At 41.7% G+C, this 72,089-nt stretch overlaps 3 protein-coding genes across 5 annotated transcripts in view; 2 read left to right on the forward strand and 1 right to left on the reverse strand.

Moving 5' to 3' along the window:
- Positions 1 to 5,707: 5,707 nt before the first annotated feature.
- KCNG1 (potassium voltage-gated channel modifier subfamily G member 1) lies at positions 5,708 to 33,106 on the forward strand. Its single transcript, XM_042461586.1, has 3 exons — positions 5,708 to 5,836; positions 24,808 to 25,621; positions 30,478 to 33,106. The coding sequence occupies exons 2-3, from the start codon at positions 24,863 to 24,865 to the stop codon at positions 31,246 to 31,248; spliced, it is 1,530 nt and encodes a 509-aa protein (XP_042317520.1). The 5' UTR covers positions 5,708 to 5,836; positions 24,808 to 24,862; the 3' UTR covers positions 31,249 to 33,106.
- A 30,144-nt stretch (positions 33,107 to 63,250) lies between these two features.
- On the reverse strand, positions 63,251 to 66,448 carry MOCS3 (molybdenum cofactor synthesis 3). Of its 3 annotated transcripts, none has more exons than XM_042462989.1 (2): positions 66,244 to 66,448; positions 63,251 to 65,271 (listed from the first exon to the last, which is right to left on the reverse strand). In XM_042462989.1, exons 1-2 carry the CDS (start codon positions 66,446 to 66,448, stop codon positions 63,950 to 63,952), a joined length of 1,527 nt encoding a protein of 508 aa, XP_042318923.1. In that variant the 3' UTR covers positions 63,251 to 63,949. The 3 variants fall into 3 exon arrangements, with proteins under 3 accessions (XP_042318923.1, XP_042318925.1, XP_042318924.1); XM_042462991.1 differs by having other exon boundaries at positions 66,212 to 66,310; XM_042462990.1 differs by lacking the exon at positions 66,244 to 66,448 and adding an exon at positions 66,054 to 66,203.
- The window catches only part of DPM1 (dolichyl-phosphate mannosyltransferase subunit 1, catalytic), a 19,573-nt gene continuing 13,900 nt past the window's right edge, over positions 66,417 to 72,089 (forward strand). The window contains exons 1-2 of the mRNA XM_042462993.1: positions 66,417 to 66,553; positions 69,843 to 69,942. Coding sequence (XP_042318927.1) covers positions 66,447 to 66,553; positions 69,843 to 69,942 — 207 coding nt within the window. The 5' untranslated portion in view covers positions 66,417 to 66,446. The remainder of the gene's footprint in view (positions 66,554 to 69,842; positions 69,943 to 72,089) is intronic.

The raw sequence follows: 72,089 nt of genomic DNA on the forward strand, positions 1-72,089 counted from the left end.
CTGCATCGCAGGGGGCTGAACTAAATGGTCCTTGTTTGTTGATGTTGTTAACTACCTTTTAGTCAACCTCGACTCATGGCGCTCTGCTCAGCTCTTGCAGGTTGAGGCCCATGACCTCCCTGATTGTCTATCTGGTGTACAGTCTACCTCTCTTTCTACTGTCTTCCACCTTTCCTAGCATCATTGCCTTTTCTAATAAGCCATGCCTTCTCACAATGTGGCCAAAATATGACAGCCTCAATGTTATCTTGGCTTCCTGGGAGAGTTCAGGCTTGATCTGTTCTAAGACTCATTTGTTTGTCTTTTTGGCCATTCACGGTATCCTCTGCACTCTACTCCAGCACCACATCTCAAATTATTTTCTTTCTATCTGCTTTCTTCACTGTCCAGCTCTCACATCCTTACAAGGTGATTGGGAACACCATGACTTGGACGCTCCTAACTTTACTGTTCAGTCCTTCTGACCCCCACCATATCTAAAACTGTGTGATTCTAATACATCTGTGTGGTAGCTCAGCAAAAGAGAAAGAAAGAGAGACAACAAGCTTGGTCCAAAGTCACCTAGTCAGCTTCATGGTCCAGTGAGGACTAGAAAAGCCTACATTTTCTAAGTCCTGGTACAACTTTCTATGAAAGCCTGGTCTTAGTGCCCCCATCTAGTAAGTGTTGCTTTGTGGAATGGTCTACCCAGTACTGTATCTTGAACCATCCATCCCCTATGCCTGCTTCCATGTTGCTCTCCTCTTCAAATATGCCTTCTTGATAGAATGCATTGATTCCACTCACATCCTGCTTTTCCACATTATAAGGCTGCACCCATGCTAGAGAAATAATCTGGTTTGACCCCACTTTCACTGTCAGGGCTCCATGCTATGGAATTCTGAGAATGGTAGCACTTATAGCACTTTTGAGACTAACTGAAAGAAAGAAGTTGGCAACATGAGCTTTCGTAGACTAAATTCTACTTCTTCAGATGCTCATTCTGCCAACTTCTTTCTTCCAGTTAGTCTCAAAGGAGCTACAAGATCTCTCTCTGCATACTGATTCTACAGAGTAACACAGGCCCGGTATACATTCCTTTTTGCGCCCTCATAAGGGCTGCAATGCATCCCTATGATGTCACTTCTGTTGGCAGGCATCTGTATGCTGCGCCACAGCTGCCTCCACTGTGTGGATGGGTGTGCGCACCTGTGACATCACTAGGGCTGGGCACTTCTGGACGCCCAGCCCTATCGAGCCGTAATATCGCCACAACGTGCTTGTCTGTACCGGGCCAGTTATATCTCTGACTTCAAACTGGATTATTTCAGCAGTGTGTTTGGGACCTTACACAGCTTCTGTCTAGAATCCCTGATGGAGCCCTGGTGGTTAAATGCCTGTACTGCAGCCACTCACTCACAAACCTCAGGTTGTGAGTAATACCGGCCAGGGGCTCCGGATCTATTCAGCCCAGCATCGTTCTGAAGGTGGCTAAAATGAGTACCCAGCTTGTTGGGGGCAATTAGCTTACACTTTCCACTTTGCTACATTGTCTAACTGTGAGATCTGGCATAAATGTGTTGTGCTGGCTATTTGCCATAATAAATGAATTGAAATGAAATGTGTCACTGTATATTGATGTTATGCTAAAAGCAAATAGGAGCTTCGCCATCCACATTATCGCACTACCCTCTTATAGTACTGCTATTCCACTTTGCTCTGTCTGCCTCCTGTTGCATTCTGGGGTTTGTAGTTCAGTGAGTCCTAAGAGCTCTCTGGCTTAGAATTCTAAATGCCCTTCTTAAACTGCAAATCCCAGAATGAGACAGGAGGCAGCCAGAGCAGTTAAAAGTGGAATAGCTGTGCTATAAGAGTATGGTGCAGTAATCTAGTTTTGTAAACCGCTTAGCACAGTGTTCCCCAAACTGTGCTCTGAGCGGGGTATAAATAATAATAATAATAATAATTATTATTTATAGGATTTTGGACTTCAACTTCCAGCATCCCAGACTATTGGCCAACATGGCTGAGGCTTCTGGGAGCTATTATCGTTATTATTATTAAGCTTTATTTATAAAGTGCAGTAAATTTACACAGTACATACAAATGTACACTATACATACAATCAATTAAAAATGAATAAAACAAAATAAAGATGCCATAGAAGTTAATACATATTAATATATATTAAAAGTCAAAGCAATAAAATATAACAAATGGACCACTGGGCTTTAGTACATCAGTTAGTGGCATAGATATGTACACTTATCCCTCCACATTCACTGGGGTTAGGGGCACAGGACCGCTGTGAATGTGGAAAAACCACAAATAACAAAAGCACTATGTTTCTGCCTGAAAATACACTTCTCTAGGAATCTCTAGGTCCTTCAGTGCAACTCTGTGGCTAACATCTGCCAGACATTAGAGTTTATCACACGGGAGGCATCCTGTGTAGAAATGGGATTTAAAACCTGGAAAAAAAAACGTAAGAAGACATGCAAAAGTGTGATTGACACATCAGGGTTAAGGCAGCATTAAACCGGCTAGAAAGTCAACAAACCGTGGTTCTTTTTTACTTTCCGGATTTTCCAGCAGTAAAAAGGATAATGTTTTGTCAACCTTCTAGCTGGGTTAATGTCACGTTAATGCATCTTTAACAGTGACGTTGTCTGAAAATCAATTTCCTTTTTGCATGTCTTTTCTACTTTCTGTCCAGATTAATGTTTGGTTAACTTGGAAGTTGTTTGATAATAAATCCACTTTTGTGGGGTTCCCCCCCCCCCTCACTTTCAATCCCGTTTTTGCATGGCATCCCTCCCATGCGATAAACTCCAAGTTGACCACTGAATTGCGCAGGAGGAGCTCCAAATGCCTAGTGGAGTGCTCTCTCTCTCTAGGAATCTCAAGGTCCTTCAGTGCCACTTCTGGTCAAATGTCAACAAAAATCCATCCACAATACCTTGACTGGTCAACCGAAAATGCACAATATACTCATTGCAAGCTTTTGAAGCTCCATGGGCTTCTTCATCAGGCAAGATGTTACAAACCAAAGAGGAGGGGGGAAATGGAGCTGTTAGCCAGATGCCTGCCTCTTCTTTCAGTCCTTAGTAAAGATGGTATGCTGAGGAGGATATATTTTGTGCAAAAAGGCTCCTCCTTCTTCTGGCCATGTGGCAATAAATAGGGAGATTTCCAAAGTCCAGGGCATTTAAAGTCCATTTGCATCTCAACAGGGAGCTCTCTCTTGCAATCCAATGTCTCCATTCCAAGGAGGTCAGGGGCCTCAGAGTTGCACTGGAGGACCTGGACGCGCCTAAAAAGAGAACCTATGACTAAAACTTAGGCCTGATTCCCACTGCCTTTAAAACCGGGTTGCAAATTGGTTTGAACCGGTTCAATTGACTCTGGTTCCCACTTGAACCGAATCGCTGAAATGATTCAGAGCGGGTGGGGGGCCATGCGCCAGACCCATTTCACCCACGTCTTTTTTGACGCTGGTTGTTTTTCCCATGTCTTTTTGGATAAATCGATTCCTCGCAGGTGTGGACCAGATGCGGATCGGGATGGATTTAAATTTGCCCTTCGGCCGGCTGGAGTGGGTCCATTTTGAACCGACCCTTTTGTGAACATGAACCATGAGTGGGTCCTTTTACAGGGGGAAAAAAGGCGACCGGTAAGTGGGAACAGGCCTATGGGGCCTGGCTGCATCCACACTGGAGAAATAATCCGGTTTGGCAGTGCTTTAACTCGTTGTTTGGCTCAAGGCTATGGAATTCTGGGATTGGAGTTTGTTGGAGCCCAGAGCGGAGCCGCTCTCGCTCTGGGCCCCAACAAATCCAACTCCAGAATTCCATAGCAAAGAGTGAGACAAAGTTAAAGCGCTGCCAAACCGGGTTATTTCTCCAGTGAGGATGCACGAAGCGCCTGGGCTGCGTTTGCGGGGCGTGCCTTCCTCCCTCTCCTCCTCCTCTCTCTCTCTGGTGCCATGATGCCGGGGCTCCTCCTCCTCCTCTCCTATTCCCAAAAGGGACTCCAGAAGGAACAGGAGCCTCCCTCGATCGACCCGGCGTTTCCCTCTCCGACGCCCAGCTCCCTCTGGCCAAGTAAGTCTCTCCTCATCCTCGGTCTTCCCTTTCTCCTCTTCTTCTCTGCGGAGGGCTCTGGGTGCTATGGAATTCGGGAATGTCTGGGTTTGGACGCTTTCTCTGCCCCCCCTCCATGCTGTGGAATTATGGGAATGGTCCGATTTGGCAGCGGCTGCCATGCTGTGGAATTCTGGGAGCAGCCGTTGGTTGGGGACCAGGCGAGAACGCTCTCACTCGGGCCATCCGCCCCGGCTCAATGCGAGGGAAAGCCAGGTGTGCTGCTCCCGACCAACGACCATTCCCAGAATTCCATAGCACGGAGCCGTGGCCGCGAGCCAAACCGGATTAGTTCCGGAGTGTGGAGGCAGCCCTGGAAGCGGAGCTAATCGTGGCCCCGGAGCTCTCCGGCGAGCTCTCCCCCAAAGGGCGCTTCTCCCCTGGCCTTCCCTCCTGGCCTCCAGCCGAGGAAGGGAGGGAAAGCGGCCTCCGAGGGGGCGACTGCTGCCGCGGGGCTTGGGACGAGGGGCGCCCCGAGGGGCTTCCTTAGCCCTTTCCCTCCCTTTCGGACACGGCTTCGGGCGGGAGCCTTTTCCGGCTCAAGGCGACTCTCTCCCAGGGGGTTACCAATGCCATCCTCTGGGGCTGAGAGAGTGTGCCTCGCCCAGGGTCGCCCAGTGGGCTTCTGGATTCAAACCTGGCTCTTCAGAGTGGCTCAAACAACCACTACCCCGCGCTGCCACGATGGAGGGAGAGTGCGCCCTTGCCCCGCTGGCTTCTTGCGGCCCTCCTCCTCCTCCCTTTCTGCCTCAGCGCCTGGCGGCTGGCTGCTTAAAGGGCTTTTAAACAGCTCCAGATTTTAGTCCAAACTTCAAAGGAATGGTAGAGTTGGAAGAGAGCCCAAGGGCCATCCAGTCCAAGGCCTGCCATGCAGGAACTCTCACTCAAAGCACCCCAAGGTAAGTACAGCAGGCCTTAAAATCATGGCATTCAAGGATATAGCCGTGTCAGTCTGTAGAATCGGTCCATAGAGAGAGCCTGTAGCACCTTTGAGACCGACTGAAAGAAATTGGGAGCATGAGCTTTCCTAGACTACAGCCTACTTCCTCAGATGCGTTTGGTGGAGACATTCAAATCATTGCGTTAAAGGGACTCCAACCCCCAGCCATGCAGAAAGACACTGCTGACAGGCTGCTTTATTTTGAGGGTTGCAGGCTGTTCTGCAACTAGAGGGAATGTGTGTGTTGTGTGTTTTCTCTTTGAAAGCCTCCAAAGGAGAAAACATCACCACTATTCCTCTGTCAAAGAGCGCTTACCTTTAGGACATTCTTCCCAGCGTTGAGGTGGAAACCCTTTTCCTCTAGTGTGCCTCCGTTGCTCTGGATCCTAGTCTCTGTAGCAGAAAACAAGCTTGCTCCATCCTCAAGAGGACATCCCTTCACATATTGAACCATGGCAATGGCAAACCCACTCTGAAGAAACTTGCCAAGAAAACCCTGTCAGAGGGTCACCTTAACTCAGAAGAACAACAACAACCTTAAGTCAGAAATGACTTGGAGGCATACAACAACAAACAACAACATGTCCCCCTTAACCTCCTCATCCCCCAGGCTAGAGATGCCCTGCTCCCTAAACCTCTCCTCAAAGGGCATGGCTTCTTCCATGTTCAGTGTAAACCTGGTGCAGAGAAACCATCCTGTTGGCAGGACTCTGGAAGGAATTGTGTGGTGTCATTACAGTTGTGGTTACAGATGCCGTTGTTGTGTCCAAGTACAGTAAGTATGCCTAGAATTGTAGCTTTGATTTTCACACTACTCATCCCTTTTGCTTTTTGTACTCTGTAGCAGCTACAAGATGTTTGGCTGCGTTCACACGGCAGGAATAATCTGGTTTGACACCACTTTAACTGCCGTGTTTCAATGCAGTGTGAATGCAGCCTTTGTCTTAACAGGATTCCAATGTCAAAACTGGATGGGTGATGGAGCAGGGGCACTTTGGAGAAAGCAAACAGTAATGCTGGCATTTACCTTAACTGGCTGGACTGCATGTATAGTAAGACTCCAAAGTCCCCTTTATTTTCTCATTGCTTAAACTAACAAAATTGCCTTGCTCTGCTTTGCTTGACAAGGGATAAGGACCTTTTGAATCCACTGAACTATTGTCCCATTTGCCTGCTTTTAGCGCGGTCCTGCATTATTTTCTCTCAGTTGCTTTAACTATGATTGATTGACCACTATATAACTTAGTGACACACTTGACATCTCACTGACATCCGTTCTTGCTCCTCTGGTATCTTGTTGCTTCTTTAGTTGACTGTTTTCTCTCAGTTTGAGGAGTATGGTGCATTGAAGGGAGTTTTCACCTTCCTCCAATTGTCCTTTGCCTGAAAAGTGGGGTGAATTTATTCTTTCAGTACTAACACTTTATTCTTGTCAATGTTTACTGTTCGTTGTGGCTTCGTGGCTTATTTTCATCATGGTTGCATTTCAGTCTTCTCTGTTGGGTGCAGTATCTGTTGCAATAAGTATGCACTTGAGTTGTTTCTTTTTAGCTGCTTAAGAGCGTGATAACAACTTTTTGCAGAATGTGCCACATTAGTAAACTGGTAAATACTAAAACAATTAGTATTAGTTTACTAAATTAGTAAATTAGTCTGTAGGGCATACATATGTCCATATATGCTACGCACACCCTTTCTTGTGTGTACACATATCCATAATTGCCACATGCATATAACATGTATATTACTGTTGATCTGTCTATTATACATACGCCCCTTTTTGGAACTGTTGTGAGAATTGGTGTAGTAGTTTGATTGTTGGACTGTGATTCTGGAGACCAGGGTTTAATTCTCCACTCGGCCATGAAACCCACTGGGTGACATGAAGTTGAAGGCTTTCATGGCTGGCATACATAGTTTTTTGTGAGATTTTTGGGCTACGTGACCATGTTCTACAAGAGTTTGTTCCTGATGTTTCGCCAGCAACGGTGGTTGGCATCTTCAGAGAATGCTGGCACTCTCTTCCATGTCAGTATTCTCTGAAGATGCTAGCTACAGTTGCTGGCAAAACGTCAGGAATAAACTCTTTTAGAACATGGCCACATAGCCCAAAAACCCCCCACAAAAACCACTGGGTGGCCTTGGGCAAGTCACATGCTCTCAGGGCAGGGCAATGGCAAACTTCCTCTGAACAAATGTTGCCAAGAAAGCCCCATGACAGAGTCGCCTTTAATGGATCACCACAAATCGAAAAGAACTTAAAGGCACACAAAACATACACACACACAGAGAGAGATCTCCTTTACTTACAGAACAGTCTATAACTGTGGTAATAAAGTAGCATTCTTATGAGATCACTTCTGCATAGTCATACAGACTGTAATAGACTTTCTCTGCAAAGCCAAAACTTAGAGCGATATTGAATTGATTTCCCCCCCAGGTATGTAATCATTCAGCTGTGGTTAATGGCTGCAGTGTGCAATAATGAACCCTCCCTTTTATTTTCACGATATGCCAATAATCTCATTTCCTTGTGGCTCCCTGTTCTGTTTTACAAGGCAGGGCAAAAGTTTTGAGGTGACCTTGTCAGTACACAGAATTTAATCTGCCAAATCAGAACTTTAAAGATGGCTATGGGAAGAGGAGGGAAGAGTGATGTTTAAGATGTCCTTCAGCTAGCGAAGAGGAGTGTGTTGAACATTTATCCCCTGTTGATTTAAAAAAAACATCCTAGCAAACATACCTAGGTCAGCAGGGCTACATAAGAAGAGCCCAAAGGATCAGATCAAAAGGGTTTTTGTGGGGTTTTCGGGCTATGAATCTGTGTTCTGGAAGAGTTTATTCCTGACATTTCACCAGTATCTGTGACTGGCATCTCCAGAGAATGGTGGCATGGGTGGAAGATGCCAGCCACAGATGCAGGAGAAAGGTCAGGAATAAATTCTTCCAGAGCACAGCCACATAGCCTGAAAACCCCACAAAAAACTATGGATTATGGCTGTAAAAGCCTTCGACTTCACAGATCAGATCAAAATTGTGTCTGGAGAAACACCCTTTGTCCCCTGTGGCCAGTTACATCCTTCCAGGAGACTTACACACAGACCTTGCCTCTGGCTCCCCTGAATATTGCCTGTGGAACTTAGAGGTTACAATTAGGTATGGTAGCCATCAGTAGACTTTTCCTCTGAAAAGGTCAGTCAGTGACAGAACTGTAGGGTGCCTGGTGGTAATGCCTTCTTTGAGAAAGGCCACTGATTATGTTGGTACTTATACTGCAGAGGGAAAATAATAAGTATGGAGGAATCCCACCACATCAGAAGTCTGTGCATACTTTTGTACAGCTTACTCTGCTGAGCACGACAGCTTATAGTACATTATTATCGTTTTCATCCAGGGAACAGCTCTAAGATTGCCTGTACCACAAAATGGTACCAAGCCCTTTTTCACAGGATCTCTGATTACATCAGAGATGCATTGCAGAATTCAAAATGCTGCAGAGGAAATTTGGAAATGGTGGGGGGGGGAGAACTGAAATTTTAACACTAAAGTTGCTGCTCTCTTTCCTGCTCTCAGAAGGGCAAGTTTCTGTAATCTGTTTAGCCTGATGATATCTTCCTAAATTCTTGCAGATAGGAAACCAGTCATATAACTTTCTAAATTTGAGTTTGTGCAAACTGATTCAGAGGTAAATGTAATTGCATTCATTGGGCGTTATTCCCAAATGTGTGTGCATACATTTTATCCTTTCTTATTATTTCTTAGCTCAGCAGCTCTTAATGTGGTTTCTATATGCTTTCATTTCCCCTTCATATGTATTCCAAAGGAAAACACACAGCAGCACTGTTGAATAAGAAAACTATTCAGTGATATTTTTCCTCAGTTAAACCAGTAGTTATTATAAATCAGCCTCCTCTAAGCAGGTTCCCTCCAGATGTGTTGGATAGAAACTCTCATCACCTGGTCTAGTATGGCCATTCTGGCTGGGGATGATGGGAATTGCAGTGTAATATATCTGGAGGGCATTGGGTTGGGGAAGGATGTTACGTATTATTTTTTATTTATTAGTACATTACTACATTTATAATTGGTCTTTCTGCTCAAAACAGCAGAAAGGTCTCTCTCTCTCTTACTTTATGATGACAGAAACTCTGTTATGGCCAAATCTGAAGAATGGTTTCACTTCTCTTTCTGTACTGCAAGTACTGTAGTTCCTGAAGTTATATACCCCTGCTCCCATGTGGGACTCATTTCTTCACATCCATATTTCTTTCAGCTCCCTTACACATACTGACTGTTTCTTTATTTTCAAAGATTATTTTTATGTCACAAATTTGCACCTTTTCTTGTTTTTCTCAGCTTAGGTTTGTCCAACCAGGATCCAGAACAAACCTTGGAAAGACAGTAGTGTTCCACACCTCCCCTTGGATTAAATTGCTAATACCAACAATAGCTTTGCAATGGAGCCAGGATTTGGAAGGAAACAGATGACAAGTTATCTGGTTGATGTTATTTCCTTTCAGCCAACCTGAATAGGAATTCCAGAGGCTGGTGGGCTAGAATGTCAGTGCTCTGACTAGCTCATTTTCCTCTTCACCCTGTAAGGCAGAATCGTACAAAAAAAAGCAAATAGATTTCACTTTAATTCCCAGAAAGAGATCTTGGAAAACATTTCTCCAAATCCTCCAAAGGAGAATTCCAATTATTTATTTATTTGTTTGTTTGATTGGTTGGTTTCTATCTTTTTCTTTCTCACCAGACTGAGACAGAAGGTGGTTAACACAATCAACTAAAAAGAAAGATAAGGATAAAAGCTAATAAAACCCAATGAATTGAATGATCATATTAAAGTATAGTGAAATTGGAAGCAATTAAAAGTACAGCAATAAAGAAAGTAAAGCACCCAGTTTTGGAAACCTCTTTTTGTCCAGCAACTGATCAATTGTCAATAGCTCCCTTGGAAGACGTAGTCCTTTCACACTACACAGTGACCCCTTGGTATCCACTGGGGTTTGGCTCCAGGACCCCCTGTGGATACTAAAATCCGTGAATGCTCAAGTCCCACTATATACAGTTGTGTAGCAAAATGGTATCCCTTATATAAAATAACAAAATCCAGGTTTGCATTTTGGAATTTATATCTTTTTGGACTATTTTCAAGCTGTGGATAGTTGAATCTGTCGATAAGGAATCTGTAGATATGGCAGGCCAACTGTACAGTTATAATGCTGTGACTCCACTTTAACTGTCTTAGTACCAACCTTTGGAATCTTGAGATTACAAGTTGAGTCTCCCTTATCGAAAATGCTTGGGACAGGAAGTGTTTTGGATTTTGGATATTTTTTAGATTTTGAAATATTTGCTAGCCACCCGCTTCTGCCTTGTGCAGAAGCAATGGTGGTGGTGGCTTGAAGGCAGAAGTGGGTGGCTAGAGAGCTCCCCTGAGATCTCTTGTATGGTAATCAGGTTCCTTACTGTATATAAAATAAAATGATTACTGTTTGGGAGCTCACAGGGGATTTCTCCAGCCACTTGCTTCTGTCTTCGATGGTCCTGGTTTTTCATTAGTAGGGCAGAAGTGGGTGTTAAATATTCCAAAATCAGTTCCCTTATATAAAATGGTGTAGTATTTGTAGGCTGCAGAGAGAGGCAGTTGGAGAGAGCACCTTGGAATTTGGGCCGCCCATCAGTTTGGAAGCTGCCACTGCTGTCAAGACCGCTCTTCCTGAGTCCCATCACCTGCCAGTTTGTGTCACTTGCCTTTTCCCACTGCCACCCAGTCATCAGAAAGTTCACTGTGTTTATCATTTTTTTAAAAAAGCAAGTTTTTGAAATCTCATGTATCTCCCTCTACAGCCTACAAATACTGCACTGTTTTGTTTTATACTGTACAGGAGATCTCAGGGGAGCCCTCCAGACATCTTCTTCCTCCTCCTTCTATCTCCATTTCCACATCCCTCTCCAGCCTTGCAAATTGTAGTTCCAAAAGTTTTGATTTTGGAGCATTTTGGATTTTGGATAGGAGAGACTCAACTTGTAGTTAAACTTAGGGCCTTGGACAGGAACTTAGGGCCTGGACAGATGGGCATTTTGCGCTGGCCTCAGCCCAAACTAGGAGTGCGTGAGGGCTGAGAGTTTACACACACAGCAACCCTACCGCACACCCTGGCCACTCTCATTGTACATGCCCTTCCATATGAAGTGCATGATGATGATGTCTGTGCAGCGCAGCACCCAAACAGTACCACACGGACGTCATCAATGCACACAAGTGCACCAATGGCACCCCTCTACCATTGTAGAAAGATATACTATAGATTAATGCTATGGAAAATCACCACCTTGAGTCTGTATATTGGGAGAAAGGCGGGATATAAGAAAATATCAACAACAACAATATCTGGGTGTTGTAGTTTTGTGAGACATTTAGCCTTCTTTGTCAGAGAGCTCTGGTGGCACAACATACTACAAATCGCAGGATTTTCCATAGCATTAAAGCAGTGTCGAACTGGATTATTTCTGCAGTGTGCAGCCTTATTAAACTGCAGTTCCCATCAGTCTGTGGTGCTGCTAGATGATGGGGCCTGCAGTCTAGCATTGCCTGGAGCAGGGCCATAGGACTCCACAGCCACGATTCATCATCTTAGATTGATTCCATATATTAATTAATTTATCATAAAAACATAGAGTTAGAAGAGACCCCACGAAGGGCCATCCAGTCCAGCCCCATTCTGCCATGCAGGAACTCTCCATCAAAGCATCCCCATTGACATGCTGAAAAAGGGCCAGCTAACTGTATTTTATTCTATTTGTCTTTTAAAAAAGAGAAAAAACAAGGCTGGAAGGAAGCCTCTTGCTTTTTTGCATCACAGACCCTCCTCTTTTTTGTTGTTGCAAAAATCCAGAAATGACTGTTTTTGAAAACATGAGTCCATTCTCAGGAGAAATGTCCAGAGTAGAGTCTGAGTCTCCTTTCTCTGGACTTCCAAAACCCCAAACTGACCCTGAGAGCATCTGGTCTGACCCCCAACTCAAGGAAACTTGGAAATCCTGAAGGTTTAGATCAATTACTGAATTATTGAATTATACAGTGGTTCCTCGGGATACGAAATACCCAGGTTACGAAATTTCCGGGATACGAAAAAATCCCATAGGAAATAATTGTTCCGGGTTACGAATGTTTTTTCGGGTTACGAAAATTTTTTTGGTGCTTTTCGGCGCTATTTCACACGAAATCGCGGCTTTTCCCCATTAGCGCCTATGGGTTTTCGGCTTACGAAGGCTTTTCGGGTTACGAAAGCGGCCGCGGAACGAATTAATTTCGTAACCCGAGGCACCACTGTACAAGGCATAGTGGTCTCAGGGTTTTGCTGAAGCTCAGTATGCAGAAGCACAACATTATTTTAAAAATATTGTGCATTAAATTACCTTCAGTCTATGTCTATGAGATGCATATGAAACATACATGGATCCCATCTCCCAGTATAATATCCCATTAGACATACTGTATATAAATATACCAAAATCTGAAAAACTCCAAAATACATCTAATCCTCAGCATTTTGGGTAAGGGATATTATTATTATTTATACTATATTGTACATGGATATAACAGCTAAAAGTTAGAAGTCACCTTTTCTTTCTTTTATATTTCCTTTTAGAAGCTTCCTTCCTTCCTTTTTTCTTTCTTCCTTTCTCCCCTTCCTCTTCCTCCCTTTCTTTTCCTTCTTTTCTTCAGTTCTCCCTCCCTCTTATTCTTCCTTCCTTTTTTCCCTTCCTTCCCTTCTTCTTCCTTCTTCTGCAAAAGCACAAGGGAGGAAGGGGGAGGAGGAGGAGGAGTGGAAGCCGGACTCTGAAGGAAACAAAAGCGAAAGGAGTCACAGGGTCTCTCTCTCTCTCTCCCTCTCCCTCTCCCTCTCCCTCTCCCTCTCTCTCTGAGCTTGCAACTGGCGTTCAAGCTCCTTCCTCCTCTCTCCTCCCTCCCCCCTACATTAAAGCCACGGAGCAGAGGGAAAAGGGGAACTTTTGTTTTGTCTTTCCTCTGTTCCATCGCCGTAGTTTTAATGGAGGGGAGGGGGGAGGAAGGAGCTTGAACGCCCCCAGGGCCTGATGGGGGGTCCCAACCCCCCCCCCCCCCGGCTATGTCCTTGAGTCTCAGGATTTGGCAGTAGATGAACTTATCAGTTTTTTAAAAAACAATATACCCATGCAATGTTCCTCCTGTTCTAGTGTTTTTCTCATGGATTTCTGATAGTAGCTGTAATTATTTATTCCCATGATAGGGTTTTTTGTGGGGTGTAGGGTTCTGTCCTTGGAGTTTCTGATATAGGCTGAGGTAGATGGCATTCATCTGTCTTGGTTCCTTCTGCTGTATTTTTGGATGGTCCCACTGATAATGTGTTGAATGGGGTTATGACCTTTGCCTCAAGAGGTTTTCTGTTCTCCACTTCCCTCCATTACATTTCCAGTTATGAGATCGAACATTTCCACTCCACTGTGCTGTGCTGCATTAATAGCAAGACCTTTATATTTTCCCTCATCTTGTTTCCCTATATCTTGCACTATAACATTCCATCTCTTTTGCAAAAACATTTTTAAAAAATTGAGTCAAGGAAGGTTGATGCTGAAGGAGGACCATTTAGATGCAGGTGTTGAAGTTAGAGAGGAGATGATGGGGATGGAAGGAAACCAGCCTACATCACAGCTTAACCACACCTCAGGTGGGAGAAAAGAGTGGACAAAAAGAAGCATGCAGATCAGACGTAGCTCTAAAATCCACTTTGTTGTTATGTGCCTTCAAGTCATTTTGACTTATGGAGACCCTAAGGCAAACCTATCATAGGGTTTTGTAGGCAAGATTTGTTCAGATTAGATTTCTGTTGTCTAGACACATGTATTTATAGCACGAAATAGGTCCTGGGGCAGTGTTTCAGGAGTTAAATGACTTTCCCAGGAAGGAAGAATGGAATGAGATATGACAGAACGACTGGACAGTTGGCATAAATGTCCACAAACCAAAAGAGTTTCATTCTCAGAAGGAAACTCCCTTTGTCTGCAGTATACAAACAATCACCAGGTCCATCATCATTGGTGAAGAGATTACTGTAAATACTCGACTATAAATTGAGAAATTTATGCCCCAAAATGGACTCCAAAATCATGGGTTGACTTATATATGGGGCAGTAAGTGAATACTGCTTATAAAGTTCCTAAAAGAAGTGCCCACCCTTTGTAGCCAGGGATCTTTAAACAGCTCCCTGTTTGAGTCCCCGTGCACACTCTCCTCTTTGTGTGAGTGTGTCTCTTATCCCTCAGCCTTCTCTCGCAGCCAGATCTAACAAACAGCTGGTGAGACAAGGGAGATAAGGAGGTGGGGGGAGAGAGAGAGAGTTTGCCACCCTGTTTGAATCCTCCCTCTGTGTGTGTTATCCCTCAGCCTTCCTTCATAGCCAGAGCTAATAAACAGCTGCTGAGACAAGGGAGAGAGAGTGTGTGTTTGCCTCCCTGTTTGAGTCCCCATGTGCTCTCCTGTCTTTCTCCATGTGCCTTATCACTCAGCCTTCCTTCATAAGCAAAGCTAACAAACAGCTGGTGAGGCAAGGGAGAGAGACATAGAGAGAGTATGCTGAGGCTTGTACCCCATTTTGCAAGAGGTGACTAGGGGCTGGGTCCTGGGGTAACAGATGTTAATGAACGGGGTCACGCTCCCCTTAAAGGACTCGGTGCGCAGCTTGGGAGTACTCCTTGATTCGTCGCTCCAGCTGACTTCTCAGGTGGATGCGACTGTCAGGAGTGCTTGTTATCAGCTTCGGCTGATACGCCAGCTGCGTCCCTACCTGGACCGTAGGGACCTTGAAACTGTTGTACATGCTTTGGTAACCTCTCGATTGGATTTCTGCAATGCGCTCTACATGGGGCAACCCTTGTACCAAACTTGGAAGCTGCAAATGGTACAGAACATGGCAGCTAGATTGGTCGCTGGTACTTCCAGGTCAGATCATATAACACCTATTTTAAAAGATCTACATTGGCTGCCTATTCGCTTCCGAGCTCAATACAAGGTGTTGGTTTTGACCTATAAAGCCCTAAATGGCTTGGGCCCAGGGTACTTGGAGGACCGCCTCTCCCCATATAGTCCACCCCGCACACTTTGAACATCCGGGACTAACTTGTTAGAGGTTCCTAGATCACATCTTGTGAGGACCTCACAGAGGGCTTTTACCATCGCTGCCCCATTTTCTTGGAATAAGCTCCCTGTAGAGCTTCACTCCGCCGCCTCACTAGATTCTTTTAAAAAGAATTTAAAAACATACTTATTCCGGCTGGCCTTCCGACTTTAGTTAACTGTTTTTCCTCTGCCCCTTCTTTTCCTCTTCTGACCCCGGACCATTGTGATTTGATTGTTTTTGCCCTTGACATGTGTATTTTTCCTGATTCCTGTTCCCTTTTTATGCAGTAATGTTTTAACTTTTATACTGTAATTGTTTACTTTGTATTGTAACTGTTTTTAACTTTTGTAAGCCGCCTTGATCATTTTTTTGGAAAGGCGGGCTAGAAATAAAATTTATTATTATTATTATTATTATTATTAATGTGTGAGTCTACTACAGACCCACAAGCCTTAGAAACCCTGGGGGTGAAGGGAAGAAAGAGAGAGAAGTTTGCACTCAGTTTTGCAAGCCAAGAGCTTTGGAAGTCCTGGGGGTGAAGGGGAAGAGGGAGAGAGAGAGAGAGGTCTGTACCCATTTTGCAAGCCATGAGCCTTCGAAATCCTAGTGGTAAAGGGAGGGGGGAGAGAGAGAATATGTGCCGAGGTTTATTTTCCCATTTTCCATGCCAAGACTGTGACCCTTGGGAGAAGTCCAGAGAGGGAGAAGTAGGGAGGGAGGTGGTGGTTTGTTTCCCCCTTTAGATCTTTTGTAATATGCCCCAGTGTTTGACCCTTGACTTAACCACGGGTCATATCAAAATGCATGGTTTTGGCCCCAAGAACTGTCCTAGTCTTATACATGAGGTCGACCTATACACAAGTATATATGGTATGCTGGTTCCAATCTTGGGCAATCCCATCATGGCTAAGTAGCTTGGCTTCCCCCATGCTGAGCCATCCAGATTTCCTAATACAGTGCACCCGTGTCATATGCGAGCGCATTATACGCTGAAAGCAGTGCTGGAAGAAGTGGCGCTATGCGCCAGAAGAAACAATACTTGTAATGGGGCTCAAGCATACACGCAATTTCTTTTACACGGGGGGGGGGGTTCCGGAACGGATCCCCCGCATAAAAGAAGGACACACTGTATTGTATGACTGATTTCCTGTTCTGGGTCATCCCCTTAGGCTACCTGCCTGTAACATCCCTTTTTGATATTAATTTGATATGAATTGACAACAGGTGACTGGGGGCTGGTCCTGGGGTAACAGATATTAATGTGTGAGTCTACTACAGACCCACAAGTCAGACTGAGAAATTAAATTGTGTCTTTCTAGAACATACTTGGATGAAAGAATAGAGGGCATGCTTATGAAATTTGCACATGACACCAAATTAAGAAAAGTAGGTAATACCCCAGAGGACAGAATCAAATTTCAAAGTGACTTTAATAGATTAGAAAGCTTGGCCAAAACTAACAAAATGAATTTTAGCAGAGAGAAATTTAAGGTATTACAGTGCGCCTGCTTCATACGCAGTTTCCAGCATATGCTGAAAGCCATGCCGTAAAGACTTCACCCGCACTCTGGAAGAAGCAATGGGGTGCGCACCACAGGAACAAACCCCATTATTTCTAATGGGGCTTGAGTTTACAAATTTTTTTCCCTTACGCAGCGGGGTCCGGAATGGATCCCCATGTAAGGGAAGGGTCAACTGTACTACATTTACAGGGAGGAAAATGAAATGAAAAACACAGATATAGGATCGGGGACACCTGGCTTGATAACACCATATGTGAATGAGATCTAGGAGTCTTAGTAGAACAGAAATTGAATATGAGTCAAGAGTGTGATGCAGCAGCTAAAAAAAGCCAATGTGATTCTAGGCTGTATCAATACTAATACCACTCTATTCTTTTTTTTCCCTTTTTCCTATTCTATTCTGATTTGACCAGGCTTCACCTGGAAAACTGTGTCCAATTAGAGGCAGTACAATTCATATCTAGAGTAAGGCAACAAAAATGGTGGAAGTTCTGGAAACCGTGCCCTGTGTGGAGCAGTTTAGGGAGCTGGGTATGTTTAGCCTGGAGAGAAGAGAAGGTTAAGAGGTGATATGACAGCCCTGTTTAAATATTTGAAGGGATGGCATATTGAGGATGGAACAAGTTTGTTCCCTGCAGCTCAGAGAATAGGACCGGGACCAGTGGATTCAAACTACAGGAAAGGAGATTCCATCTAAACATTAGGAAGAACTTCCTGACAGTTTTTGACAGTGGAATATGCTTCCTCAGAGAGTGGTGAAGTCTCCCTTTTTGGAGGTTTTTAAACAGAGGCTGGATGACCATTTATTGAAAGTGGTTTTATTGTGTATTCCTGCATGGCAGGGGATTGGACTGGATAGTCCTTGAAGTCTCTTCCAGCTATATGAGTCTAATAACTCCCTGCTTAGAAACCTCTGTATATTAACATCCTTCTTAGTGCTTCCTCATCTGTGAGCAATGTTATTCAGTGTGGCCTAGGGTTTTCAGTGTCAGACTCTGGAGTTTATCACACGGGGCACTTACCTCTGCCCAAATGTTGCTGAAATGTTACCCAAATGTTTCAGGAGCGCCGGAGGTGGGATCATTTATTAACGAAAGATCCCGTTAATAAAAATGGCTTTTCTGAGGCTTTCCCCGCAAACGCTTCTATGACAGAAGGAAAGCGAAAAGCCCCTATGACATTTCAGAAGTGCGATGGATGATCCCACCTCCGGCACTTCTGAAACATTTTGGTAACACTTCAGCAACATTTGGGCAGCGGTAAGTGCCCCGTGTGATAAACTCCTATGACTCTGAAGACCAGGGTTCAATTACCAGCTCAGCCATGAAACCCAATGGGTGTCCTTGGTCCCATCACATGCTCTCAATTTTAGGAAAGGGCAATGGCAAACCTCCTCTGAACAAATCTTGCCAAGAAAACTCCATGATAGGTCCACCTTAGGGTCTCTATAAATCAGAAGTGACTTGAAGGCACACAACAGCAACAAATTACAGTGGGAGGTGGCATGAGGCTCAACAGTAGTGGCTTTGCTTAAACCAACAAGTTTATTTTTAGCTGAGGTGAGAGTTGACCCAATGACTTCCCAGGTCACAAATTTAATCATTTACACCAGGGGTAGGCAATCTTTAAATAAACCAGGACAAATGTAGGACAAAATTTTCAAATGGAAGACACTTTTTAAAAAAATGGAGGACACGTGAAAAAATTGCTGATTTTTTAAAAAATGTTAATATAAATGCATGTTTCTGAGGCTTCTATAGACAATTGCCCCCCAAAGGCCCCAGCGGCAATCAGCGGCAGGACTGGGCTGGGGCCGGTCCCAAGGCCTCGCCGGGCCGCATCCGGCCCGCGGGCCGCAGGTTGCCTACCCCTGATTTACACAGTGCAATTTCTCAAGGCCAAGAGCTTTTGTCAAGAAAAATGTCCAGCAAGTCTATCAATATCAGTGTTAAGATGATAATCTGGAGTGGTTTAAGTATTTGTGAATGCTGTGGGAGTATATGAAGCTCTGTCAAGGGTGGGCAAGTGTCATGGGACCAGGAACAGTTTTTCAGGTTAAGTGTTCAAGGGCTAGATCCCAGCACATGGTGAAGTTAGGTTGATATGTACGTGTAACAGATTTCTCTCTGGCAGCATCCCAACTATTTTTTTTATTAATAAGTTTATTGATATAAAAAACATGTATACATATTCTAATATCACAAGTCAAACAACAACATCAAAATTATAAAACAAACAGTCCCATATCAGACAACAACAACAACATATTACAGACATACTACTATAACAGATATACTCACGATTCCCTACTCAAGTATCTAAAACGTATTCTTCTTACTTCTTTCTATTTCCTAAAAAATTCTTTCTCAAACCTTGAGTTTGGGTCTTCTAATCTTCTCATTCTCTCTAACTCTCTCTCACTTTAACATTCATACAACTTCCTTTCCTTTCCGTACTGTTTATACAGCGAGTAACCAATCGTGACCTTCTTTCCTTCATTATATGTTTTGCGACTTCACCTAATTCTATTACCCTAAGATATCCAAGTAAAACAATGTGTCTGTTGAGATTATCTTAATTTGACCAGATTATACAAGTTACCCGGTTCATTTACAAATCCCAGCAATCCTCTCTATTCCAGCTTATTCTATCTAACTATAACATTCCATTCTCTCAATTATGTAAATTATATATATCTTGTATTCCAAGTAACCCAGAATTACAGCCCCCTAATGCAACCAATAATCGTCTAAACTACCCAAATTTTCTTTAAGTAATCCGTCACAGGTTTCCAGTTGTCATTTACTATCTCTGTCGATTTTCCTCTTAAAATTTGCGTTAGCTTATCCATTTCTATTGCTTCATAGAGATTAGATAGCCATTCCTTTTTGTCCAGGATCACTTCTTCCTTCCACTTCTGTGCCAGCAGGATTCTTGCTATGGTAATTGAGTAAAACAGAATTTTACCAAAGTTTTTCTCCAAAGATGTATCAATCATATTAAGTAAATACAGTTCCGGCTTCTTATCTATATGTATTTTTAACATATCTGATAACGTTGAATTGATCATATCCCAAAATTTCCCTACTTTCACACAGGACCACCAACAGTGGAAGAAAGTGCCAGGCTCCTTTTTGCATTTCCAGCAAGTGTTACAACTATTCTTATATATTTTAGAGATTTTGTCAGGTGTCAGGTACCAGCGATAAAATAATTTGTAACAATTTTCTCTAATTCGTTGCGAGACAGTATATTTTTTAATATTCTGCCATGATTTCTCCCAGTCTGCCAATTTTAATTCGTGCCCAATGTTTCTAGCCCACTTAACCATTACTTCCTTGATTACTTCCAATTCCATATCTTCTCTCAATACCAACTATTGAACTCCCTACCAGAGGAATTTGTGCTGGCTCCATTTATTTTCAGTTTCTGGCATGTGGCTAAAACAGTGCTCTTCTGTGTAGCCTTCAGTCCTTGAAATTGCTCTTTTTAAACTGTTTTAAAATTTCATTTTAGGACTGTTTTATGTTGCTTTTAAACATTTTTAGAGAATATTTTAATGTGCATTTTATTATACACACACACACACACACACAGAGAGAGAGAGAGAGAGTTATAAATACTTGTATTGTTTTAATTGCTTTTATATGTGACTAGGAGGCAATAGCAATTACTTAAATAAAATAAATGCAAATACATTTTTATTTTTGTATTTGGGATTTTCAAAGGGGGTTAAAATTTAAAGATACAAAATTTTAAAATAGACTTAAAATTAGCTGAAAAATTTAGAAATTAATTCTTTCTTAAATATTACAACACTTATTGAAATTCTTTCTATACATTTATAATAATAGTTAGTAGAAATTAGCAACACATTCTCTGTACTTTATTAATTATTATTAACTTTTTATTTATGTATCAATGAACCATAAATTACTTAAATCAACTTTAACATCATATTGACTATTGATATAAAGGCCTAAAGACACTAAAGACACCAGATCCTATCTGATCTTGGAACCTGGGCAGGGTCAGCCCTGGTTAGTACTTGGCCCTGGCCGCCAACAAATACCAGGTGCTGGAAGTTCAGAGGAAAGCTCTGGTAAAACCACCTCAGCTCTGAGTATTCCTTGCCTAAGGAAAAACTATGAAATTCATGGGGTTGCTGTAAGTCAACAGGTGACTTAAATGTATACACATACATTGATATTGAACTAAAAGAAAATAAACTGACATTGATATTGACTATTGCACATATAATTTTGTCCCCATTTTGTCACCAAATTTTACTTCCTTTTCCATCTTCCTTCCTTCTCTCTGTTGCCATCCATAGTCTCTAAATTAGATAGTAAGCTACTTGGAGCTGCTTGCCTTTTTGAAATAATAATGTGCAATACTGCGACAAAACAGCTAATGCAGCTGTAGGCTGCATCAACAGGTATATACTACAGTATTCATATCGCAGAAAATTCTCCTCTGGTCAGTCCATATCTGGAGTAATGTGCTGAGCTGGTGAAGGACACAGTAATAACAAGATAATGACAAACTGGAATGTGTCCAGAGGAAAATATGACAAAAATGATATATGCTGGGAAGTGACAGAGATGATGACAGCAAACCTGAAGACCAAGATTATGAGGGGATTTCCCCCCCTCAATGTTCGAGTGTAATTGAGTTCGCTATATTTGGCCTGTAGAAAAGAAGATTGTGATATGAAAGCCATCTTCAAATATATGAAGGGCTGTCACATAGTTGATGAAACAAAATTGTTTTATTTTGTTCCAAATGGTAATTAACCAATAACTTCAAATGGCATGAATATTAAGAAGAGCTGCCTTGATCAGAATACAAGGAAGAGACCAAACTCAACTTTGTGAGAGGTTTTAAAGCAGAGATCAGATGGTCAACAATCAGAGATAGCCTGGCAGAGGTTTCTTGACTAAATGACTGGATCACTTGGCAAAGTGAGAACTAGTAGAGCAGATATTTCCTTTACCTGGTAGTTACTCACAATTTCTCATTAGTCTCAAATATATGGCTCCATTCTTGCTGACCCTGCCCCGCACCAGGCATTCTTGATTCATTATGTTTAAATGGCATTTAAATAAAACACTTGCTGTTTGTGAGAGAAGGCCTCCAACATAAAAAGGTCATATCCAAGCTGGAGGCAGCTCTTTCCATTACAGGTTCTCCCACACTGCAGCTGCTGGGTCTCCTTCCAGAATTATCAGTGGGACTGTTGCAGTTAATGTGAATTGGTGGGAAATATGCAAACATGAATGACTGGAAATATAATTTTATTCATTGCCTAATTGTTATGCAGTGTTTCCAAATTATGTTAGAGAATATAAAACAAGTAGAAATGAATAGATTGAAAAAACTTAAATTCCTTTTATGTTGTCCTACAAACATAATTAAGACAATGCAAAACATTTTTTATACAATGCAAAACTGAAAATAGTAATTAAGAGCTCAGACACAACACTTGTAGTGTGAAGGCAGATTTATTGGGAAGCTGTTTGTTTCTTCAAATGTCTATTTAACAAAGGTGGGGTTATTCTTATTTCATGAGTTCCAGAAATCATGTCTCTAGCATCCTTCTTCTGTCTGAACTAGGCATGATGGAGCTTTGCCTGTGTCTTCTCTCCCTCTGGGGCCAGGACCATATCAGATGAACAAAGTTTACAAATTGTTAATTAGATTGGTCCGTGCCCTCAGGCTTACAGTCTAAAGATACAACAGACAAGGAAAGGGGATGGCAGTGTGGAAGGGAATTAAGTTCAGCAGCAATTGCCTCTTACTCTCTCCCTCCAAGGCCAGGACATTGCCAAGTGGAATGGAGGGAGGTCCTCTTCTTGTCTCCTGAGGCCAGGGTGATGGCAGTTGGAATGGAGGTGGGGCTTTTCTTTTGCCTCTGGCTCCTGGTTGGGGGTGGATTGTGTCATCAGCCTCACAAGAATGACCATTCTCAGTAAGTGTCAACCACTCATTCTTTGTGAGACTGAAAACACAATCCACAACACATAGGATTTAGCCAAGCAACCAAATCTCAGGAAGGGTCTAAAAACCTGTTGATTCACAACAGCCTGGAAGACTGTCCTCCCAAAGGCTCCTTGACTAGATCTGAATTGTCTATAATTTATAGGGCTTCACAAAAGTTGATGGTTCCTTCCAGCCTGTTACTTTACATACATCTTCTATGGAAACTGCTACTCTATAGGCTGTTGTTGTTGTAATTGATCAGGTAGAATGAGACCAAACATGATTTGGCCTTGGAATTTGGTTGCACCTAGATAAAATATTTAGACATCCACTACTGCATCGCTACTGCTTTGTGCTAGTCACTATCTTAGCATGAAGCTTGCACAGTGTGGCTCCCAGATACCATGCCCCTTCCACCTTTCTTGGTTGCCATGAAATGACTACAGAGCCTCATATGTTATTATTATTAACCTTTATTTATAAAGCGCTGTAAATTTACACAGCGCTGTACATACAGTCTTTTTAATTAGACGGTTCCCTGCCCTCAGGCTTACAATCTAAAATGACACCACACAAAAGGAGAGGGGAGTAGTGGTGGGGAAGGGGATGAGGTCCAGCAGTTCCTCTCTACCTCCAAGGCCTGGACTAATGCAGGTGGACTGGAGGGAGGGCTTGGGTTCATAATGGATAACCATGGATAATCTTCATCCAAGCGACAATTAAGCAAGGCCTGGGAACGCTTCTCTGAACAGGATGGTCTTCAACTCCGTTTTGAAGCTGGTTAAAGAAGTGATAGCTCTTGTTCGTGGGGGAAGAAGGTTCCAGAAGTGAGGGGCAGCGAGTGAAAGGGGGCAAATCCGAGATGGGGCAGAGGAAATCCTGGGCTGGGACAGCAGACCTTGACTACCAGAACGGAGGGCCCGAGTGGGAAGGTGAGGAGAAAGAAGGTCTGATAAGTAAGGAGGGGCCAACCCATGGAGGGCTTTAAACGTGTACAGCAGAAGTTTATACTGAATGCGGAAAGGGAGGAGGAGCCAGTGAAAGGATGCCAACACAGGAGAGATATGGTCAGAGCGGTGGGTGGATGTGATAATGCGTGCAGCTGAATGCTGGACAGAAATTAAAAGATGAAGGTGAGAAAGAAGAAGCCCTGTCAGAAGGATGTTACAGTAATCAAGTCGTGAGATCACTAAGGCATGAACCAGGATCTTGGCAGTAGAGGCGGAGAGAAATGTTTGGATTTTGACAATATTGTACAAAAGGAATCTATAATCCTTGGCTGTGGTCTGGATCCGAGGGATAAAACCAAGACTGCGGGCTTGCTGGACTGCTTGAATAGAAGTGTTGTTCACGGAGACAGAAAAGGAGTGTGGAAGGGTGGACTTAGGAGGAAAGACAAGAAGCTCTGTCTTGGATATGTTGAGTTTCAAACGCCGATGGCGCATCCAGTGCGAGACAGCTGTGAGGCAAGACGAAACTTGCTGTTCAAGCCTTGGAGAAGGCTTCCTTTGGTAACTGCAAATAGCAACAGATGAGTTGTGTGCTTTTAGAATTCCTCTGTCCTCCTTGTGCTATCAGTTGTCAAATGCCTTCTGTTTTCCCAGATATTATCCCATAATGAGATTTTGACATTGGTTCATGTCCTTGCACATGCCCGTGTATCCTCTTTTTTTGTTCCATACTTTATTGGATACAAATGAAACTTTCTTTTTTAATATTATTAAAAGTATGTCTTAATTGATTTTCTGCCTAAGTAATATATGATACAATCAATGCATATAGTGATTAGCAATTTTGTTTGTATATCAATAATTGTATTAGCAATAAAGCAGTCAAAATATTTATGTATTTTTATAGATAGCAGTTCAGCCATTGCCAAACAAAATTGCTTACTAGCTTGATAACATTGTGTGTGTGTGTGCGTGCGCGTGCGTGCGTGCGTGCGCATGTGTGTTTAAATACAATTTTTTCCATCAAAAATAGATTAAAGTGATTACTTTTAAGGTAATTTTTTTCTCATGGATGAAAGAAAATTCAAAAACTGTAACCCTAAAATCTTTTTTTTCCCTTTGCAGTTGCAGAAATCTATATCTGGGCCACCCCATGATGTGAAATAACTTGGTGATCAAGATGACGCTTTTACCAGGAGAAAACTCAGACTATGACTACAGCGCCTTGAGCTGTGCTTCAGATGCTTCCTTCAACCACCCTTTCTTTGCTGAAACAGAAACTCTCAAAGGTGTCTTTTACCAAAGAGCCAAACTCATTCACCCTGGGAAAGACCTCTATGAATGCGTTCACCCAGAAGACCGGAAGCATCATATCATCATCAATGTGGGAGGCTTTAAGTACTTGCTGCCATGGACCACTCTCGATGAATTCCCCATGACCCGCTTAGGACAGTTAAAATTTTGCAACAACTTTGATGACATCCTCAATATTTGTGATGATTATGATGTTACCTGCAATGAGTTCTTTTTTGACCGGAACCCAGGGGCATTTAGGACCATTTTGACTTTCCTGCGGGCAGGGAAGCTTCGACTCTTGAGAGAGATGTGTGCTCTTTCATTTCAAGAGGAGCTGCTTTACTGGGGCATTGAGGAAGACAACCTGGAGTGGTGCTGCAAAAGGAGGTATCTGCAGAAGATGGAGGAATTTGCTGAACTGAATGAAACGGAGGATGAATTTGTCGATAGTGAAAACCAGTGTGATGCTGTGGCAGAGACCAAAGCTGGTCTTTGCATGAAAAAGCTACAAGACATGGTGGAGAGGCCTCAATCTGGGATTCCCGGGAAAGTGTTTGCCTGTTTATCAGTGCTCTTTGTGACTATCACTGCAGTCAACCTGTCTATCAGTACCATGCCTGGCTTAAGAGAGGAAGAGGAGAGAGTAAGTTGACCTTAAGAGAGGGCAACATAATACTGTACAGCAGGGTTGTGCATAGTCTGTTACCTGTGGGGAATGAAAATCAGTTTCTACCATTTGGAGCGGAAGCATTTGAAAAGGGGAAGATTTTTGGTTTGATGCTAAAAGACTAGCAATTTTCAGTTCATCAATGTGCCATAAAAAACTAATGTAATTAAATGATGCACAGAAGATTTTAAAAATTATGCTTGGGAAATCATTTGCAAGGCTCTTCTCTAGTAACAAATAAAGAGAGCCTCTTCTGATTTTAATTTGAACAGATTTTCCTGTCCTGGGAACCTTCCACATACATGTGACTAATAAGCCCCATCATCCCCATACAGCATGCCCAGTGATGGGAGCTATAGTTTAATGGGGGGAGACTGAGGCAAGGGACAGACCGCCCGAAAGGGCTGCCTGCTGGTGGCCTAATTTCCTCCAGAGGGAAGCCACAGCTGCCAAACTGTGCAGCTTCCCTCTGGAGGAAAAAGAACCCAGAAAAACTGGGTTCTTTTTGCGCTGCAGAGTCAATGTAATGAGTGCGCCACTGGTGCACTTGTTACATAAATGTCGTGCAGCACCATGAGGATGCCGTAACAATGGCATAACAATGGTGTATACGGGGCGCCGCCATTGTTATGGCACCGTGCCGTGTTAGGGTTAGGGTCTGTGCGGTTGCTGCGCAGCCCCTAACTCTAAAATCGGCGCCAGCATGGTGCTTCATGCCCGTTTATATTGGGCTAGAGTTGGGGAAGGTGAAATAGTATTTTCAAGCTATGGAAAGATTGAAATTTTCTACACTTTGGTTCTTGATTTCCTATTAGCTTCAAAGGGGCTGCAACTAAACCTCACTGCCATCCCACTGCCTTTTGCCCCACATGGAAGGGCCAATTTTCACTCATTTTGTAGAGTACTACCTTTGGCTTCTCAGATGTATTGATATAAATGGTGTTTGGCTTTTAGAATGGAACCTGACTCTTTCCAGAGACAGAATGGAGGTGGAAACTGCCTCTCCTTTCTCCCCAAAGGTGTAAGTTTCAAGAAGTTATGAAACCATGGGAGGGCACATTTTTTCAGGAATTTTCAGTAAAAAAGATAACTTTTTTTAAAAAAAAATTGAAAATGTACTATTAAACTCACTTTACATATTGAAAGTCACATTGTTACTTCAGGAACTTAAAATTCACTATATATATCTTTGACATAGAATTATCATATTTAATATATGAAAAGTACAGCTTATTGAAAATATAATTAAAAATTGAGCTTACTTTTTAATTTCTTTTTCTACAAATGTAACTACAAGGTCCTGAATTTAAGAAACACCTAATCTATAAGGAGCCGCTTTAGTTTTTCCAATTTGAGGAGCAGACCAAAAAAAGGCAATCAAAACAAAACATTGATACTAGTAAAACAGAGAACTTGTTTTCACTAGTTCTCCATGAGTCAAGCAGACATAATATACTCATTTCCATAAAATGAACCAAGAAAAGAAAACCAACACCAGGAATTATAGTGATCTCAAATTATATACAGGTTGAGTCTCCCTTATTCAGAATTCCTAAATCTGAATTACTCCAAAATCCAAAATTGTCCATATGGAAGGCTGAGATAGTAACACCTTTGCTTTCTGATGATTCAGTGTACACAACCTTTGTTTTATGCAGAAAATTATTTTAAATGTGTATAAAATTACTTTCAGGCTATGTGTATAAGGTTTATATGAAATATAAATGAATATCATATTTAGACTTGGGTGCCATGTCCAAGATATTGTTATAGAATATTGATTATTGATTATCTTAAAACAAGAATTTTAACCAGAAATCAGCAGGGAGACCAAGGAGTCGATTGGAAAGGAAACATAGGCGGGTTACAGACCGCCATTTCGGATGTCCTCAGGACGTCCCGTTCGAAAAAGGGGCGTAACAAATGGCAGCATAACAAATGGCGGCGGCCGTTCCACACGACCGCCACCATTTTGACATAGCGGACGCTCTGCGTCCTCATGTTGCACCCCAGAAGTGATGCCGTGAGCGCACCACAGCGTCTTCTGGGGCCCAGAAAGGAGTGCGATTTTTGCACTCCTGTGCAGCGTCTGGGAGCCGCGTGGTTTGGATGCTGCGGCTCCCGGACGCTGCAACCAGTGGCGGCGGCGGCAAACCGCCGCTTCTCGGCAGTCTGTAACGCGCCATAGTTTATTTAGCGGCAGCATTGTTCCCAGAGGAAATTCATATTCCAAATTCTGGGACCACAATTCTAAAAATAACCAGGTTTTTATAGTATTTTGAACAAAGGAAACTAGAAATCACATTTTCATTGGTTACATTAAATTAAACATTTACACCCCTGTATATTCATTGGATATCCTAGCATACATCTCTGTCCCATGTCAATCAGTCTTTTATCTATATTTTTTGTTTCACTGTCCTTAAACTGTTTATGCAGTACTTCCTTTTATTTGGGTTAAAATTTTAAGTTAGAAGCCATTTCCAAATTGTTTACATTTCAAAGCAGAGAATTTGACATGACCTGAATCCTTCATCCTGACAAACTTTGCCCTCAATTCATTTCAGTACTAAAATTTTCAACTCCTGAGCATAAATAAAATTCTAAATTTTAACTACTCTACCACAATGTATCATTATGTATATGCAATTATTCTAAAATGTGACAAAATCTGAAATCCAAAACACTTCTGGTCTCAAGCATTTTGAATAAGGGAGACTCAACCTGTATAGTGATACATAAAGGTCTTCCTCTTAGGCTGCATCCACACTGCAGAAATAATGCAGTTTGGTACCACTTTAGCTGGCATCAGTCAGTTCTATGGAATTCTCGGAATTGTAGTTTTGTGAGACATTTGGCTTACTCCACTAGAGTGCTGGTGCCACAACAAGTTACAGTTCACAGAATTCCATAACATTGAGCCACGGTAGTTAAAGTGGTGTTCACCTGGCTTATTTTGCAGTGCAGATGCAGCCTTTCATAGGTTTTAGAAATGACTTTGGAACAATAAATCTATGAACATCTAGTATTAAACTTTTTATTCATCATTGAAAAAGACATTTTTCTGCCATCCATTTCTACCCATTTTTTTGATGGGAAAAAACTTTGCAGGAGGGGGCAGAAAAAAAATATTATTTTCTGATTCCCCCCCCCCTTATTTTTCCAGGTCTTCACATTTCTGTTTCTCTCCCAGTGCACCCAAACCAAAGGACTAGGGGCAATAGAAGCCCTTGACAGCAAATGTTAGTTGTGACTAAGGCTACATGCCAATATACCCACAAAGAAAATTGTAGCCAAAAAACTAGAATCACTTGTTGAATGATAGGTCAACACACAGGTAAATCCAATATAGGACTACTCTATTCAAGGCTAACCAGAAGATTTAGGTCAAAGTGCAGTTTATTTGTTGTTGCTGGGGGAGCACTGCTTCCCATTTCCCCCTATCCCACATTCACTCCTGAAGACACACATGTACAATCCCTGGATTGAACATGGACTTCCTTCCCTCACTTCAATTCTTCCTCCATGGGTTTAGATGAGCCACTTGCCTTAACTGTCTTACATTTTCTCTACACGGTTTAATTGACATTTTAAAAACTGCTCCAAAAAACTGGTGGGAGAGAGAAACTTGATGACCAATAGAAGGACCATCAAGCATTTCTGCATAGCTTTGGCTGCAAACTGGAAGAACAATTTTCACCTGCGGTAGTACTGAAGAGAATATTGTTTTGTGCCCACATGAAAGAGATGTTTCCACAATAGACTTACACACACACACACCTAACTATGTAGCCAAACCCTACTGCAGCCTTTCTCAATTCGATGTACTCCAGATGACTATAACTATCATCATGCCAGCCAGAACTGGAAGTATTTGGGAAAGGAAGGGAGTTGTCCAGAATATCCAGAAAGCCAGTTTGAGGTGGGTTGTCCTACTGAAAGCAGTGGGACATTGAATCTGTGTATACTATTAACAGTTCAGTACTTGTTTAACTGTCATGGTTTTGTTCTGTGGAACACAGGGATTTATAGTTAGATGAAGTATTTAGAATCCTTTGCAAGGTATTTCTAGTGCTTTAATTTGGGAGGGTAGAACTGCAAGTCTCATGATTCCCTAGGATGGAGCCATGACATTTAAAGTGGCACGAACCTGCTGTAGTGTAAATATACAAATAGTTACAATTAACTTGAGTCTAATAGAATTAATAGTATGAAGAACAGCTCCCTGGTTTATGTACTAAACCACCAAGCTGCCTGATCCCTACACTAGACATATAAAATATTATTGAAATGCCCACATTTGTCTAAGCATCTGTGAGTCTGGGACCAATCACTTCTGATTATCCTTTATCTCAATTACACATGAGCAGTATTTTTTATTTATTTGAGTATTTGTTTCTAAGTTTCAGGTTCTCGTCTATTGCTTTTCTGATTCTTTTGAGTGTCATCTCCCCTTTTATGCTCTAGCAGTGGCTATTAACTATTAACTGATTCTGGACAGCAAGTCCCATTAGTCTTGTCCATGGTGAGCAATTATGGGAGTTGCAGTCCCATAACATTTGGAGAGCCACATATTCCCTTTCTCTGTATGAAATGGAAATTCTCTCATCTGAAGCAGACTTATTATGAACACTGAGTCTGGTGATAGGAATAGTCAATAACTTTCATGTCCATTCTGACTTTTGGGCTTCTCAGGACCTCTGAGAAATAGGAATGATGAACTTAAAGGCACTGACCCAGCTGGAATTTTTTTTGTTCTCAGTGGAATTTTGCTGTAATTTGTGTTAAACTGACTTCATGAGCTCATACACTATCCTTCTCTCTTACTCCAGGGTGAATGTTCTCAGATGTGCTACAACATTTTCATAGTGGAATCAGTCTGCGTAGGGTGGTTTTCTTTGGAGTTCATTTTAAGGTTTATTCAGGCACCCAGCAAATTTGTGTTTCTGAGGAATCCATTGACCCTGATTGATATAGTTGCCATCCTGCCCTATTACATCACTCTGTTACTAGACACTGCCTCAGTGGGTAGTAATAAAAAGCCAAGCTCTGGCAACATCTACCTGGACAAGGTAGGCCTGGTGCTTCGCATACTCCGTGCCTTGAGGATTCTCTACGTCATGCGGCTTGCCAGACACTCGCTAGGCCTGCAGACTTTAGGGCTCACTGCTCGGAGGTGCACCCGTGAGTTTGGACTCTTGCTTTTGTTCCTTTGTGTAGCCATTGCACTGTTTGCACCCCTCCTGTATGTGATCGAAAATGAGATGGCCGGTTCCCAGGAGTTCACCAGCATCCCTGCTTCCTATTGGTGGGCTGTAATCACCATGACAACAGTGGGCTACGGTGATATGGTACCTAGAAGCATCCCAGGACAAGTGGTGGCACTGAGCAGCATCCTGAGTGGCATCCTTCTCATGGCCTTTCCTGTCACATCCATCTTCCACACGTTTTCTCGCTCATACATTGAGCTGAAGCAGGAGCAGGAAAGAATTATGTACAGGAGAGCACAGTTCTTAATGAAAACCAAGTCACAATTAAGTAACGCCTCACAAGGGAGTGCCATATTTCCGAGTAACTCTTCAGAGACCAGGGAACACGAGTGACAAGTTTCCATGTCTGCCTTTGCTGCGCAAATAGTAACAGATTTCATCTTGGCATTCACTCCTGGGAGATACATTGTACAAATGACATGCAAAGGGCTTTTAGCCATTATGCCAGCTGGCAGATTATTTATCATGATGCATATTAGCATTAATTTTAGGGGTGGGGGTTCGGATCCTTGCTTTCGAGCAGACTGTGCAATCTAGGTACAAGATCTTGAAGTGAGATTTAAAAAAAAAAAACAAAGCAAGCATCATTAACCAAAAGGAGGAGAACTGTATGAAATTACATACTGGGCACAGTCAGCTGTTGCCATTTGTTACAGAAAGAGGCAACCCATTTTCCAAGAAAACAACTGCGAATGTCAACATTTTGATCATTCATTTCCTTGACCTTTTGTTGTTTATTTATATCAATACTTATGAACTGTATCATCCCAGAGAGATACATTAATCCTTGTGTGCATAACTCCAGTGTTCATACTGGAGTTAACTCTGCAGAGAAGTGCATTGTTTTACTTTATTGTTAACTGTTTCTTTAGAATAAAGAAACTTCCTTGTCAATCTCTCTCCAAGCTGCCAACCTATGCACAATCAAAGGTATAGAACTCCAAGCAGCTTTAGCAGGAACTTGGAAGTGTAACATTTGGGGACTATGACAGCCAAATCCCAATGGCCATGCTGGCTGGAGAAATTGCATAGTTCCCCAAAAATAACTTTTACAAGGTCTGGCTTGGATCATTTTCTGGGCTGGATAAGCAATAGTACCTTTTCCCTTCTTATGAGCCATAATTTAAATAACAGAATTGCTTGATTCTAAAGCAGCCTTTTAATTGAGATCTTCTTGCTCACTGTTGGTGAGTAGCATTTCTTTCTGAGTCATAACATTAGTGCCCTACATGTTATTTCCTGTGAGATAATCTGTTCTAAAAAAGGAATTGAGATTTCAACGTGTTCTTTGACAATCTCCCGTAAGTATATCATAAACATAGGAGCTCACAAATTTCCTCTAGGGTTGTTCAGAAACTAGGGGTGGAAAGAATATTTTTTTTAATAATCAAAAAAACATGTTTTTCAGTTGTTGAGAAACCATGACATGAAGAATCCTGGACAGATGAGAATCTTTGCAGTTGAGGAGTTCTGTACAAAATTTGCACAAGGTTACTTGGCACAGAATACACTATTTTCTAAGCAGGAAATAATATTTCTGCATTGAAATATTATTTTCTATGCAGAACATGCTGTTTTCTGTACAGAAAGTTTTGAGTTTTGCACAAAATAAATTCTGAATTTCAAATAACCTTCAAAAGTTGCATTATTTTTAAGATTTTCTCCCAGTGAAAAGAAAATTGCTGAAATTACATCTTGCTACATTCAAGGAGACCCATAGTGAAGAATTATATCCCTAGTTAGAACTAGGCCAAAAACCTTTATAACTATCCTCTGGGTTCTCATATGTGTTGTCTTTTGGGCATTTACATGGAAGCAGAGGGTAATCATCCTCTGTCTCCTGGAAACTGACTGCTAGATTTAGCTGAAACTGACTGTCCTTCTGTTCCCTGTCCTTGAACATTAACAGCAAAAAGGTAGCTAACTGCAAATCAAACAGAATATGTGCTGAAATATCGCACCATGCCAGTCATTGCCTTGTGGTTATTTCCTTCTGCATTAAATAGAAGGAAATAAAACTCATATAATGAGCTGAATTGCCAGAATTACTAGTGTGATAGTTGATAATAACTCATGGGCATCTGGCTCCTTGAAAGGAACAAAAATGATAAAAGCAAATAGCCAAAAGCCTAAAGAGGTTAATGTATCAAATGAGCCAAAGCTAACAAAATGAAATTCAACATAGAGAAATGTAAGGTACTGCACATAGGGCGGAAAAATGAAATGCACAGATATACGATGGGGGACACCTGGCTGAATGAAACTACATGTGAAAGGGATCTGGGAGTCCAAGTAGACCACAAGTTGAAGATGAGTCAGCAGTGCGATGCAGGAGCTAAAAAGGCCAATGCAATTTTAGGTTGCATCAATAAAAGTATAATGTCTAGATCAAGGGGAGTAATAGTGCCACTCTATTCTGCTTTGGTCAGGTCCCACCTGGAATAATGTGTCTAGTTCTGGGCACCATAATTTTAAAAAGATGTTGAGAAACTCGAGTGTGTTCAAAGGAGGGTGACTAAAATGGTAAAGGGCCTGGAAACCATGCCCTATGAGGAACGCCTTAGGGAGCTGGGGATGCTTAACCTGGAGAAGAGAAGGTTAAGAGGTGATATGATAGCCCTGTTTAAATATTTGAAAGGATGTCATATTCAGGAGGGAGCAAGCTTGTTTTCTGCTGCTCCAGAGAACAGGACCCGGAACAATGGATGCAAGCTCCAGGAAAAGAGATTCCACCTCAACATTAGAAGGAACTTTCTGACAGTAAGGGCTGTTTGACAGTGGAACACACTCCCTCGGAGTGTAGTGGAATCTCCTTCCCTGGAGGTCTTTAAACAGAGGCTGGATGGCCATCTGTTGGGGATGCTTTGATTTAGATTTCCTGCATGGCAGGGGGTTGGACTGGATGGCCCTTGTGGTCTCTTCCAACTCTATGATTCTATTATTCTAACTCAGAAAGCCTCCCATGAACAAAAACCTTCTGTTAAGTGTCTCATGTTTTCCTAGTATTACAGTTAGAGTGCTTGCAGAGCAGTGAAAAGCTACCAAAAGCCTGCCTGTTCATTCAGGTCTAGTTCACTTTACTACCAGCTGAACTAGTTTGTCTATAAATTTATGCATGAACTGAACCATGTGCTTGGTGAACTTTGGTAAATGTGCTTGGCCAAGCTGTGGATATATCTCCAGTGACAAAATTCGCGTGTCTGTATCACACACAGCATTTGCAATTCAAGTTTGCAGTAAGGACAAGGCTCTTTAACATCCCAGGCCTCTCACAGCCTCCAGGTGTCCAGCATGGGTGGTGAGGGTATAAAGCCACCGGCCCCTTCTCTACATCCCCTGAACGGTGGCAGCCCAAGCCCCCCCACCCCATGACATCCTTTCTCCTGTGGTAAATTACGCTGAAGTAGTACAGCTGGTATACTGTATGAAGGTGCTGTCAAGCTAGGCAAAGAGCAAAGATTGTTTGGATTGCAAACAATTTTGCAATTGTGTGGTTAATGCTACAGTGAGTCGATCAGTACTGTTGACATACCAATCATCTTATTGCCAACTGTGTTCCCTGGAATCCTGGAACTCCTTGGAAACCCACTAAGGCTTCCACCATGAGAAGGCTACAACATCCCTTTGTATATTGATATTTCAGACTAACATGGTTATGTCTCTCAATTCTGTTTGTATAATAAATCTACATAGGATACTACAGTGCGCCCTTGCCTTACACAGAGGAACCGTTCCGGACCCCCTGCGTAAGGCAAATTCTGCGTATGCTCGAGCCCCATTGAAAACAATGGGGCTCGTGCATGCAGCATGGCACACACATCATTTCCTGTTTGTCACATGGCTTTCCACATAAGCTGAAAGCCATGTATAGTGGACCTGCATATGACGCGGGCGCACTGTACCTTTGTACAATCTCTAAATAGGGATCAAAAAAACACTAGAGACTTGCAGTAGTGCAAGAAAAAAAATCAGATACACATAATTCTCATCTGTCATAGAATCGGAGTTGGAAGAGACCACAAGGACCATCCACTCCACTCCCCTGCCATGCAGGAACTCACAATCAAAACATCCCCGACAGAAGATCATCCAGCCTCTTCTTAAAGACCTCCAAAGAAGAAGACTCCACCAGTCTCTGAGGGAGTGTGTTTCACTTTCGAACAGCTCTTACTGTCAGGAAGTTCCTCCTAATGTTAAGGTGGAATCTCTTTTCCTATAGCTTGCATAGGTAATCACAGAATCATAGAGTTGTAAGAGACCACAAAGGCCATCTAGTCCAATTTTGTCAATTTTGTCTTGTTCTACTGCAAGGCTCTGGCATCTTGCTGATACCTATTTAAAGGCTGTGCAAAGGTAGTACCCCATGTAGTTATATTAAACAAACAGAATTCAGAGACACAGCCACCTTCATCTAGAATATCAGTATGTAAAGAGATCTTGTAACACCTTTGAGGCTAAATAAATTGTAGCATTAATTTTCATAGACTGAATCTACAAAATCTAATGCTATAACTTCCTTCACTCTGCTGGATTGAAAGGTATTACAAGATCCCATATTATATTTGCAGTTATTCAAAGCAGTTCCTCAATCGTTGTGCAATTAGTTCCACAACCTCTTGTGTACATTTGTGCACAACTGGTTATGTGATTAGACTCACAACCTGTTGTACAATTGCCTTGCAAAGGTCTGGAAACCTTGCCCTATGAGGAACGACTCAGGGAGCTGGGGATGTTTATCCTGGAGAAGAGAAGGTTAAGAGGTGATATGATAGCCCTGTTTAAATATTTGAAAGGATGTCATATTCAGGAGGGAGCAAGCTTGTTTTCTGCTGCTCCAGAGAACAGGACCCGGAACAATGGATGCAAGCTACAGGAAAAGAGATTCCACCTCAACATTAGGAAGAACTTCCTGACAGTAAGGGCTGTTCGACAGTGGAACACACTCCCTCAGAGTGTAGTGGAGTCTCCTTCCTTGGAGGTCTTTAAGCAGAGGCTAGATTGCCATCTGCTGGGGATGCTTTGATTTGGATTTCCTGCATGGCAGGGGGTTGGACTGGATGGCCCGTGCAGTCTCTTCCAACTCTATGATTCTATGATAACACATAAACCAGCACAAATGCATTAATAGGAATTAGTGTTAAATTGTATTTAGGCCAGGATTCCCTGTAACTAGTTCATCTGATGTGTAGTGTAGTGCTCATATAGGACTGATGGGTTGGCACAACGGTCACACTCACTGGAACTTTCTCCTAGTGTCCTTTGCAACATACTGAAGTGCCATGGCAGACAAGGGTCGCGCTCCCACTTGACTATAAAGCAGATCATGAAGCGAATTAAGAGGTGTCGTTCCCACTGATGCCCGAATTAGTTCCTCAATGCCCCAGAATCGTTTCCACTGAGATTCGATTGAAAATCTAATTATATCGTATAATTCGAATTAGACACCTATAAACCAGTTTTTAAAAATAGTAGGTTATAACGTGGGTTATTTTTGAAAGTAGGGTACAATTCGCGATATCCGAATGGGAACGAAAGGGTGTCTGATTTAGGAACCTGGAGATGGGAGGAGCAGCGCTCAAGGGGTTGGCCTGGGGGTGTCACCCTTTTGTTCTCTTTCTGCACTGCCAGTGCCATTTTCTTCAATTCGCATAGACTTTCCCCCGGTGGATTGCAACTTCCCCTCTGCTCCACATTCATAGACCGATGTGTGAGGAGACCCATTGAACATCATTTTAAACTATTCTTTTTTCTTTTTTCACCTCTGCCTACCTGAGCGCCTGAGCAGCAGATGGGCTTTGCAGGACATCCCTGCTTGATCGCCCCCCAGACAGCCCAGGGAGCAATGGGGGGAGGCAAAGGGATTTTTAGGAAAGGAGGCTCCTTCCAGAGGAACTATGGGATGGGCTTTGCAGGACATCCCTGCTTGATCGCCCCCCAGACAGCTCAGGGAGCAATGGGGGAGGCAAAGGGATGTTGGGGAATGGAGAGCCTGGACGTCCAGGGATCTGAGGGGGGGGATCGAGCCTTATCTTCTCTCTTCCCCAAAGATTATCTCCCCAATAATGAAGCCCGCTGCCTTCTCCTCCTTGATCCGATTTGCCAAGCTTCCTTCTAGTCTGGGGAGACACAACAGAAGAGCTTTGGATGCAGCCAATTTTCATTGGCTGCCCTAAAAATAAAAAAACCCTAGACTTGTGATGTCTGAAGCCTACGTGCTTGATTGACAGCTTGTGGACACAAATGGGAACGGGGAGCAAGTTAATCCACTTTAAAATAAAGTGATTTAAATTAAATGAGAACAAAAACAGGGTCTAAATGAATCAAGGTAATTTGCCCCTTTTGGTAATGGAAACGATGGAAAAAATTCGAATTATTCCCGGAACATAATCCGAATTAAAATCACGCCAATATAATCTGTTTTATCTGCCAAGTGGGAACGCCCCCAAGGAGGTGCTGTTCAACCAGCGAGGTTCTGCCTGAAAGAAGGATTTTCAAAAGCCACGGCTCTGGCAACCACTAGATGGCTTTCACCTCTTCATAATGGCAGTAATAATTGGTAAAATGACAAAACACAGTTTACTGACATTCCAGACCAAAATAAGTCTTGCTCATTTCTGTTAGACATATCTGTTGATTTTCATCTTTATTTTTTTAGTTACAGTACTAACAATGTACAGTGGGGTTAGTTTTCAGGGTCTTTAATTCTTGTTGATACTCATTTACAAGATTAGGTCATGGAATGGAACACATAAAAATCTGAGAGATGATGACCCAAATATTAAAATGACAGAAAAGAATGTAGAATGCTGTTTTATAAAGTGAATGCTAACTTGAAGAGTGGTTGCTTACCTGACCATGCCAAACAGCTTTGGCTCATAGTATTCCTATGCTGAGTTACTTGGGAGTAAGTCAACAAAGTAGGCTTTTGTTCTAAATAGATATGCAGAAGGTGGCTCATTCTGAAACGGGAATTTGGCCTGTGTTGATTTATTTCTTGGTAACAAATTTCTTGTGAGCTACAAAGATGTCCTATGAATCACTGTACGAAATTGTTTTTTCCTCCTTCCAAAATACTGAAAGGAGTATGGCTTTTGTACTAAATCAATACAGTGAATTTCTCAACTATCTTAGTATTTGCCTTGAATTCCCATGCTTTGTCCCACTTCCAGCTGCTGAAAACTGAAGATTTTGAAAAGCAATCACCTGCTTCTAAAGCAAATTTTCATTTTGATTTTCAAAGTCAATTTCATTAAAATTACAAAATTGTTGAGAAGGAGAATCTTCAATTGTATGTTCCCAAATCTGAGATTCCCACATGTAAATTTAAACAGCAGCTGAAAAGTCTTCATGAAAACATGGTGTTCTTTTAGTAACTAACATACAACAATGGAATTACCACTATAAAAATTGACAAGTGTGAAATGGAATGAAATGACAAGTGTGAAATTTTACCTTGTAAAATTTTATAAAGTGACATTTTTAATCAGTGGCAATTCAAGAGACAACTGTCTGTATCATTATCTTGTGTATATCTGCAACAGCGTGCATATTTTCAATACAAACAGTAGCAACCATGTTCATTTTGATGAATAAAAAGGATGGATTTGCTTTTTATTTTTATTTGTGACTCGTTGTGTTGATGTCCTGCTGTTCCTATAGAACCATCTAGACCCACTCTTGACTGAGTTTATGTCATTATTATTTCTGCTTCATACTTTTAATCCTGGGAATGCTGAAGGAGCATGCAAAATAGCAAAGGCAGCCTAAAGGTATGAGTACATGGATCTTATTCAGTCACTGTCGGGTGCTTCAGATTAACCTCTTTTGAAGTTTGAGCCCAGCAGCTGGAAATGGACATTTGTAGTAGCTGGGGCAGGTTTAGGACATTGGGAAAATACCCCCACTAAGTAGCTGGTGACAAACTGGGAAGATATTATTCACCATTTTGGAGGGTGGCTGCCACATTCCCAACAGGCTTCAGGGGACTCACTTTTGGAGTAACGTTTTTAAATTGCTGAAGGCAGCATTTGCAACAATGGAAGTCCACTATTTGTAGTCCAGCTGCCATTTTTGCCTGTGCAAATAAGAATGAAGGAAGTTGCTTTCTGACGAAAACCCCTAGCAAACCTCTAGCCAACATGCTGGAGTATTGTGGGGGTTTTAACCCAAGCAAGGTAACTTCCATCTCTGGTTCTGAGTACAATATGCATTGGCTTAAGTCAGTGCAGTGTGGCATTTTCTACTCTCTCTCTCAGGCAACAAAATACCTTGGGCTTGTCTGAACTTTAGGCTACACTAGATAAACATGGTCTGATCTAGCAAGGTGTAATGTTCAAATGCTTTCTTCTTTGACTTTTAATGCAACTAGAATCTACCAAAACATTTCATCCAAAAACAATTCCAGTAAGTTAGGATGTCTCTGAAGCAAAGCTGTCACAGTGCAATTGATCGTTATTTAATTTTCTGTTGGTTCTAAGTGAATTACTCACTGGATCAGCAGCCTGTTCAGTGCAACAGGGATGGGCAACTGTGCTGAGTCCAGGGGCCAATTTTCTGCCTTTGGGATCCTCCATGGGCTGCACAGATTCTCCCAAAATGCAGAAAAAACAACCCAAAAGAAATGGTGAATAAGATGTGGTCATACATCCACATCTGGGGTTTTTTTTTGTTTTGTTTTTTTGTTTGGTTTTTTGTTTTGTTTTGTTTTGTTTAATGGGTATTATTTGATGTTGGAACAGTATCAAGGGGTTCTATAAATTAATAGCTGAATTGCTTCTCCGGGAGGCTTCCAGAACAGGAAATTCACCCCATTTGGGAGCCAGAAAAAAGGCAATTCAGGGAATCTGAGGTTCTCAAGACACCAAGAAGAGACTTTGGAGGTTCACATGTGGTCCCAGGACATGTTTTACCCATCCTTGCACTGCCCTGTTCAGGCATTTCTGGAAAGCAAATATTATCCTTTGTTCAGTTAAAGTTCAGAGAGCATTCTCTCAAGGATTTGGTTTTTGTTGGATTGTCATTTGTTTTTCAGGCTTCACTGGGCGGATAGGGCTGTTTTAGCTGTATCTAATGCAAGAGCATCCTTGCAAAGCTGAGTCATAGTTGTATGCCTCATTCAATGCATATGACAGCAAGGGAAAACGGGCATGAATTGGGTATGTGCAATCTATGTGGGCAGACTTTAAATGAGTATTCCAGTCTGTGTAAAACCAAGGATTGCTATGGAGAACAATACTTTTTTCTCAGCTTGTTCCTCCTATCAAAGAGTTTAAGAGTGTGTAAGAAGTATGTGTCAGGTTAACTTCTCAACACTCAAATACAAACTGTACTCTGTATAATAAGCACATCTCTCTTACTCTCCATTTTCCTATTGTGTTAATACTGGTTATTTGAAAACTCACAGGTTGAAATTCATGTCCTGTTTTCTTAGTCCAACAGTGCAATTCTGATTTCTACAGAAAATCCTTCAGATGGCTTGAATTTCAGCTCATTGTAATTGTACTTCAGTTTCTTCAGCATTGTGTAGAAGAAACAAGAGATAAAGCTCCAGAGGCTCAGATTATGGTCTGTTTATTAGCAGAACAGCCAGATGCATTTCGTTTTGTTCCTAAGGCCTTTTTAAGGAGCAATTTAAAATAATAAAAATACACCATATCAATCTATAATACGCATTTCATAAAATCATTAATAATTTGTGCATAGCCTATAGCCTATGAATACCTATTTAGATTCAAATGTCAGAAATTTTTGAACCAGAAATCCTAAACTATTTACTGGGCAAATTAAAATATATGAATGAAGACTTTTTAGTTTGGGAGGTTTTGCAAAAAAATCTGTAAATGGTATTGAAAATATACATAACATTCAAAGGCATATGGATGTATCGGGGCTAAAGGGAAAGGGACCGTGTGAAAACTATGAATATGTTTGTGTGTTCCTTTTATATTTCTCCAGCCTTTTCGTGAATGACCTCAAAAAATCTTATACATAATATTAGAGTTGGAGATGATCCCAAAGGTCAACTAGTCCAACTTCTTTCCAATGTTGAATCATAGCTGTGACTGAAGATAAATGGTGATCCAACCTCTGTTTACAAACCTCCAGCAAAATGTTTGGTCTCCCCACTACTCTATTTTCAGAATAATCCTGTGAGATAGGTGCAAAAAGCATGAGTAGCTAAGGTCACTCATTGCATTTCCTGTCTGAAGAGAGACTACAACCTGGATCTCCCAAATCCCGTGCTATAACCACTGTGCCACACTTCAGAATTAGCTGACATGATATGCTCAGGTTCTGTAGTGTAATGATTATACTAGCTTGATATCCTTTATGTCCTTGTACCAAACAGTTTCAGTTCCTTTGAAATACTTAGTGCAGGATTCAAATTTAGATGTGTTAATTTGTAATTGTTTTCCATATATTGCTCTCCAGGAAGTTGAACCCTCCTGTTCAGAGCTTATTGACTGCACAGCTCAATGGAACTCCTGATGCATGCCTTATATTCGAGTCTATTTTCTCTCAAGCATTACAGAAGTCTGTATTGTTTTCACAAACTCCAACTCCAACTTTCACCAGTTGCAACTTTATGAAAAATAATTACCGTATTTTCCAGCATATAAGACAACTTTTGAATCCTTTTAAATCTTGTCAAAAGTTGGGGGTTGTCTTATACGCTAGGTAGGCCCAACTTCCTCAGGCTGGAAGAGAGCCCCACAGCCTGGCATTTGCACCTGGCCTCCTCCTGCCCTCCAGCCCTTCGGAGGCCTGCTGGAGCTGGCACGCACCAGGCCTGCTCCTTCCTTCAAGGCCTCCAAGGAGGCTGGAAGAGAGCCCCGCGGCCCGGTGCGTGACCACCCTGCTCCTGCTTTCCAAGGTCTCCAAGGAGGCCAGAAGACAGCCCCGCAGCCCGGTGCGCTGCCACCCTGCTCCTGCCTTCTGAGGCCTCCAAGGAGGTCAGAAGACAGCACCGTGGCCCAGCGTACGCGCCTGGTATGCTCCTTCCTTCCCAGGCCTCCAAGGAGGCCCAGGCCTCCACAGAGGCCAGAAGAGAGCAGCGCAACCCGGCGCGTGCACCCGGCCTGCTCTGTGGCCTAGCGCAATTGCAACCAGCTTCCTCCTGCCTTCCAGGAGTAGTCTTGTACGGCAAGTATATAGCAAAGTCTATATTTTTACTTGAAAAGTTGGGGGGGTCGTCTTATACGCCCCGTCGCCTTATACGCCGGAAAATACAGTACTAATTTTAACTATTACTAATTTAACTATAGTTGGCCCTCTGTATCCACGAATTCTGCATCCATGGACTCAACCATGGAAAATATCCCCCACCAAAAAAAAAAAAAAAAAACAAAAAAAACCTTGATTTTGCCATATAAGGGACACTATTTTACTTGACATGAGCCAGCATGGTGTAGTCATTTTGAGTGTTTGACTGTGACTGTGGACTCAGGGTTCAGATCCCAGCTTGGTCATGAAAACTGATTGGGTGACCTTGGACAAATCACACTCTCTCAACCTCAGAGGATGGCAATGACAAACCACTTCTGAAGAAACTTGCCAAGAAAACCCATGATTGGTTCACTTTAGGGTTGCCATAGATTGGAAATTACTTGAAGGCACACAACAACGAAAGAAAACAAACAAAAAAAACAACATTTTACTACACCACTGTATATAATGGGACTTGAGCCCCCATGGATTTTGGTATTCATGAGGATTCCTGGAACCAAATCCCAGCAGACACCAAGGGTCCACAGTATTACTAAATTACAGGGCCCACAGGTCTGACTGACTGTACATTATGTGTTCCTTTAGGGCACCCAATTGAAAATGAACCAAAAATTTTATCCTATTCTGTTGCTATAATAAAGACACAAAGGTTTGGCTTGCACAATTCAAGGTGACAGTGTCAAATTATGACTTCAGTGTATAAATCCTCTAGCACAGATGCAGTCATCGTGGATCAAATATCCACAGCATCTCAAATACAGTTGTTTTAAATGGAGTTACAGTGAACTGATATATCTAATATGTCCACATGGGGCCTATTGTCGGGGGAACTCTGTATTACTACATCCACCATTGACTTTTTTTCCATCCACCTGAGTGGGGGCCTTCACTTTAGTACAGCTACTATCCGGTGTCAGAGGTTGGTGGAGAGACACCAGAATATCCAGCTAAATTCTTGCAGCCATCAACAATAAGCCGCTGAGATAAAACAGGATAAAATGTACCAAAATTGCTTTTCAAAAAGGAAAGGTGCAGCCAGTTCCATTTAATAGCTTAAAGATAATTTTCTGTTCATAACTGATATATAAATCCTGCTGAACAAAGACCTTGATAACACTAAACTGTGCATGATTCTGGTCAGGTGATACCTGTATTTCTTATGTTGGTGCTCTGAATTGAAATGACAACATGAGAAATGGTAATATTTAAGCTTATATAGTGCTTTCAAGTGTTCAAAGAGTTTCTATTCATGTGTGGAACACTTCCTACACATTTCTGACAGATAGAAACATAATAAATAAAATCAATAAGCATCGGTTTGTTAGGTGTATAAATATACCTACACAGTTGTTCTCCTTATGCTGTTCAAATAAGATGTCAGCATCCTGTGCAATGTCACTATTATTATCATGCAACCTACCTAAAACCACCTAATGGGTTAGTCGCAGGAACAAGAGTCAAACCTAGTGTTTTAGCCACTGGATTGCACAACAGAGGAAAAGTGGGTATGATGTGCATTGGAGAACTCCCTACATCAGCAACACTTCTGCTTGGCCTGCAAGTTGACAGTGCAATTCTATGCATATCTGCTCAGAAGTAAATTCTACAGCAGTTAAGTGCATTGAGGATTGCAGCCTGAGGATGGAAAAGGTTATAATGTCAGGTGTGGTTTGTTGCCAAAACCAACCATTTTTCACCAAGGATGCATCTGCAATGTAGAAATAATGTATAGTTTTTTGTGGGTTTGGGAGGCTATAAAGCCATGTTCTAGAAGAGTTTATTTTTTATTATTATTAATTTTTAAGGAACTGAAATTATTTTATTTTTATCAATAAACAGAAGAGCCTAAAATCCATGTGAGTCTTTTCATGCAACCTCCCCAGCAGCTGGCACATCACCTCCCTTGGTGTTTCAGATGTAGATGACTTGGGCTCTGTGCTTGGAAACAGGTTTGATCAGACCTTTGCTGAGGAGCTCCTGGAGGGCAGCTCTGGCCAGCGAGCCCCAGATCTTGAGCCTCTCTGAGACAATGGCCAGCATGATGAGCTTGTAGTTGGACATCTCCTTGCAGAGCTTGTCGTAGGTGGCCTTGTTGAAGAGGACCAGGTTGTTCAGCTCTGTCCCTCACTTTCTCGTTGGACCACTTCTGCTTGGCCTTCCCTCCAGACTTGTTGACGGGGTCCTTGTCCTTCTTGGAGAAGATTTTATTTCTGGCATTTCACCAGCAGCTGTGGCTGGCATCTTCAGAGAATACTGGCATGGAAGAGAATGGGGTATATATACTGTTGGTTGAGAGGGGCTGATTTGCATGTAGGCCTTGCTATTCAACAAGAGAACAATACACAGATTGACATGCAAATCACCTCCTCTCAACCAACAGTATACAGTATATAAACCACATTCTTCCATGCCAGCATTCTCTGAAGATGCCAGCCACAGCTGCTGGCAAAACGTCAGGAATAAACTCTTCTAGAACATGGCCTCATCACCCGAAAAACCCACAAAAAGCTATGGATGCCAGCCATGAAAGCCTTTGGCTTCACAGAAATAATGAATTTTTGGACCACGTTAAGTGTTGTAGCTGTAGCCCCATCCTAGGAACTCCTGGGATTTGTAGTTTTACAAGGTCTTAGCCCTCTCTGCCAAAGACTGCTGCTGCCTCACAAAACTACAAATCCCAGGATTTAGTAGGATGGAGCCATGGATGGCAGTTAAACTGTTGCCAAGCTGCATTATTTCTACAGTGCAGATGACACCCCAGGTTTCATCTCTTCTCTGTACAGTGGAACCTCGGCATATGCGGGGGATCCGTTCCGGATCCCGCCACGTATGGCGATTTCCGCCTATGCTCGAGCCCCAGTGTAAACAATGGGGCTTGGGCGCGGCAGCGCGGGCGCGCGCGGGGCACAACGGGCACGCGCGCCCATTCAATTGAATGGGATGCACCACCCCTTCTGCCCCGCCCGCGCGCCGCGGCTTGACCACATATGCTCAAGGCCACGTATGGCGAGCGCGCGTATGGCGAGGTTCCACTGTATAATGTTTGATTCCTGAAACAGAAAATCTTTAGCTTTTGAAATGCATTATGTCATTATATTTTGTGTTTCAATGAGCTGTCCCAAGAGCAGCCAGTTACGTGGGGTCACAAACAAGAACACTGAGATACTGTCACATCAAACATTTAAGGAATATCAATGTTACTGGAGGAAATATGGTAACAAGATGCAAGATTTGCCATTTTCAATGGTAAGTGCTTTAGTCATCAGAGCCTTTTCTGTACTATTTAGTGCACTGCAGCAGAAGGTACAAGGCAGTAGGAAAAGAGGAAGACTGTATTACAGATGGATAGAATTAGTCAAGGAAGCCATGGCTACCCTGAGTCTGCAAGACTTGAGCAGGGCTGTTAATGACAGGGTGACTTGGAGGTCTCTTATTCATAGGGTTGCCATTGGGCAAAGTCAACTTGATGGCAGTTAGCAACAATAACAAAGGGGCACTGGAAAACAAGGCCCCTAGTGTACTTGCCCTTCCACATTCTACCATAAGGAGGAAATGCACTAACGTTTCTATTATCTATTAGAGGAAATTATGGAAGAGAAAGCTGAAGCAGTACTGTACTCCACCTTAGAGAGTTAGGTTAGAGAGGAATGTTGTTTGGATTGCTTTAAAAAACATGCAATGTATTCTTGTTCCTAGCTCTTTTTGAACTATCAGAGGTGTTGGGAGCTGGGAAGGATAGCTATTTTAGGCCAGCCTGCCCCAGCCTACTACCCTCCAATTCTATTAGACTACGACTGTTTATTACACTGGCTGGGAATGATGGGAGCTGTAGTCCAGACACTCTGAAGGACGTCACATTGTGGAAGGTTGGTCTTCAGAAGAGCATTGAACTTGGGAGAAGAACTTCTGGAGCAAAAGAGGTCTTGGGTTTTAAACTGTTGTGGTATGGAACTTTAGAGGAAAGGACAGGAAATAAATGAATAGTGATCAGCCAAGGTACAATACAACTATCATATGTAGAGTCAAGGAGGTCAAAAAGATGCTCAGGGTCATCCCTTCTGTTAAACAGAGGAGAGGGCAAGAGCAAAGGTAAGTGTTTATTTTGGATGGATTTGCAAGGTAAAAGGTGTTTACCATGCCACCTTCTGTACAGTACAGAGTTAGCTGAAATGCCATGCTGTTCTCACACAGAAATCATCTGCCAGCAAGGTAACCAGATGTCTTCACCGCAAAGGAGGACAAGGTACCGCAAAGTGCAGGACATTCAAGGAAAACGTAGGCAATTGCCAACAAAAAGCTTAAAACATTCATATAATAAATTCATGCTTCTTAGTCATGTTCAAAATGGAGGGCATTTTGGAATTTCTCCTGGACAGAAAGCTGAAATGTAGGTCCTGTCCTGGAAAAGAAGACTGTCTGGTCACCCAGTCTGCCAGTTGCACATCTTCTTGCTACCTTTACCATTGAAACACAGTTGTCTTTTGCTTATGTAGCCATTATTTTTTGAATGGCATGGATGTTTCTTCATCTGGTATGTCTCCAGTCTGACCATTCTGCTTTGCATGGCTCTGCTAGCATTCTAGTCTAGATAAATTCTAGTATTCACAGCTCTGAGTTTGCAAGGCCTGAGCAGAGGTGTCACCATAAGCTGAAAATGACTTCATGGCACATAACAAAAATAACATGAAACAGCAGGAAAGGTTTGGTTATTTAATTAATTACTGATTTTTTATAGTCTTTTGTATGTTTTTCAGGCTATGTGGACATATTCTAGAAGAGTTTATTCCTGTTTCACCAGCATCTGTGGCTGGCATCTTCAGAGAATGCTGGCATGAAAGACAGTGGGGTATATGTAATTTCTCTGAAGATGCCAGCCACATTGGGTATGACAAAAGTAATGACACAACACAATGATTTTTTATTACCATGCCCATGTCTTCTGGGACTTGTAGCTTGGGGAGGTGCAAGAGCTCCCTAGCTGAGAATTTTAAACATCCCTTCCTAAATTGTACTTCCCAGGATGAAAACCACAGCGCTTAAAGTGGAGTCATAGTGCTATAACTATGTAGCACTAAAAGACTCATAATCCCAACCCCCCCAAAAAAACTTTTCTGAGCTTTGGCCCCTCCTTTAATTGTATGAAGTATATAAATGAGTAAATTAAAAGAAAGATTATTTTTAAAGGGTGTTCCTTTCCTTGTTTTCTGTTTTACCAGTGCCTGCTGTTCTCATGTCTGGAACAGCAGTTTGTGCTGCAGGCACTCTATTGATTATCCCCATGCTGTGAAAAGGTTTCCCAGCTGAGTTCTGGAGATCAAGCAATTATTACCTATGAAAAGTGCAGGAACAGATGGGACTGATTATTTCTGGTCAGTTGACAACCCAAGCCCTTGTCTGGTATGACCCTGCCACAACAACGGAACAAAATGTTTTAAGAATTTAATGAATGTTAATGATTTCTCCCTCCTCATTTCTTCTTGTGCCTGCTCCATTTTTCTTTTCCTTTCTTCCTTTTTCCTTTCTCAAGACCAGTATCCTCTACAGCAATCTCTGTCAATGTCAGCACTGGAGACATATTTTTTAAGTTGCAGGCCGGAAAGACAAAGTGACATGTTTAGGCTGGTAGCAGCTGCATCTTCTCTTTCTCTAATAGAGCTATTGCTTCCTTTCTGCATTTCCGACCAGCTTCAGATAAAGAGTATCACCTAAAACAGAAATAAAGAACCCAGCCCTGCTATCCATTATGCTCACAACATTTTCATTACATAATCAGGCCCAGAGGTTCAGAACCATAAGCGAAGTTCTAAGCAGTGGGTTCACTCTCATACATTATTTATTCACATAAGTTCTGGCATGACTGTAAATGAACCTTGGCAAATAAATTATATCCAAGGGGCTATAAGAGCCCTCATTGTACATACTGATGATGAACTGTCAGGGCTGTTCTGGACTCACTGCAAACCTTTGTTGCTGCTGAAATCAATCTTTTTTTCCCCAGTTTAGTCTTTTATGGGAACACCAACAATATGAATGGGAACTCATATGGGAACTCCAACAATATGAATGCACCCTTTTGTGCTAAAACTGACCCCCAACTTTTCACCACCTGAAATGAAAGTGAAGATAATATCTCAGGGATATGTGGATCTTATTTTAGCACGAGTGGCCAGATTTTATTGCCCCTGATGACAGCAGGGGAACACAAAGGAGCTTATATGTATAAACAGCTGTACTCCTTCCATGTGCCATCATCATCTGCTGCTTATGCCAATGCTCGGCAACTACAAAGCGGTTGGGAGCATTTCTACCCATTCCCCCAATAGGATACAGTGTGGCCAGTGATGTTACATCACTTCCAGTTTTGCTTTCAGATAGTTTAGGACCATTCTTTGTTTGTTTGTTTAAATGTTTTGGTTGTTGTTGTGTGCCTTCAAGTCATTTCTGATTTATGGCAACCCTAAGGTGTTTTCACAGGGTTTTCTTGGCAGGTTTCCTCTGAGGCTGAGAGCATGTGACCTGCCCAACCATGTTTTCACAGCCGAGCTGACATTCAAACCCTGCTCTTTAGAGTCATAGGAGTCTATCACATGGGGAAAATTGGAAGCTTAAAAGGGTCAAAACCTGTGGTTATCCAGCATATTAGGCACAATTGCATGAATGGTTTTCACACAACGTTGTGCGCAAACTGCTTAGAATCCAAGAAGAAAGTGACATGAACCAGGAAATAATGATCTTCAGGAAAATATCAGAAGTTCATTTCCATTTCATTCACGAATTTGCTTTTTTTGTGCAATTGCTGTGGTGTGAAAGCTATTTGCAGTTTATTCACAGAATTTTTTGTGTTTGTTGCCAGATTTCCCATGGTTCTTTGAGGCAAGTTTACTTCCAGTGCCGCGGAATAAGTAAAATAAGTATTGGCCAACATGGCTGAGGCTTCTGGGAGCTGAAGTCCAAAATCCCTTAAATTTTGGGGATCACTTCAGCCTTCCCTCCCAGCCAGAGCTCTTTAAAAAAACAGCTACTGTGGCAAAGGCAGGAACAGAGCAAGCAAGATAGAGAAAAGTTCTCCCTCGCTCTTTCCTGTGTATGTCTGTCTGTCTCCAGCATCAGCCCCATAGCCAGGGCTCTTAAAGGAACAGCTGCTGAGGGATGGCAAAGACACACACAGAGAGATTTGTCGCGGTCTACATGTGAAAATCATTTGCACATTTGATCACTTTTTCAGGATGCATACACTTTTATAATTATCAGGATGGAGGCACATTTGGTCCTGTCATACGAAAACCATTCGCACATTTGCACGCAAGTGCAGATTGATTCTGCACGGGATAACAGCACTTTGTGTGTGAAAACCATTCACACAATTGTGAGTTAATAGCAGGTTCTTACCATTTTAAACTTCCAATTTTTTCCCTGTGTGATAAACCCCTTAGTCCAATACTCAAACTACTACACCCAAATGATCACACACACCCCCTAGAGAAAACAAGGGGCATTTTCACCATGTTTTGGGGGGTATTCCTGGGCCAGAAGAGGACAACAAGAAGAGAGCAGACACCACTTTCTGTTTCAAAAAAGCCCTCCCCTGGGCATAAATTGCCCATCTCCTCCCCAACATGGCCCATAGAAGAAAAAATGGAGACATTTACAAAATAATGTTTTTACTCCTGGGGGGCCCGTAGCCTCAAAACATGATGGCATTACCCACCACACCCCTAGAGGTCATTTTGGAGTATTTGGGAGCAAATAATATTATGTAATAGATTCGCCTTAGGATCACCATAAGTCAGAAATTACCTCAAGGCACACAGCAAGCTCATTATTTGGATCCCCTGGGGGCCTGGAGGCCACAAAAGCATCACTGGGGCTACATCTGCAGGCTGCACTCTACCCAACCCTGAATTTTGCACTCTACCCAACCATATAGTTTTAGAATGTTAGAGTATGAGGAGACCCTGGTTCAAATCTTTACTCAGCCTTTAAGCTGTCACTGGGTAGCCTTGTGCTTGTCAGTATCTCTTAATCTATTCTCCTTTATAGGGTTGTTGAGAGCATAAAACAGATAGCTGTAGAAAACACAACCCATGCACACTACTCTGAGCCACATGGCAATACAACCACATGAGATGGGACAGAAAAGTAATAAAATCATTATTCCAATACATTTCTCTCCACCACATGCACTGAGTTATGTCATTTTCCACGGAGCTTACGAAGAGTACCATGAAGAGTTGCAGAGTCCTTAAATATATACTAAAGATTCCTAGGAGGAATTTTTCCTTCTATTTAGTTCTACAAAAAGAAGAACTTCAAATAAAATTATTTGTTTTAGCATCCTACAGTGCCACCTGCTGGCCTTCAATGCATTTTTAAGTACAAGTACATTTTCATAATCCGTCTTTATTTTTCTTGCTGAAGCAAAGAGTGTAGGATGCTTGCACAGAGATAGAATATTCACTAATTTTATATGTATTTAAATTATTTAAAATATAGGCTGAGTGCTACTGCTTATGTATATTGCTCAGGATGCAGTTTTGGCTTACAGTATTTATGCAATATAGTAGAAAATATAACAATCTGAGAACTTGGAGGCTACCTTTATCAGATGATGATCAAATAAAGCAACAGCCCAAAGCTGATAATTCTACCTTATATGTACAAATGTGTAAAAAAAATATTCAGGCAGGTGTTTAATGTGTAATCATGGGATGGCTTTTTATATGGGGTGCTAGCTATATGGGATGGGTATCGTGGTTTTAATGTTTGTAATTTTATATTGTTTTTATGTGATGTTTTAATTGTTTTATCATAATAAGTCTTTAAACAGTTTTTATTTGTGATATGCCTTTGGTCCCTTTCTGGGAGAAAGGCGGCATAGAAATAAAATAAAATAAAAATTTTTATTATTTTTTTAAAAAATCAGCACACAAATCCATCCGGTCCTGGACTTTTGCCATTTTAAAAAAAATTTATTGCCTCCCATAATTCTTCTTTTGAAATAGGTTGGTCTAATTTTTGTCTTCTTGTTCTATTTTTGGAATTTTACATTGTTTCACATAATCTTCTATGTCCATGTTTTTTATTTCTTTTGTCTCATACATTTTACTAAAGTACTGAAAAAATATTTCCTTGATTTTTTTCTGTTCGGTAAATATTTTGTCATCTTTTTTAATTTTTATAATGATGTTTTTATCTCTTTCTTTTCTTAACTTCCAAGATAACCATTTTCCTATTTTATTTGCATTTTGAAATTCTCTAGCCTTGACCTTTTTCATTATTTTTATTATTTCCTCTGTATTTTCTATTGAATACTGTTTTTGTAATATTTTAATTTCCTGTATTATTTTATCTTTGTCTTTACTGTTTATCAGTTCATTTTCTTTCCTTTTTTATTTTATCTGTTATTTGATTCGTCTTTTCCTTCCTTTTCCTTTGTATTTCTTTATGCTTTTGTATTTAAAAAAAACCATATTACCAATTTTGCAGCATCCCAAACTATTTTTAAATCCACATCTTTGCTCATATTTTCCAAAAAATAATTTTTAATACAAGCTTTGCTTCTGTAATAATACTTTCATTTTGCAGTAAATACTCCTGCAATTTCCAACTATCGTCAGTCTCTATCATTTTCAAATGTAAGCTTATCGGGTTATGATCCAAATGTATTCTTGCTAATGTGTCCATTTTTTTGCCTTACAACATAATGTTTGCAAAATTTTAAAAAATCAATTCTCGCGAAGGATCTATGTCTTTCTGGAAAAAAAGTAAATTCTCTTATCTTCTCATTTCTATGCCTCCACATATCTACCAAACTTTATGATTCCATTAGACCAAATAAGATCTTTGGTAGCTTACATTGTTTTTCCTTCACTCTTCTATTAGTTAATCTGTCTATAGACGGATCAATAACCCCGTTAAAGTCTCCACATCTTTTCCATTATATTCCTGTAATACTTCAGCCAATTTTTTTATAGAATTTAGCTTTTCTCTCTTGAGGAGCATAGACTGCAACTAACACTATTTCTTTCCCTTGAACTTTTAGTTCTATCCCTAGATTGAACCCATTTGGGTCATTAAATAATTCCCTAGCAACAAATTTTATTGTAACATAAATAACAATACCCCTCTTCTTTTGTTTAAATGCTGATACAAATTCTGCTCCAAGTTTGGGATTTCTAAATAACCTCTTGTCTTTATTTCTTATGTGTGCTACCTGTAAAACAATAATGTCATATCTCAAATGATTTATTTTATGAAAAATTTCTTTCCTTCCTTTTATTTTTGTCATTTAGTCTTTTTACGTTCCAAGATAAAAAACTTAAATCTTTTAAATCAGTCATTATGCTACTGTCCCAAAATCTTTCTCCTAAATTTCTTCTTCTGGTAATCCTTCTCCACTTCCTTCTGTTTCTCCTTCCTCTTCTCCCCCTTCCTCTTCATCTGGATTTTCTGGTGTTTCTTCTTTTCCATTTTCATCTTTATTTTAGTCTGCTGATCTTAGTTTTTCTCTATAGGCTTGGGAATTTTGTTTATAAAATCTTTAGAGAAGGATATTTGACATGAAGGACCAGCAATTATATTTGGCCCTCCATATCCAAAGATCCTTGATCTGCCAATTCAACCATCACAGCTTGAAAATATTCAAGAAATACATAAATTCCAAAAAGCAAATCTTAATTTTGACATTTTATATAACAGACACTATTTTACTATGCCACTGTGTTTAATGGGATTTGAGCATCCATGGATTTTGGTATCCACGAGGGGTCCTGGAACCAAACCCCAGCAGATACCAAGGGACTAGTACTATATGGCAACAAGTTTTTCTTTCTTTTTTGGAAACTCACTGGGGACCAGCAGCTAATGACCACTATTTTCAGTAGCAATAGTACATATCACCTTGAACATATTATAAAAAAAGATGGATATATTTTATTTTTTAAATCAATACATTTTTATTTGCTCATTTGATTTATATCCTGTCTTTCTCTTTAAGCAAGACCCAAGTCAGTCATTGATTGATATTTTGTACATGCCATCCCTTAAATGTGGAACATTTATCATTCCTTTGCATGCACTGAGATACAGTTACACCAACTACAAATGGAAAACCTACTCAAACTACCAGTTCACATTTTAAAATCAATTTTAAAAGTGTGAACCTGAACATGCAGCAACCTGATTATTTCCACTTTGTCTGAGTCATCTTGAATTATGATAATACATCTCCAATGAAATGTCAAACAACACAGAAAATTGGGCTGATCACTAAACAGATTAATTTAAAAAGCCAAGGAAGATAAAATGTACTAACAAAATCTTCAATCCATGTCCAATCTGTTTGAACAGATCAAACATAAATCTAATACTTTGCATGTACTCAGAAGTTCTGTAAAGTATCAACCTTCTGTGTGTGTATGACAAGCAAGGAAGATTTCAGCTTTAAAGGAAAATCACTATCTTCTTGCCATGTTGTTGTTTCCCCTATATGAGAACCCTTTAGGGAAAAGATAGGCCTTCAAGATTTCCTTGGTTAAGCATAAAGGAAGGAATGTATCTCTGCACTGCATTTCTGTATACACACAAGTGATATTACCACTTGTGTGTGACCAGAAACAACACACACATAAAAAAAATACTGTAACATATTTCTGTATTCCCAAAAGTATGAAATAAAAAGTCAAGCCCTTTCAACATTCACAAGTTTACCTGCTTCTAGCAGAGAGAACTAGCTCTCTTTTCACTGGTAGTAAATGTTTAGCTTCATGAGTTTAAATCTGGTTCTCAGGACCCAATTTTAGCCAAGCCCCCGTTTCAAGAAGAGAGAATTAATATTTGAAGTTAAAGTCACGAGATTAAGAATTTTAAAGATGGAGATACAACTTTCCTTCCTCAGCTTTTGTTTCCTAGCAACTGAACAAAACACTTTATGAACAAAGGAGCAGCTACTTTGCAGCTGGGCCATGAGCCAAAAGTTAGTCTTGCCTGTCAGTTTCTTGTTTTTTGGATTTACAGAGAGGTAGCATGTGCCACACCCAGAGGCCCTGCCCTTGAAAGCCTTGCCCAGATGCCCCACCCCCTGCACCAGCTGACACCCAGTGTAGTTATGCCACTGCCTCCCCAAAAATAGATTTCAGAGATGAAAAAGGTTACCTGCCCTTTGGTGTGTTGGACCTTTCATGTAGAAAGTTAGGGCACACTGGCAGTCCTGGCTGGAACAAAGCAGAGACAAGGAGGGCAAGCTAACTAAGGGGCGAAAGAGATGGCCCTGAAAATCCAGCTCCATGCCGCCCCTTTGAACGCCGGATTGGAGCCATGGCAACTGCACTCTGTGGCCCCAATCTGGCATTTTTCCAGCCCAAAAAGAAGCCGCAAAATGCCACTTCTTTCGGGGGTGGTAAAAAGGAACCTTTTTACCGCAGCAGTGGCTTTTCAGCATTTCTGTGATTCAGCTATGTGAACACTACGCTGCCAAAATGCCATGAAGCCATTGCACATGTGGTTAGCCATGTGGCTTCCCAGAGGCATGGGGGCAGTGTAGCGGCATGCATCGTCAAAACACCATGCCCCCGTGCTGCCCCCAAGCCAGTATTCACTGCCAGTCTGTTTTGCCCCCATGATTCTCTAAGCCAGAACTCTGAGAAAGAAAATGAGCTAATGAGATTCTTTGGCCTAAACCCCAGATTCTGGGAGTCTGAAAGAGTGATCTTAGCTTAAACGTAGCAAAGCTTAGCCTAGGCAGTGATTTCAGCAGGAGGAGGAAGAAAGAGACAGCTTGAGCTTGTGATGGGACCTCCTCTCAAACCTTAGATTACCTTTACTTCTTATCCACAGAAGGCTCCTAGTCACTGACACTTGCCCTGCTTTTACCTTATTAATCCTATTTTGAAGTGTATAAGGGCCAGGGTCCCTAGTGTCTCACAAACTTTCAATGTTCAGGTAGTGTGCCTGCCTTTGTTTATAGAAATCACTCAAGCAGAGGCATTTCCTGTAAAAAAATAAAAAGTAATTTTATTAAATAACATTAAGAAACAAAGTGTCTTATGTAGGTTACTTCAAACTTTGTGTGATTATGTTAATGACTGCAAGCTCAAAATACTCTGTAGCCTACTCCCTGACTTTCAGTAGGAATACCAACCAGACCTGTCTAGTCTAATTGAATCACAGTCCCCTCTGGACTAACTGAACTGAACTCCCTCTCCTGTCATAATCCATATCTGATCTTAACTGAAACTCTCTATATCTCTGTCTCCAACCTCCCTGAACTAACAGGCACACACTCCCGCCTTTATTCATTCTAATTCCCCCACAGCTTCCCTTCACAGCCTTCCTAAACTGTGACTGGCTGTCAGAAAGCCAGGTCTGCCTAGTGACTCCATCCTAGTGACTTTTCTGGATGCTTCTAGTAGATCCCACCCCCAGAACAACTATCTTTGAATTTGAGATTATTTTTAAAAGATCTCAGGAGTGAAAGATCCTTGAGGCTTACCTAGGTTTGTACTCTTGCACAGTGATATTCCTTCATTTTGCTGACTAAAGTTCACCTGAGAGGGATTATCTAGGCTTGCAAAGAAAGAAGTGTTAAGCTAATCACTCTGTACCCCAAAGGCAGTATTTCCTTGTCATAATGCATTTTCTGTCTCCAATGCATTATTTACCAACTGCAGAACCTCATGCTGGGAAAGAAGCTTGTTTAGTAGGTATTTGGTATTTTAATAGCGTAATCTGTCTTCTTGACAGACCTAAGACTTGTCTACATGGGCAATTTACCCCAAATTTCACCTGGGCTCAGTGTGTCTTGTTTATAAACCAAGTCCAGTCTATCTTCTTGATGGCCACACCTGATCAGGGGCTTCCTCCCCCTAATCCACATTTTAAAAACTGGGTTTTTGACACTATTCACAGCAGCAACAATGGCTGCCTTCACTCACAGTCCTTCTGAGCTGCCTGCCGCTGTAGGCATGAATCACTCTGAGGTCATAATGACGCGTCCAGAGTCAATAGCATGCCTGGGCACCTCATCCTGAACTCAATGGCACTGAGTGAGAAATGGGGCTGCATGGGAAAGCAGTCGCCCATAGTTCACTGCAGGAGCTGAAAACACACAACAAAAGAGAGCAGGTAAAGAGCAAATTCAGGAGAAATTCAGGGCCAGAATACTCAGCCCAAAATATTCTGGCAAGGATAGACCCGCCCCTAGTGATGGCAGAGAATAGGATGAGTATTGGCACTAGCTATAGAACTGGACTGGAAAGGCTTTCCAGATAACCTTTGCTGTCTTCAGCCAGATAGTCAATGGGATTCCATGTTAGAACATACACATGTATATCTTGGCAGGGATGTAGTACAGATCCTAACACACCCCACGATAGATCTTTCCACATAGTCAACTAAAAATGTCTTTACTTGCTGTTTGAAGGAGAGCAAGGAGAGGGGCAACCTAGTTTCTCATGGCAGAGAGTTGGGAAGTAGCTACTGGGCTCTCAACAAAGATTAGTCTCTCAAAAGAGATTAAGCAAATGAGAGTGAAGAATAAGAAATACAGGACAAAGTGAGCTAGGAAGGGATACTGGGAGTGGTACATATCCACCCTTTCTACTCTATTTTTATGACCATATTTTCAGTCGTCAGTCTTCTCCAGCTTGGTGCCCTCTAGTTTTTTTTTAACTATTACTGCCATTAATCTACAGCCATCATGATGACTGATTGAAGATTATCATGGCTTGATATGTCCTTTACTTGAAATCTGTGTAAGATAAGGTAATTGCTATCATCTTTGGGTCTTTCTGGACTTCGTGTTTTTTTTAATCATGTTTCCACATTGTTTTTGCTCCCCCCCCCCCCCCCCCCCGCCCCAAACAGTTTCTAGAGTGACTTATAAACAACAGAAATCAGATATAAAAGATACAGGACAAAAGGAAAATAAGATTGGGAGGAAGTAGGGGGAAAACATGCTATATTCTTGATTGCAAAGTTCAGCAGGTCAAGGCACAATGGAAGGGCTATTGTTTCCCAACAGCAGTGGCAACTGAAAGCTAGACCAAGAGAAATGACAGCTGGAAATGGAGCCAAGCCTGATGAAAGGGTGCTTGCTGGCTGTTTTCTCTCTCTGTTTGATCCTTACTAGACCTTCAGCTTGATTATGCACTCTGATTCTAAACCGGCTAAGGCATTATATACTTCTATTTGATCTGGGGCCAGTTCCTTCATGGGGATACTTTGAACAATGTCTGGTGAAGGAATACATATGGAAAGTGTTACATCAGAATGAAAACTACACAGGAGAGAGACAAACCCAGCCACTTAAGAGCACCAAAAGTAGACTTTAGATGTCCCACCATATTCAGTACAAACTTATATTTCCATAATGGGAGTGACCACTGGTTCTCAAAAGCTGGTTCTATAGTATTTTATGAGATTAGCCTGATCTGGAAAAAGTCTGACTATAGAGGATATCTGCTGTATAGGATCTGTGACATCAGCAAAATATCTTACCCCATCCAGCCCTAATATCTCAAAGCAGTTTTGCAGTGGTTTTTAAGGTGTTCTCCATTTTACCGGTATTTTAGTTAAGCAAAGATAAAGAAGCATATAAATATATGTGAAAGCTGTTCCCCTTTCATATGAACACAGTGTCACAGTGAATAGCTGTCCTCAGTCTTTATTAACAGCCTTATTTTTGTGATGAGTAAGCAGCTACTTCAATTGTACCTACATATAGGGTGCAGCATATTTAGGTTACCTCCAAGAATCCAGTGTCTGAGAAGCCTTCTAGATTTTTCACTCTGAAACCTCTGAGGAGGTGAAACTGTTCCCTGCTTTTTCTCTGTATGTAATGGAGAAGGAGGGGGAAAGACACTCAAAGGAAAGGAGGCTATCAGAGAGCATTTTTTAATAAGATCCTTCAAAACATGGCACTGGGTAGGCAATTTCTGTCACACAACAGAAGTGTGACTTGTGCAGCCCCCCAGGTTCTGGACTGTAAGTCCACGTAGCCTAGGCTGCATCAATAGCAGTATAGTGTCTTGTAAGCCCGAGGGCAGGGAACCGTCTAACTAAAAAGATTGTATGTACAGCGCTGTGTAAATTTACAGCACTTCATAAATAATGGTTAATAATAATAATAATAATAATAATAATAATAATAATAATAGAACAAGGGAAGTAATAGTGCACTCTATTCTGCCTTGGTTAGGCCTCACCCAAATACTGTGTTCAGTTCTGGGCATCACAATTCAAAAAGGATGTTGAGAAGCTGGAGTGTGTCCAGAGGAGAGGACCAAAATGGTGAAGGGTCTAGAAACCATGCCTTATGAGGAAAGGACTTAGGGAGCTGGCTATGATTAACCTGCAGAAAAGAAGGTTAATAAGTGATATGATATTTGTTTAAATATTTGAAGGGATGTCATATGGAGGATGGAGCAAGCTTGTTTTCTGCTGCTCCAGAGACCCAGAACAATGAATACAGGCTACAGGAAAAGAGATTCCACCTCAACATTAGGAGGAACTTCCTGACAATATGCAGGAAGTTCGACGTGAAACACACTCCCTCAGAGTGTAGTGGAGTCTCCTTCTTTGGAAATCTTTAAACAGAGGCTGGATGGCCATTTAATTGTGAGTTCCTGCATGGCAGAGGGTTGGACTGGATGGCCCTTATGGTTTCTTCCAACTCTAGGATTCTATAGTCAGTGGTGAGAGATTCTGGGAGTTGCAGTCCAATAACATCTGAAGGATCCCATCATTTCCACCTCTAAACTATGAGAATTCTACCCAGTGCGCTATTCTTCATAGCTAGAGTATTGCATGTTGTCTGAAAGCCATATTCTGCTCACCCAAGTCCACCCTGTAATAATATTACTAAATAATAAAAACTTCATTTATATCCTGCTTCTCAGTTAAAAAAAACAACCAAAGCAGCTTACAATAAAAATTTGGTACAGAACATTATATATAATAATCCAATCTTCCCTCCCTGTAGGCTTTGTTCCCAACACATTCACATGACACAGGGCTACAACAGCATCTTCACTATCCTGGAAATGCCATCATCTGTATACCAGACAAAACACGGCGCTTGCAAAGGGCAAACATTTCCTGTTTATGAAGCCCACACATTATCTACTTGCACAAAATAGACTGAATTGCTGTCAGGTGATGCCCTCTGGATACTTTCATGCAAGGCTTGTTACTGGGGCATAGTTATAAACTAGGTGGCAACAGCAGTGATGTTTAAATTGAATTTGTAATAACTCCGTCTAGTGGGGAGGAAATAGTGATGTGAGCCTATTACCTTTGTGACAGAATAATTCTACTTGAGGAATAAAACACCCAGTCAATGAAGCCACCATGAAGTAGTTTTAGATATATTAAAACTGTCTACTATTAGGAATTACGACATACCAGCAAAATACCCATCATTGTGAACAATACTCCACCAAACAGTGATACCTTTATTGGCCAATCGAAATGCACAATATACTTGTTGCGAGCTTTCAAAGCTCCGCTGGCTTCTAGTATATTGTGCATTTTGGTTGACCAGCAAAGGTATCACTGTTTGGTGGATTTTTGTTTGAATTTACTAAATGGCCAACACAGCTATCCCTGCATATTGTGAACAATGAGGTGGTGTTAACATCTCACTTCTGATGACGAGTTGTAATGCATTCTACTCAATGATTCTTAATAAGCTAAAATCACAAACCATATAAGTTAAGAAAATAATATATTTTTAAAAATCTATTTTTTCCCCTTTGAAGACAATACATTGTCCAATATGATTCCCATATTCTGTTTCAAACTGCATTTTTAATCTGTATCAATGAAAAAGAAACCATGCATGACCAAAATAATAATAATCATGTGGATAATTAATCAGAGCTCTAATTATCCTTTCAAAGCTTGGAGGAGGACCCATTCATTTTCCTAATTATCTGGAAAGTGAAGGGTATTCAAAAGTATTTTCCATAATTAAATTAATTCACTCTTTAATGATACTTGGAAAAGTTTAAGTCAGAACCTGTAACCTTATTTCTTTTTTTAAAAAGATGGATAAGGCTTTAAGTGGCTCATCTTAATAAAACTTTGCTCAAACCTCAGGAAAGCATACCCTTTCAAATTCATTAAAAAAAGAGGGAGGGTCCATATTTATAACACTATCACAACCAAAGACCTCTTTCCCCTTTTTGACCTGCTATATGGATCAGATTATGAAGCCATGCAGAACTGGTGTAAGTTAAATGTGTAACATTAATATGACATTGTATTATGTTATAATATACCAATTATAAATGTATAATTTGTTTTTCCTCCCAAAAACTCAAGCCAGCATGCACTGTCTTCCTTCGTTACTTTACCCTCACAACAACCTCAGACCTGTGTTTATATGAATGATGAAGACCAGTACTTATCTTTTCCCAAATAAAAGCAGCTTTATTTTGGCAGTCTGTAACAGGCCATTGTAATCCTTTCAAACATCAAGATGATCATCTTGATGTTTGAAAGGATTACAATGGCCTGTTACAGACTGCCAAAATAAAGCTGCTTCGGATCTCTTTGGAGGTATGTTATTTAAATGATGCATGGGTCCTAAGAGTCCGGAGGTCGCGCCAAAGCCACACACTATTCCTAAGCACTGGAGTGCAGCTTTGGTGCAGCTTCCGGATTCTTAGGATGCATGCATCATTTAAACAGCATACCTCCAAAGAGACTTGAAGCAGCTTTATTTTGGCAGTCTGTAACAGGCTAATATGACTTTTCAGATTTTGAAAGCACTCTGAATAGGAGACTGGAAGAATGCTACAGAGCATCCTCCATTCATTTCAATGAAATTTGCAGGCCCTTACTTGGAATGAACAGAAGCAATGTAACAGCTTCTTGTTTCAAGCACCTTTAAAAAAAATTATCCTTCTCCTATCTTGTCATTATGTATTGCTTTGGAAAAAATGAGCCATAAATATCAAATTGCTGGGTCCCATTTCACGTCAGCTCTTGAAAACTGTACTCCTCACGAACATAATTGTTTTCAAAACAAAAAAGCTTATTTTCATCCCTTACATTCAGATAGGTTGGCCTATTAAATTTGGTAAATAAGAGATTTTTAGGTTTTTTTTTATTCCCCATTGCTTTTTGCCATAAGTGAACCATTTATTACCCTGTAGCGCCACCTAGTACCTATTTATTTCACTGTATATATACCAGTACATTTAAAGGGTGGTTTAACCCCAGCATTCTAGGCTAATTTTACACATTATTCCCTGTCCTGAAATTTTGTCATTTGACACAGTGTCTGCCCTGAATTCTGTTGCTAGTCATAACTAGAGTAAACCCACTGAATCCATAGAATGTACTTATGTGTTGACTCACCATCCATCAATTGATTAAATACATCTATTCTTAACTGGAACTAATAAACAGAATTGCAGCGTTTGTGTGCCAGCTTCACTCTGAAAAGCCAGCTGAGGCACCATATGGTTTGACTTAATCACTTGAGAAGTGTCAAAGCCAGTGCTAGACATCAGTAAAGAATAGGTTTCTGTTGCATCGGTTCCTTTTGACGCCATGGACAATCTGTGCCACAGGAGTAGCTCTGCATATTATAATTGTTGTGTAGGAACACTGCATCCGCATGACAGCCTATGTGTTATCTATGAGTATAAAACTGTAACACGGGAAGCCTATACTGAAAGCTAGAGACAAAAATCAGACAGACACCAGTTTTTAAAGAATGTAAATCCAGTGATACAGAATTGAACACATAGGCCATCTTCTGCTCAATGCAGGAACTTCAACTAGAACATCCCCAGAAGGTAGTTGTCCAGCCTCTTTTTGAAGACATCCAGAGAGATTCCACTTCTCTAGGTAACTGTTTCCATTGGTGAACTGCTCTTACCATCAAGAAGTTTCAATGTTCAATTGAAATATACCTCCATATAACTAAAAATAATTAGATCTGGTCCTACCCTCTGAGACACCAGAGAGCAAACTCCATCCTCTTTTCTCAGAGCCCTTTAGCAACAATCATGTCACTCCTTAGTCTTTTCTTCATCAGGCTGAACACATCCAACCTCAACCTTTCCTCATATATTTTGTTGTCCCTACCTTTTATCATTCTTGCTGCCCTTCTCTGAAGCTGCTCCAACTTGTCCTTATCATTCTTAAAACGAAGTGCCTCGAAATGGAGTATTCCAGATGAGGCCTGAGTCACACAGAATATAGACAGACATAAGTATGCCTGGAGACCAGGATACCCACAGGGTGGCCTTGAGCAAGTCACACTCTCTCAGCCTCAGAGGATGACAATATCTGAAGAAATTTGCCAAGAAAACCCTATGACAGGCTTACCATGTCAGAAATTACTTCAAAGGCAGACAACAAAAATATGCTTGCATAAGTCATTCTGACCCTCAAGCCAATTAAACTATAGGCAGCCCTCCATATCCACTAAGATTCAACCATCCACAGCTTGAAAATATTTTTTAAATTCTCAAAAGCAAATCTTGATTTTGCCATTTTATATACGGAGCACCACTTTACTGCACCATTGTATATAATGGGAAGTGGGCATCCACAGATTTTGGTATCCATGGGAGGTAGGGGAGGGGTGAGTCCTGGAACCAAATCTCTTTCACAGCTTGAACTACTTCACTGTATTGTTGTAGAGATAAACTGGGGAACTACTGAGCCAAATAAATAATACAGAGGATTAAATTCAACATTGTGCTAAGGAAAATCTGCTAGTGCAAAGGGTCTTTCTCCTCTGTTAGCCCTCTACCCACCCACATCTGCCCTAAGTATCTTCCAACGCTCAGAACAGATTTTGGGACACGGGGGAACTCTGTGTGGCAGCAATTCCATTAGTGAATGATACCACTGTATCCGACCCAGTTTTAAGACTCAAAAGCACTTACATACCTCTTTATGTTGTGTTACGTTCTGTTAGCATGGTCTTCAAATCTGTTTGTTAACCAAACTCATCTCAGACTCTACTTTCCTATACCAGAAAGAATTTTTAAACCAATACAGAAATCTAGACAAGGAAAGTAATGGAAGCTGATTGGGCTTTGTATTATTTGACTTGGCAGTAGATAATGAGGCTTCCAACCAAGGTGCATCAAGGAGGGGAGGATTTTATTTTTAAGTCACTCATTGACCAAATGCCAAAAGGCTATCTTGACAATACTACAGGCTGAGTCTCCCTTATACAGAATTCTGAAATATTCCAAAATCAAAAATTATCCCTATGGATGACTGGAATAGCAACCCTTTTGCTTTCTGATGGTACACCAACTTTGTGTATAAAATTACCTTCAGGCTACATGTAAAAGGCGTATAAGAAATATGAATTTAGTGTTTAGACTTGGGTCCCATCGCCAGGATATTTCATTATGTATATGCAAACATTCCAAAATCCAAAAAAGTCTGAAATCCCAAACCCTCCTGGTCCCAGGATGAGGGAGAATCAACCTGTATATAATTGAGAACTTTGGGTATGTTACAGTTGAATCAGTGCCACAAAGAGTATTTAAGGATGCATGTAGAACCTGATACACAGCTTTGGCCACTATTTGAGACAACCATTCTTAGAGAAAGGTTTATTGTTCTAAAATAATATAAAGTGATCATCTTGCTATGAAAGTGAGTATTTTTCAGGAGTGGCATGTCACTTCTGCAAACAAACGTTTTGTTTCTTGTGTAAAATAGGTTTCTTCCCCACTCCCACCAGGAAACAAATGTATGATATGCTGATTTCTCAAGAGGTTAATGGTCAACACACTTCTAGACTAACAACACATTCCTGTTACTGATTACATTAATACTGAGGAAACTCTTGGTCAATTTTGTTAGCCCAAGCCATGAGTCCTCCTCTGATATCTTTAACAGAAATTAAGCCTAGTCCATCATGAGATAGTCCTTCTAGTATTCTCACAGCCTTCTGAGAATCGTTCCCCAACTTGCAAACAACATAAACTGGGAAAGCCAAGTCCTCATTAGTCCTCTGCTTTGTTTCCTTAATTCTTTGGCACAGAGACTTCAAGAATTCATCATCTTTTCCTTCTAGTTTACTTAAGGGCACGTTTAAGGACTGTGGAAAGCGACATATTTCCACTTCTACTGGCGGGCGGACATCTACCAGCACATGAGGCACTTGGCTGTCCAGTATCTTCTTATACTCTTCGACAGATATGCGCTCCTCGCTCCTCAACAGGCGCAACGCCGGACACTTGTCTGTCGCCGAAGACCCGCAGAAGGCTTCGTAGTCCTGGAGAGTTGTCACGGAAGGGCAGTCTCCACACACGGCACAGTCCGGATCCCTTGGCCTTAGCTTAATGTGGCGAAACCTTCCTTCCAGGCCGTCGAAGAGCAGCATGGACCGGTTGAAAGTGGTGCCCATCCCCGAGGCCATCTTGAGCACCTCCAGAGCCTGGAGAGTGCCGAGGATGCCGGGCACGACACCTAAGACTCCACCATCTGCGCAGTTGGTGACTGTCTCCGGCGGAGGGGGCTTGGGGAAGAGGCACCGGTAGCAGGGCCCTCCTTGGAAGTTGTAGACCACCAGCTGCCCCTCCATCCTGAGGGCGCTGGCTGACACCAATGGCTTCCCGGCCAACACGCAGGCGTCGTTGACCAGGTAGCGGGTGGCCACATTGTCCGAACAGTCAGCTACGATGTCATAGCCACCGACCAGCTTCAGGGCGTTGGAGGGACTCAAGGCCAGCTGGTAGGCTTCGCATTGAATGGAAGAATTGAGTTCCCTCAAGGTGGAGGCAGCAGACTCGGCTTTAGAGAGGCCCAGGCGGCTCTCTCGGTGCAGCACCTGCCTGTGGAGGTTGCTCAGCTCCACCACGTCGTGGTCCACCAGCCCCAAGCGGCCCACCCCGGCCGAGGCCAAGTACTGGGCCAGAGGGCAGCCCAGACCTCCACAGCCCACCACCAGCACCGAGCAGCTTGAGAGTCGGAGCTGGCCCTGCACACCCAGCTCAGGGAGGACCAGCTGCCGCGAGTAGCGCTTGATTTCCAGCCGGTTCAGTGCCAGGCGAGGCTGGAGAGGGCCCAGGGCCTCTTCTTCTTCGTCAGCAAATGTGCCTTCCTCTGCCGGAGCCCTGGCATTCCCTCCTTGTGCCGCCATTACCTCTAGAGAATGGAATAGAATTGCAGAATTGTTACTTTTTCACAGATGTTCACTAGTCACTCTTGGAACTGTGACTGGCTTGAGTGCCAAACTGTGATTTCCAGTGACTGCGATTAATTCTGTTCTTTTACCCGCAGCTAGAATGGTGAATCTCAGTGGTAGTCGTGGAACCACCGGTAATAACTGAAACAACCGAATGTAACTGCGGAGTCAGAACAAGTGCTACTAGGATCACGGGAGTCACAGAGATCACAGTATTGAATGGCAGGTATTTCACGGTAACAGTTTTCACTGAAATCTAAAACCGTCTAATTAAAAATAATAATTGTAAGCTGCTCTGATAGCATTTGGGGCTGAAGGGCGGGGTATAAATACCACAAATAAATAAATAAAGCCGCAGGTATTCCAATCTCTAATTACCTCAGCGACGCCCCTCAGAGAGAAACGAAGCGGTGACCAAAACGCTTTCAAAACCCCACCTTTACCTCACAGAAAAGTAAGGCCGTGACAAAAAACGCCTTTAATATGCCCTCATTCCCTCAGAGAGAAAAACACCTTTAACGCGCCACCTTTAATTCAGGGAGAAACGAGGGGGTGACCAAAACGCTTTTAATGTTTCGCCTTTACCTCCGGGAGAAACGAGGCGGTGAGGAAAACGCTTTCAATGGCCCGCTTTTGCCTTAGAGAGAAACGAGGAGGTGATAAAAACGCTTTTAATGCGCCACTGTTCCCTCAGAGAGAAGCGAGGCGGTGATTAAAAATATCTTTAATGCCCCACCTTTACCTCAAGAGAGAAACGAGGCGGTGACCAAAACGCTTCCCATGCGTCCCCGTTACCTCAGAGAGAAGCGAGAGGGTGAGAAAACGCTTTTAATGCGTCCTTTTTTTCCCTCAGGGAGAAACGAGGCGGTGACCAGAACGTTTTCAATGAGTCCCGGTTACCTCAGAAAGAAGAAACGCTTATAATGGCGTACCGTGAGAGAAACGAGGGGGTGACCAAAACGCTTCCAATACGCGGCCATTCCCTCGAGAGCAACGGTGATGACTAGGATGACTCCTCCTCCCAGGGAGGGAGGGAGGGACGCAGGCGGGCAGGAGTCCGCGCCTCTTCCGTTTCCGTCGCTGAGGGAGGAAGAGCTGGAAGCCTTTCCCGGCTTGTTGACGCGGAGGCGGCGCCATGACGGAGGCCTCCCGGGCGAAGTACTCTGTGCTGCTGCCGACCTACAACGAGCGGGAGAACCTTCCCCTCATCGTCTGGCTGCTGGTCAAGAGCTTCCAGGAGAGGTGGCTGCGGGAGGAAGGGACGGACAGGCGGACGGACGGACGGAGGGTCCCTCGGGAGCAGCCAGGGCTGGGGGCGATGGAGGGAAAGAGGAGGCCTTCCTAGAATCTAGAGAAGAAGTGTTGCTCTTCTTCCACTTTGGCTGCCTCTGTTGCATTCTGGGGCTTGCAGTTTAAAGAGGAGGCATTTAGACTTCTCAGACAGAGCTCTTACGCCTCTCTGAACTACAAAGCCCAGAATGCAACAGTGCAGTCAAAGTGGAATAGCAGAGTGAAGTGTGATCCTCTACTTGGGTCCAAAACACACAGTGCAGAAATAATCCAGTTTGAGACCCTGGCTCAGTGCAAGGGAACCCTGGGGATTGTAGTCCATTGTGGCACCAGAGCTCTCTCTGACAGAGAAGGCTAAATGTCTCACAAAACTACAGTTCCCACAATTCCCTGGCATTGAGCCAAGGCAGTTAAAGCAGTCTCAAACTGGATTATTTCGACAGTGCGTTTTGGACTTTAGTTAATCCAGAACACTGTGGAAATAATGCGGTTTGATCCCACTTTTAAGTGTTGTACCTCCTTCCTATGGAATTGTGGGATCTGTAGTTCTGCAGTGCAATCCACACCGCAGAAGTAATCTGGGTTGACACCGCTTTAACTGCCATGGCTCCATGCTGTAGAATGCTGGGAAATGTAGTTTGTTGTGGCACCAGAGCTCAGCTTTTTAAAAACAAATAAAAATGAAGCTAATACTACACTGCAGTTATATGTTTACTCAGAATCAAGACTCGTTCTGTTTATTCGCGTTTGTTTTTAGGCACACTGGTTCAGGATTGAAGCCTCACTCTTCTTTTTCCTCAATTTAAATTAGTAGTTAATTTCTATAGATGGTCCAAACCACATACAGAGATACAGTATGTGTGGGTTATGTCCAGTATATTCATCTGGTAAATGTTTATTGATAGCCTTTGGGTCCTTAGAACCAATTCACATTTCTCTCCAAGCTCATAGCAGTTGCAGGCTTTTTGTTTTTGTTAAACGGAGCTGTGTATGCTTGCCTTTGGCATAAGCAAATGGCAGTCAAACATTTCATGGAATCATAGAATAATAGAGTTGGAAGAGACCACAAGGACCATCCAGCCCAACCCCATTCTGCCATGCAGGAAATCTGTGTCAAAGCATCCCTGACAGATGGCCATTCAGCTTCTGTTTGAAAACCTCCAAGGAAGGAGACTCCACTACACTCCGAGGAAGGAGTGTGTTCCACTGTCAAACAGCCCTCACTGTCAGGAAGTTCCTCCTAATGTTGAGGTGGAATCTCTTTTCCTGCAGTTTGCACCCATTGCTCCTTGTCCTAGTCTCTGGAGCAGCTGAAAACAAGTCAGCTCCCTCCTCAATATGACATCCCTTCAAATATTTAAACAGGGCTGTCATATCACCTCTTAACCTTCTCTTCTTCAGTCCAAACATCCCCAGCTCCCTAAGGCGTTCCTCATAGGACATGGTTTCCAGACCCTTCACCATTTTAGTCGCCCTTCCTTGGACACACTCCAGTTTCTCAGTGTCCTTTCTGAATTGTGGTGCCCAGAACTGGACACAATATTCCAGGTGGGGCCTGACTAGAGCAGAATATAGTGGCACTATTACTTCCCTTGATCTAGACACTATACTTTTATTGATGCAGCCTAAAATCGCATTGGCCTTGTTAGCTGCCTCATCGCACTGTTGACTCGTGTTCAACTTGGGGTCTACTTGGACTCCCAGATCCCTTTCATACGTCGTTTCATTCAGCCAGGTGTCCCCCATCCTATATCTGTGCATTTCATTTGGTTTTGTTTTTTTTATCCAGCTACAAGTATTTTAGTGACTATGATTGAGTGCCAACATCTGATCTGATGGGCTAATTTATTGGCTAGTAATTTTGTTTGAGAGAGTCAGCATGGTGTACTGTTTTGAGCGTTGGACTATGAATCCTGAGATCAGGGTTTGAATTCTGTCTCGGCCATGAAAATCCACTTGGGCAAGTCACACTCTCTAAGCCTCAGAGGGAGGTAAAGCCAACCCCTCCCCAATAAACATGCCAAGAAAACCTCATGATAGAGTTACCTTAGGGTCACCTTAAATCAGAAATTACTTGAAAGCACACAACAAGAACAAGAACGATTTTGTGGAGCCATTTCTAGGGTTCGTCACAGAGCCATTTTCAAATATCTTTGGACTGGAGATAGGATTGGAAGATTCAGGTGATCTTATAGAGATGAAAAGTGGACAAAAGTGCACACATTTTTCTGTATAAATTGTGGTATGATAGAAGGTATGTCACTTTGCAGTCTGACTGACAATACTGACAGTGCTCCTTGGCTGAATAAATTCTTGACAGATGTGTATAATCTGGGTATTGCAGTTATGGCACACAAGCTTTATGCATCTAGGCAGCCCCTCACAACTGCTATACTTGTAGATTCAGATCCCAAATTTATAGACTTGACATTTTTGTTTGGGTAAAGAAATGCAAATGTCTGCAATAAGAATATAGTCAACCTTTCCAACTTGGTACCCACCAAAATATATTGGAGTACCAATGTATATCATCACAAATTAGCATCACCACAACTAAAAATGATAGAGCTTGTAGTCTATCTATCTACCTTTGTAGTACTTCTGCCAACCTAGCAGTTCGAAAGCATGCAAATACAAGTAGATAAATAGGTAGCACTTCTCAGTGGGAAGGTAGCAGTGTTTGGCACAGTCATGCTGGCCACTGGAGTTGTCTTAGGACAACACTGGCTCTTCGGCTTAGTAACACAGATGAGCACTGCCCCTTACAATCAATTACGACTATTCATGTCAAGAGACTATCTTTACCTTTAGTCTGTTAGAGGTCCAGGGAATACTGGCATATGGACTCAGGACTTTTAGTCCTTATGTGGCTTAGAAGATGCAATCTCTAATAAACAAAACCATTTCTTTAATTATACTGATGATGAAGCTCTTTAGATAAATAATCATCTATATGCTAGAATTAGTAATGGGGCTACTAAACAGAAGCCATTGACATAGAATATTTTTAAACCTTGGCACTGGAAACAAAAATGATTGACCATCAGCTTGTCTCCAGCAATCTGGAACACAAACTGTGAAGTTATTTGATTCTCTTCTGCAAAACAAAACAAAAACCTGTGATAGCATTAGTAACTTCACATACACGAAAATCATTGGATGGTTCTTCCTCTTACATACTCTTGAAGTGATAGAGCTTTTGAAACTGGATTGACAAACATATTCCTTTTGTTCTCCTCAGTGGAAATGAATTTGAAATTATAATCATAGATGACGGAAGCCCAGATGGGACACAGGAAGTTGCTGAGCAGTTGATAAAGATTTATGGATCAGATAAAATTGTAAGTAATATTTGTCTTGGATGCTATACTTCTGCAACAAAAAGCATTTAAAATAATTAACACAGAAGAATTGAATTTGGGACTTAAGGACTGATTTTCTTAACTGAGAATGGCTAGTGGTCTGTTGTTAAATTAGACTGAAAATGAGGTAGCAGTTTTGTGTAAGAAACAGTATTTTGATATTTTATCGATTTATATACTTGGTTTCAGCTTTGTTTCTTTTAAAAGTTAGTTTTGATCTTACGTATCACAAAATGTTCTAGTAGTGGCTGCCTGGGGCAAATAATTGTCAGGCAGCTCTTTATTATTATGCCATTGTGATATATACTGAAGAATTTGTCATGTGCAGCCTAACAACAAACCAGATATTAACAACTCTTTATCTGAATATCAGATTGTACCCACACCTACTTGCAGAATTACATCCATCATGGCATAATCCTATACATGTCTGCTAGAGGTGTCACTAAACGTAATGGAGCTTCATGTGGAGAAAGTGAATTGAGGAGTGTGATTATAAGGCTATAAAAGTTAAATATCTCTTTATAGTGTTTGGGGGTGGGGTTTAAGGTATACATCATGCAAATATGCAGTTTCTGATCATAAACACATTTCCTCAGCAGCAAGTGTCTGTGGGAGAAAAATGAGCAATATTCCAAAATAAATGACCTTAAGCTTGCATCTTGTCAGCTAATCTTGTGCTGACTAGAAATATTGTGGGGCATGTGTATAAAATAATCATTCCAAATGTGGAAAAGACCATTCATCAAAGTGAGCATTACCTATTTGGATTTGATATATGACAGAAGTTAGACAAATGTAATATGTTGCATAATTGAGGAGACATGACTTTTTGAGATTGTATTGTGAGACATCCAAAATAAAATTTGACAAGACACATGCTGGTAAAAGTCTCCCTTTTCCTCCAAGAGTGCTTCAAATTGGCATTAACACTTATCTGACAGAGGTGGGAATCCTGTAGCCCTCCAGATATTGTAATGCAGCTCCCCTGAGTCCTAGCCAGCATAGCCAGTGGTGAGGAGCACTAAAAATTACAGTTCAGTACCATTTGCAGGGCCACAAGGTTCCTATGCATCTTATATGATTGATATGACATGCTGAGTCAGTGACAGCCACAGGGCTTTTATTTTTGGAATAACACACTATTATGATTGAAAAATTATGAATGTATGCCATAAAACCATTATTTTTGTAACTGCTAAATTTTAAAATCCATGTTGCTGTTTTTGCTGTGCAAGGTTATGAAATTCTATAACGGAAAACAGTCATGGAATAACACCCCTTGGGGAATCAGGAGTAACACAGGTATATTTGGTGGAAGGTTTTTAGATGATAACAGGCATTTCCTAGATGCACAGAAGTAAGAATATTTGTATGCCATAGCAATAGCAAGTACATTTCTATACCACTTATCAGTGCACTTAAGCACTCCCTAAGCGGTTTACAAAGTGTAAGCTAATTGCCCCCAACAGGCTGGGTACTCATTTTAGCGACCTCAGAAGGATGCAAGCCTGAGTCGAGCTTGAGCCCTTTTGCTGGTATTGAACTCACAACCTTATGGTTTGTGAGTGAGTGGCTGAAGTACAGGCATTTAACAACTGCGCTGCCAGGGCTCCTGGTGCCATGTTACTGCCATCATAATACTATAGTGGTATCAAATGCTTTATTGAAATTCTTCCTTTTACACATTAGGCATATATGCATTGTTGCATATGGAAAAGGTTGATCCTTGCTGATAATGAATTATTTCATTCTGTAGCAGGGGTTGCAGAGAAGAGGAACTTCTGTTCCACATGCCTTGTCTGACACCAGATGTAATCTGGCCTGCTGTAGGCTCCCCACAAGGCCCTTAATCTTGCCAGAACCCTGCCCTCCTATCTCCTATTACAGGTAACAGAGGTAATTACTTTGTGCTTGTAAGTGCAGTCATGCTGTTACCTTCAGTCTGTGGTCCTTTTCCTGCAATCTGGCGCTTGCAATAGCTGGCTGAATTCACTCTGGGATTCAGTCAGCTTCTGGAAATTTTGCCTGACAACATATTACTCCTTATCTTCTATCGCTGAGTTGAGAAAGAGGAGGGAAAGCAATCTTTCCTTTCATCTAGGGAAAGTCCTGCAAGTACTGGC

This window comes from Sceloporus undulatus, chromosome 4, assembly GCF_019175285.1.
Source record: "Sceloporus undulatus isolate JIND9_A2432 ecotype Alabama chromosome 4, SceUnd_v1.1, whole genome shotgun sequence".
NCBI lineage: Eukaryota > Metazoa > Chordata > Lepidosauria > Squamata > Phrynosomatidae > Sceloporus > Sceloporus undulatus.

Coding starts and splice junctions, on each gene's coding strand:
- MOCS3 (XM_042462989.1), bottom strand. CDS start 66,448: ATGGCGCCGCCTCCGCGTCAACAAGCCGGGAAAGGCTTCCAGCTCTTC. Junction 65,272..66,243: donor ACCCCCTCGTTTCTCTCACG/GTACGCCATTAT, acceptor TCCATTCTCTAG/AGGTAATGGCGGCACAAGGA.
- KCNG1 (XM_042461586.1), top strand. CDS start 24,863: ATGACGCTTTTACCAGGAGAAAACTCAGACTATGACTACAGCGCCTTG. Junction 25,622..30,477: donor TAAGAGAGGAAGAGGAGAGA/GTAAGTTGACCT, acceptor CTCTTACTCCAG/GGTGAATGTTCTCAGATGTG.